This window comes from Melopsittacus undulatus, chromosome 2 (assembly GCF_012275295.1).
Source record: "Melopsittacus undulatus isolate bMelUnd1 chromosome 2, bMelUnd1.mat.Z, whole genome shotgun sequence".
NCBI lineage: Eukaryota > Metazoa > Chordata > Aves > Psittaciformes > Psittaculidae > Melopsittacus > Melopsittacus undulatus.
In genome coordinates this window covers 87,072,956-87,145,044 of record NC_047528.1, presented here as the reverse complement: position 1 = coordinate 87,145,044, position 72,089 = coordinate 87,072,956, and positions in this window count along the sequence as shown.

Below are 72,089 nucleotides of genomic sequence, written 5' to 3'. Positions count from 1 at the left end.
TAAAAGTTTATCAGGTGTGATGCAATCTAAATAGATAATCTATTTCAGAGATTTTCCTACCTTGTTTGATTTGCAGACCTGCAAACTTTTCTGAAGAGCAGTGCTAACTCCATAGCTAGTCTAACTTCAGCATTGACTTTGTGGTGTCATTTCATGTGCTGTTTAGAAATAATCCATGGACAGAGAAGGCCTTAGAGGCCACAGTCCGGAAAGCAGACTGACCTATTACAGAAATGTAGTTGGTTAAATTTTATTATCAATATACTGTGCATTTTATCTGTTTAACAGATTGTTGTTATCATGGAAAGGAAGCTTTTGTTTATGGGGTCACCTTTTTAGTTGTCATATTATTGATATTGCCTTAAGAAAAATACACCAAGCTCATATTTCATTCACTATCCTTCACATCTTCATCCTTCAGCACTGAAAAAAGTGCTGTATATTTGACATCACTTTTCCCATACAGAACAACAGTAACAGTGTTACTGAATAATGCATACAGTAAATGGAAGCAGTCTTGCCTGCAACAGCCTGTGATTTAAAAACTCATGCTTTGGGTGACTTTGAGCAAATGACTTCACTATTCTCTTCCTTGATTTCTCCTAGTACATGATGTATGCATAATACATATGTATAATGCTATGGAGTTGCTCTTCAAAGCACTTGGGTTCTGTGAATGAAATTGCTAAATGAGTGAAGTAATAATAATTCCCCTTTTCATTTTCCACTTGCAGTGATAAATGATATGTGTATCTGCTGTCAAATGCTTCTATTACATTAAATATGCATTACTATCATCTATGCTTTAAGGGCACAATGCTCCACAAGACAGTGGAAGGACTATACATACAGGACTGAAGGACTATACGCACAGGACTAAAGGACTGTGGAGGAGGTGGTGGCAGGTGCTCTTCCATGAGAATATATATAAAAGGGCACCAAACAATCCCCAGCTAAGACTACCCCTCAGCCAAACCTCAGCTCTGATATCCTCAGGACAGCTCTTTTTTTTTCTGAGGAAACGGGATGATTAAACAAGCTGCCCAAAACTCAGTACTTCATGCAGGTATGACAGTGAAATGTCCTGGGCCCATTTCAGCACTCCCACTTTCCTCCTCATTGACTTCTTAGGTTGCTACTCATTTATACCTATAGCTGCTTATACATTCTCATTAATTTTTTTTCAGAAGAAGAAGAGGTGACTGCTCTTGGCAGGTGTAAATACTGTTTAGAGCATCCCCTTCCTTCCCCCCTCAAAATGTATCTGCATGCACACACACAGAGCAATATTATCACACATTAAATTACCACTGTTGAAATCAGATTCTGGCTTACATGGTGCTGATAATATTGTGTAAATATGGCTAAATACCACAAATAATTCCTGACACTCTCAGTGATTTATCACGTAGCTCATCTACTCAGGGATTTCCTCCACCAGAATTTTGCCTGAGGAGCAACAGCCAGGGAGGATTTGCCATTTCCTTCTGGAACATACTAGCGTAATATAACTAAACATCACAGAACAGTTTGAGATAATGTATAAGTACTGATTTTATGTTAAACTAATAATAGCTGTTGTTGAGAAGAGATAAATTTTCAGGAACTTCATTAATCTACTCTTACATGTTAAAATAACAAAATGTAGGAGCAGCTGGTATGTCTTAATCCCCTATAATCCAGCCACATTTCTGTATCCTTGCCTCTCACTTAATATACACAGAAATTCAGACTACAGAAAATAAATTTTGCATTTATACTGTTCTACTATAAACATTTTTCCTTTGATAACAGACAGTGAGTCTGTTGCATATATAATGCTGAGCACATGAGTAAGCCCCCTTGCCTCCACTTGGTTCACTCACAGGAAGCATATTAGAAATGTCCAGGAACAGCACACATGATTTACTGAATCAAGGCATATTCATACTCACTGCAACAGAGGTTGCTCCCGAAGAAGTACAGCAAATGCACTAATTGCTTAGTTTGTTAACATTAAAGATATAATAATGACCAACCTGGTTAAGGCCCAACTAGCCCCAAAGCCTTTTTTCCCAGCTACCCACTAGGAGAAAACATAGGGAAAGTTCATCATAAGTACAGACAGATCTTTGGCCAAGCATCTCCTCTGGCAGTGAGTGCCTTAGAGAACACCTGAGCTGAAGGTCATACAGAGACCGACCTGTTTAATGAGTGCCAGCGGACCTGTCTTAATTTAGCTAATCCCTTCCTGAATCTATTTGCATTTTCCCTCTGCAGCTTCTCTCAGCAATGAATGCCTTCTTCAGTTAAGAGCTGTGTGACAAAGCACCTTCTTCACTCTGTTTTAAAATTGCTGCTTGATGTTTTGGCATTGAAAGCCCATTCATTCCTGTGTGACCAGAATGAGGGAATAGTCCTTCCTCATGCGCTTTCACTAACCTTGTAAAAACTTAATTCAGTTTTAGCATATGCCTTTCCCTCTCCTTTTGCTTAGAATCATAATCATAGAACGGCCAGGATTGAAAAGGACCTCATCCAGTTCATTAATATAATCTAGTTCCAAGCCCCCTGCCATGGCCAGGGACACTTCACACTAGACCATGTCGCCCAAGGCTCTGTTCAACCTGGCCTTGAGCACCACCAGAGATGGAGCATTTTCCATTTCTTTGGACAACCCATTCCAGTACCTCACCACCCTAACAGGAAAGAATTTCTTCCTTATATTAAATCTAAAATACCCAAGTTTAAATTTGAACCTGTTGCTCCTTGTCCAGTCACTACAGTCCATAGTGAAGATCCCCTCACCGGCATCCTTATAGGCCCCCTTCAGATACTGGAAGGCTGCTATGAGGTCTCCACGCAGCCTTCTCTTCTCCAGCCTGAACAGCTCCAACTTTCTCAGCCTGTCTTCATACAGGAGGTGCTCCAGTCCCCTGATCATCCTCGTGGCCCTTCTCTGGACTTATTCCAACAGTTCCATGTCCTTTTTATGTTGAGGACACCAGAACTACACACAATACTCCACAAGTATATGAGGTCTCATGAGAGCAGAGTAAAGGGTCAGGATCACCTCCTTTGACCTGCTGGTCACACTTCTTTTGATGCAGCCCAGGATACGGTTGGCTTTCTGGGCTGCAAGCGCACACTGAAGCTGGCTCATGTTCATTTTCTCATCGACCAACACCCCCAAGTCCTTTTCTGCAGGGCTGCTTGAATCTCTCCTCCGCCCAACCTGTAGCTGTGCCTGGGGTTACCACGACCCAGGTGTAGGACCTTGCATTTGTCTTGGTTAAACTTCATGAGTTTGGCATCAGCCCACCTCACAAGTGTGTCAAGGTCCCTCTGGATGGCATCCTTTCCCTCCAGTGTATCAACAGAACCACACAGCTTGGTGTATTTAACAATCTTGCTGAGGGCACACTCAATCCCACTGTCCATGTCACCATGACAAAGATGTTGAACAGGATCCAACACTGACCTCTGAGGGACACCACTTGTTACCTGTCTCCACTTGGACATGGAGCTGTTGACTGCAGCTCTCTATGTGTGGCCATCCAGCCAATTCTTTATCCACTGAGTGCTCCATACCTCAAATTTATGTCTTTCCAGTTTAGAGACAAGGATGTCATACATTTTGAAAGCTTTGCACAAGTCCACATAGAGAACATCAATGACTTTGCCCCTCTCCATCAGTTCTGTAGCTCTATCACAGAAGGCCATCAAATTGGTAAGTCATGATTTGCTCTTGATGAAGCCATATTGGCTGTCACCAACCGCCTCATTGTTTTTCATGTGCCTCTTTCTGAAGCTGAACATGGTCTGTTCGGCCTCTCCTCTGTGCAGGCTGTTCTCTGATCCAACTTTTTGGTTCCTCTTTCAACTCTACTTTTTATGAGATGAGGGAAGGACTAGCCCTATGTGCACTCTTCAGAACACGTCTGTACCAGGCAGTTCCACAGATGGTTAAAAGTGTTTTTGGCCTGGCTCTCAATTCCTCTCCCTAATTCCTAACAGCCTGTTTGCCCTTTTGACCGCTGCTGAGCAACGAGCTTACATGGACAACTCCAGTATATTCTTCTTGACTGGTAACAGCTAATTTAGAGGCAAAAATGCTATATGCATAGCTAGAAATACTTTTTTCCAGATGTATTATATTGCACATATGAAGGCTGAATTTTGGTTAATATATAGCAAGACTTCCACATTCATTCACAGTCAGCTTTAGATTTCCCTGTACTGATTTTTTGTTACCACCAAACTTTGCGACCTAGCCCCACTTTCAAGCTTCCTTCTGAGAACAGGGTGATGCCCCAGCACAGTTAACATTTCCCTGCTATGTGAAATTCATCATTTCTTCTTCTTTGTTTCCAGTCCTTTAAGCAGTTATTAATCCATGAGAGGCCTTTCTAAATGACAGCCTGATTTCTCTAAGAATCTTTGGGGATAAACCTTGTTGAAAGCTTTCTGGAAACACTCAAACACTGTATCAACTGAATCATCTTTATTCATATACTTCCACAGACCTTCACAGAGTACTCATAGAGTCTTTGTGAGTCATGACTTGCCTTGGTAAAAACTGCATTGACTGTTCCTCAAGAAATTGTATTTTTTTTACCTGTGCCTAGTAAATCTTTTCTTTATATTAGTTTCTATGTGTTCGCTTGATACAAAACCCAGGTGCAACAGCCTTTACTTACCCACATTTCTCTTTCAGGCTAGATAAAAAAAAAAATAAAAAAGTTATACTTGTTGCCTTCTATTTTTCTCATATCTAGAGCCTAAAATTTGCTTATTCTCAGAATAAACCAAAGCCTTTAACTCCTTCATAGTTCCTTAAAATTATTGTTGTATTCTGATTTGTTTCATACCCTACTCCACTATTTTTTTTCTACCTAAGTCACATGTTACCTGTATAGGTGCTCCTAAAGAACAGCAAAGTCTCTCCTTCACCTCTCTGTGGAGAACATAGAGACAAAGAAATCATATGCTACCTTTCCAGTAGGACTAAAGGATATGCTTCCCACCAGAAGCAGCTGCTGCTACTTCATGCCTTCTTGTACTGAAAGATGTGGTACCAGCTGTGCAGATATCTGTTTACATCGGGGTTCATCCACTCTAGTACTTATTAATAGCTTTCTTGCAATGACCTTTTCTTTCCTGTATGATACTTTTATATCTTGTTCACTTCTGGACCTCACCAAGTGTAGTAGATGTCCTGCTTCTGATGCTTTTGAAATTTTTGTTGTTATAAAGTTTCACACTTTTAGTAAATTGCTTCTCACTTTGCTGCTGGTTATGGACTCATTATCCCTTTCTCTCCTGGCTGAGGCCTTGTTTAATTATTTCATGCAATGAGTCATAACTTGGGAAGAAGAGACTGAAAGAACTTCATGTGAAGTGCTCTACAATCCTCTAAGAGCTAGAGGGTCATGTTCACTTGAAACATTAAAGGGATTTTAAGTTGGGTTTATTTCATGTCAGCCTGTCAGTAAATGCTGGCCTTACTTTCCTCTTCAATTCCCCAAACATTTGCATCTTGTTGGCTCTTGGCTCAGCATCTGTGTACTTTACCCCCAAGGGCAACATTTTCTCCTTCACACCATGAGGATTCCAGCCATCTAACTCTGGAACCTGCTTTCTGCTCATGGGAACTCATCACTGTGAGAAAGAGGCTCCATGCTTCTACAGCTCCACCCTTCAGGCTATGTTCATGTGTTATCCTTCTCACCAAATGCTGACAGTTTAAAATTAAAACATGTCAGCACTAGTTAAGCTGAATATACAGTCTTATGATCATGACAAAGTAGTTTGGGGTCAAGATTCGTCTTGCAATTTTTCTTTGCAGTGGCTTGTAAGAAAAAGGCCCTTTGGTGCTGACCCTGGCATTAACCTTTCTGGCTAGAATGTAGCCAGACAGGGTCATTCTGTTGTTTGTCCCCTGCTCTAAAGAAATAGTTTCTAAAGGATGCTTGTATGTGTACTCATTAGTGAAAAGCCCCATGCTCCTAAAAAAATATCCAAAATTTACTGTTATCCTATCACAATGACCCTTACTGTTTTGGAACAATGTGACTTAAAATGTGAAATAAAGAGAAAATCACTTTTTCATAGTGTTTCAATGCTTCTGAAATACAGGCTTACTGAAATTAAGTTAATTGATTAAATGAGCTAACTCAATGACTTAAATGAGCCCCACTCTCCCATAGGACTTAAAAGGAACCCAAACTTTTCTCCAATATATCTGTCATAGCCCTAGTGGTTTACTTAATTAGAGATTTGATGGAACCTAAAAGGAAGTGCCTGGTTATCTTAAGTTTACCATCAAAATTACTTAAAGATATAGTCATCCTGGTCTTAAAAATGACAGCCCAATAGGTCTCTCTCTTATTTCATTATGCTAATGAAATAAGTAAATCTGAATTCTAATTGACTCAAACTCAAACTTGACCTCCATAATATCTGGCCTTATAGAGCATATTTAGGTTATTTTGCCTTGAATTGAGCAGAACAGAGATTATTCTAATGCAGTGCTGGGAGAATTGAGCAGAACAGAGTTTATTCTAATGCAGTGGTGGGAGGCTATCAAAGCTCGGGCAACTTGAGAACTGGTAAAAATATCCTGATCCAGAGTCCGTGTATCATAACTCTGATGATTTACTATGACTTTATGTGAAAGGAAAATTGAATTTCCATGAAAACAAAAATATGTGAAAATGCTTAGCAAGGAGATGCTGTAACATTTTCAAGAATGCCTGTCTTAAAAGAGGCTACCTTCTGAGCATGAGACTCAGAAAGTCCTTGGTCAGACTAAACATTACTGAGCAGCAACTAAAACCATCGGTGTTATCAGCGCTGTTCCCAGGCTGAAAGTCAAAAACTCAGCACTGCACCAGCTACTGAGAAGGAGAAAAAATGACTGCTACTGCTGAACCCAGGACGGTGGCTAACCCAGACTTCTTGGAGGCACCAAGACTTAACTGGTGTTTCCTGCACAACTTACGAGATGTTGTGACATATAATTCATGGTGTGAAGTACTTAGGGGCCAGAAAGTAAGCAACCAACTAAAAAACTCAGCCTGTGACCTCAGTATTGTATCATGGGGCTGAGTAAGTGGGTTTTGGGGTCCAATTCTAGGACATTTTCTAGCTTCAGTCATAGTACTGGGAACAGAAACCAGTCCATAATCTTATTCTCTTTACTACCAGGAGGCAACATCAGGAGGGGCAGAAGGAGAATGTGTCAGGACCTCCCTCTGGACCAGTACTCTTTCTTTCTTGTAAATATGGAAGTTGCTGTTCACCAGCAGGGAACAGGAAAACTGCATGTAAGAAATTGTTCAGTGTAAACACCAGCAAATTCATTATTTATAGTTGTTTAATGAAAGTTTTATGATAACAAACCTTTTTTCAGTGGATGGCTCATAAACTATTTGCTGCCTTTTCCTGTCTTTTTGTTTCTTCAATTCATTAGGTCAGATTCATTGCAGGTGAAGCTTTCAAAGAAATAAAAATAAGGATCTGAAGTGAGTCAGTGTTTTTGAGCACTCATGAGCTACAAAATGCCTTGTGCTCCATCTGATTCAACTCCATTATTTGTTGCTTGTAATTTTTCAGGAGAAGCATGTTTAAAATGTCACTTACAATATGAAAATATATTTTAATACAATTTAGTCTGAACATTTATGGCACTTGCAGTGTTCCCATCTGTGCTTATGAACCTTTTCTTTCTATAAATATGTAAAGGAAACTGCATTTTGTTCAGCTCTTGTTTTCAATGAGTGTCTTACGACTTTTTTTTAAGTCTATGTTTGCAGAGGTCATTATGAATAACACCTTGTTGAAGCTGCAGTCAGAGATAAGAGATTTATACATGGGATCCTGAAGTAAGCCTGGACATGGTGATTTTCACTAGTTTCAGGATTTTATTCCATATTTTTGGTGAGCTGACTCTGTCAGAATGACTTCTCCAGGCCTGACACTTCTGCTTCTCTTATTCTCGGGGCAGAGCACATGCATCAACCAAGTTCAACAAGGCATGCTTCATCTGCTTCCAACTCCTTCTTTCTCCTCACGACAGTATTAACAGCTGCTGCATTCTAAAGTAGGTGTGTTGCTGATCATCAAGACTGTAGATGTTGAGGGATTTATCTGTAAGCTTGAAATTAAGCAGAGGCAGAAGTACTCAGGCCATTAGCATTTATTTGTGCTTCAAGCATGGGTAAATAGAAATTCAATATATACACCAATGTAACAATTAAAACCTTTTTTTTTAACAGAGTAGTAAAATATTCAAAATCCACAGTATGAGTGAACACCAGGTCTGTTTTCTTTCAGAAAATGTAGTCCAACAGCTTTACCTTTCCATTTAGTAAAAACACATTGCTATCCATGGCATGTGTTGTATTTAATTTGTCTGTGAAGCCCAGCATAACAAACAACTGAGATAAATAACCTCAGTTGATAAAGAAACCCATTGTTGAAAGGAGGTGCTGTAATCACAGCTGACTACCGCTCTGCAACACTCTGCAGGCAGTCAGGAGAACTGGAGGTACAGACACAAACTGTGTCCCAGCTGGCAGCTCAGACACACCAAAGCAGAGATAAGGTAGGATGAGGAAACTAGCAGGGTCTCATCTGCCCTTCATTCACTTTAGTTTTCCTAGAGGCCCTACTGTTTATGTCAGATGTGCCTACTTTTTATCTAGCTACCTAATTATTTTCATTATCAAAATTGCATCCCTCAGCCCAGCACACAGAGAGATTAAGTAGGACAGTGAGAGTGAGAGCATAAGAGGAGGAAGTGCTATACCACCCCATTGTTTCTGCCATAGCCAATCCCTACGCATCTTCACTGATGCTTCAGACAGAGCAGGATGGCCAAATGACAAATGGTCACCCCTTTCTGGAGAAGTCCCCCTTCTCCATTTGGAGCAGGACTGGTCAGGGGGTGGGCTGCTACTCCTTTCCTGGAGGTACAATTCTCTTGATTTGTTGTGCCAAGGCCAAAGGTTCCATCACTTGCCCCAGTCTGGGAAGCTGCACTAGAAGTATCTAGTTGCCTGTCTGCAGCCTAAGTCATAGAATCATAGAATAGTTAGGGATGGAAAGGACCTTAAGATCATCTAGTTCCAAGCCCCCTGCCATGGGCAGGGACACCTTACACTAAACCAAGGCTGTCCAACCTGGCCTTGAACACTGCCAGAGATGGAGCATTCATAACTTCTCTGGGCAACCCATTCCAGTACCTCACCACCCTAACAGTAAACAACTTCCTCCTTATATAAAATCTAAACTTCCCCTGTTTAAGTTTTAACCCATTACCCCTTGTTCTTCCACTACAGTCCCTAATGAAGAGTCCTTCTCCAGCATCCCTGTAGGCCCCCTTCAGATACTGGAAGGCTTCTATGAGGTCTCCATGCAGCCTTCTCCAGGCTGAACAGCCTCTACTTTCTCAGCCTTTGTAAAGGAGGTGCACCAGTCCTCTGATCATCCTCGTGGCCCTCCTCTGGGCTTGTTCTAACAGTTCCATGTCTTTTTATGTTGAGGACACCAGAACTGCACACAATACTCCAAGTGAGGTCTCATGAGAGCAGAGTAGAGGGGCAGGATCACCTCCTTCAACCTGCTGGTCACACTCCTTTTGATGCAGCCCAGGATACGGTTGACTCTGTGTGCTGTGGGTGCACACTGAAGTCGGCTCATGTTCATTTTCTTACTGACCAACACCCCCAAGTCCTTCTCTGCATGCCTGCTTGAATGTCTTCTGTGCCCAATCTGTAGCTGTACCTGGGATTGCTACCCAGGTGTAGGACCTTGCACTTGTCTTGGTTAAACTTCCTAAGGTTGAGATCAGCCCATCATGAAAGTCTGCTTTACTGATTTTAAATACCAGCAATAATTATTGCAGCAAACAGACCAGGCATACTGTCCAGAAGAAGTCTGAACAGTCATTAACACCTTTTTGTCCAAGCCTTCTGTAGCAGTTATTTATAGGGTGTGCGCTCCCCTGGCGCACTTTCAGGGACAGTTAGCTTTCTCAAATGATTTGGAAGCTATTATCACTGTCATGATTGTCTCTACTTCATAAAATAACTTATTTGTTAATGGCCCTCTGTCATGATTTAAGCCCAGCTGGTAACTCAGAACCACACAGCCACTCGCTCACTCCCTGCTTCTTCGCCCCTCAGCTCCTGGAGGGATGGGGAGGAGAATCAAAAGAATTTAACTCCCACTGGTTAAGGTAAGAATAGTCCAGTAACTAAGGTATAATACAAACCCACTGCTGCTGCTGACAATAATTATAATTATAAGGTAAATAACAAGGGGAGAGACTACAACCTCTCACCACCTGCCAACCGATACCCAGCCTGACCTGAGCAGTGATCTAACCCTTCCAGGTAACTGTCCCCAGTTTTACATCCTGGGCATGGTGTGCAGTGATATGGGATACCTCTTTGGTTAGTTTGGGTCAGGTGTCCTGTCTCTGTTCCCTCCCAGCTTCCCCTCCTCCCTGGCAGAGCATGAGACTCACAAAGTCTTTGTTCAGACTAAACATTACGAGCAGCAACTAAAAGCGTCAGTGTTATCAGTGCTGTTCCCAGGCTGAAAGTCAAAAACACAGCATTGCACCATCTAATGAGGAGAAGAATGACTACTACTTCTGCACTGTACTACAGGACACCCTCCTTTGCAATAGTACATCTTCAGGCATGAGTTGTCCCTGGCTGGGTTCACTAACTGATCCCATCACTGCCTATCTCTATGCAGACCAACACACTCTCTGCTTGTGGATGCCAAGGCTGGACATTGCAAAGCCTGAAGGTACCTCACAAATGCATTTTGAGATACTGAAGAAGAGCTTTTCCATTTAAGCTCCACCAAGTGATGATCTCGAAATGGGCGCTGTGGCTGGGCCTCTGTGATGCTACATAGGCTTGACATGCTCACAGAGATGACAGTTTAAATTAGATTTTCAGCAGCTGCATGTACATATTTTTCTCTCTCAACTGATGAGAGCTGCAATGTAACAAACACTCTGAAGCCGGGTGTTTAAGTTCAGCAAGTGAGGGAAAATGCTGATATTACTCAGGAACTGATTGGTGTCTGCCAATATCTACCACCACAGGCTGAGGCTTGACGGAACAATTGAGAAAGTATGTTGAAAATGTGACAGCCAGTGAACACATTCTTCTTGATTGCTTCAAATTGGATTGTGTTTGCACAGATGGGGCACCTGCCCTGGCTGGCAGGAGTACTGGTTTTGTCACTTTGCTAGAAGGGGGTTTATAGCAACAGTTATCCAAAATATCATTTTATCATCATCGGGAGGCTCTTTGTGCTCAAGACCTGGATTTCTCAAGCTCTAAACCTGATTGTCTGTTTCATCAACACGATACTTGTGCATGCACTAAACCAACATTTCTCTAAATGAGAACAGGAGGAAATTAATCCCTCTGCAATGTTCGTTAGCTGGCACAGAAAAAGGCGCTTCAAAACTATCGGAAACAAAAGAAATAAGTGGCTTTTAGAAGGCAAAAGTGAGTTCATGAATCACAGCAAGCTGCTTAAAGACCAGGATTAGGTAGTGTACTGGCTCTCCTTTACAGGCATTACATTTTGTCTCTACCACATCAGTATATCTACAGGGGAAAGACTGTCTTTCTGTTATGATGTTTAATGGCCTTTTTCATGATAAAACTGATAAAAATCTCTTGTCTCATTACAATTTAGACTGCTTTATTTTAGAGCAGTTAGGAGTTAATATAGGGTTATAAATTAGGAGATCTATGCTATAATGTCATTAAATCCAGTATTATATGAGTGGAATTTTGAAGAAATTGTGGCAGAAAAGACCACTGTGGCCATTTAGTAATCCTCTTGCTGAATTTATAATTGGAAATGTTGAAATTCAGAACTACAGTCAGGCTTGAGAAAGAACTGCGATTCATTCCTACTGATGAAGGCCAATGTTGTCTTGAGCTAAGTGCTAGGCAGGTAGGTGCAGCCCTGGCCTGACCAGTGTGCAATGCAGCTGTATTCCCAGAATAAATGGTGTGACATAGGAAAGATCTCCCTGCACTGACCTTGAAAAGGAGCACTTTACCCTAATCCTGATGAAATAATCTCTGCTGGAGTGCATAAATACCACAGTTTTTTTAAACAGCTGTAACACATAATATTAATGCCTGAAGAGAACAGCAAAAGAGTATTTCCAGGGAAAAAAATCCACCACATTTCCCTGCTCACTGCCACAATGGGCTGAGATGAAACCAAAGCTGGTTGAGAGCTAACAAGGTTTAGAACACAGTCAAAACTGATAAATTCAAAACTTACAAATAGATGGGATCATACAATGGAGTAAAGCTGTAGAGAAAGACAAAAAGCTTTAGCCTTTGTTTCCCATCTCATATTCCCAGCACACATCAACCACTTCATCACCCTAAATATGGCATGTGAAATGAAGAAGCCAAAGGACAAGAGGGTAGGAATGCAAGAATAGGAACAGAAGGAATGCTAGAGCTGGAGCAAGAAACCAAAGGGTGGGTGGCATAAATGACCCTGTGAGTCTAGTTTTGAACATACACATTAGAGATGTTCAGGTTTAAACACCTGCCCATGTGGTGAGGTGCTCCAGTGGTGTCACCTTTACTTAGAGAAGTGAGCAGTAAGAATGGAGCAACAGAGAGCAGAGGTAGACCCAGGTCTGTCTCTGAACTTTATTTATGAAGGCATCTGAAGTCCCCATTCTGAACAGAACCCCTCATGGCATTTGTGTAGAAATACAGTGAATTCCTGTGCAGAGCCAAAGTTTGTGTCAAACACTTGAATGAAGGGAAGGATCGACTGCAATGCTGTATCACTCTACAAATCCCAGTATGGGCAGTATCCAAGCCAAAGACATCCTGCTAAAAATGCTAGTTTTTACACAGTCTGTTGTGCTGAACAAATGATCAATGAAGACCTCAACCCCCTGACAGTTCAAGTTCAGATCAATTGAAGGGGGAGGAAGAGGGATATCAGAGAGGAAGCATTTCAGAGGTTCAGGTTTAGCACAATACTGAGATTTTTTTTTCTCTGAAATTCATATTATTATAATGGCTCTGCTGAAAAGCACAGAACCTGAATATTGCAACATAATGAAAGCTAAATAGATCCTGATTCAATTCTGACTGATTATAACTGCAGTGGAGAACTTCACCAGGAAAGTCTGATAAACTACACAATAGGATGGTGAGCAAAGGTGATGGAGCTGTTAGCAGCAAAAGATGATAAATGTGAAGTTTTTTTCCAAATGAGAACTGACTGACAACTATATCTCTAGTAAATAACAGATATAATTTCATTTGCTTCTCCCTATAGACATGACTGAACAAAGATCAAGTCAAATAAATGTTTGAAAGTTAGCTGCTTCAAAGTGTAGCTTTTCACTGCCTGAAACCCAGGGTTGAATATGGGGTCCTGGTAGGTGTGTTCCCTGCAGCACATGGGCAGGGTCACACAAGAATGGCATTTCATGGTGTTGCAAAGGTTTTTGTATCTCATTATTCTTTCCCCAGCAGTGGCTGTAGGGGAATGGCCAAGAAAAAAACATAGTCAGACCAGGCATGTAGGCTCTTTTGCCCTAGCAGTCTGCCCCCGTCTACACAGAGAAACATCCATTCTTCATGGGCTTTACAACCACAGCCTTGGTATTGATGGTGAGCTGTTCTAGACACCTGAGCAGGTGCCTCAGGACCTGCATGTGGAATCAGACTGATTTGTAAGGCAGGACATCATGGCTTGAGCACACTTGTGCATCAGTATGTCCAAATGGCATCACACAAAAGTCACCTGTATCAGCAGAGATTGCATGTCTAGGTCACTCTGAAATGTGCACTCAAAATAGGAACCCTACTTCAAAGAGCTGGATGACGTCTTGGGAGCAGGGATAAGGCTTTCTCTTTTACAGGTACCTGCCCTAATCACTACAGTTTATATCCAGATTCCTGTATGGCATCTTATCTCCTGCATTTTCAGAGAAGAATTTCTGCACACCATCAGGCTTTCAAGAAGAGAGAACTAAAAAACACATCTCAGTTTAACCTATAACTCAGAGAAGTGCAGCATCTATCTAGGGCAACTTAGGGAACAAGGCACCCAAACATAATTTTCCATTTCCTATGTTGATTAGTCTAACCTGCAAAATACTATATAAAGCAGAGATGGGAAGTGACAACACTTCTTCAGCTTTCCATTTCACACAAAAGTGACAGCCATAGTAACTGTGTTTTGTAGGAATTCTGATACGCATAACATTATGCTACAAGTGCCCCCAATGGACATCATTGCCATTTGGGCTTATACACTGCAGTGCCTCAGTTCTGGGCTGTCACCAGGCTTGGGCATAAACAAGGTGTTAAAAGGTTTGGTGATGTCAAGTCTGAGCCTGTGCAGGGTCACACAAGGCTGAAACTCTGGAATCTGATGATCTGTGTGCCAACTGTTTCTAGGATTTATAAACCCACAGTCTGAGTAAGGGTTCTTATATCTCCCTTTTGAAGCCTGGCAGCTCTGTCTCACATCAGCTTAAGGATACTACCCCATCACTTCAGTTTGTTCTGTACAAATTGCAATGTGGATAAAAACTTTTTACATTATGTATTTATATAGCAGTTGTAACCAGACTTCCAGTTTGACCATAAAATATGCCCTTAATTACACACAAGAAGGTTACTTTCCTTCTTTTTTCTCTGTTTTCTTTCTTTTTTCTCTGTGTGTGTGTGTGAAAACAAGCTTTGCATCTGCAGCTAATTCAAAGCCAGTCACAGAAAAGTAACCTTTGTTTGAACTGTGTCGTGACTGACTATGCCTTTATTTTTGTCTTTGCTTTCTTGGAAAGCATATATTTATTTTCCATACCTTCCCTTTCCACAGAACAGCTTTGTACTCGAGGTGATGAGTACGCAGTAATGGCTTTATGAGTCATAGCTCACATATTAACACTGTGCCCAGCCCATGACTTAGGAATGAAAGGTGGAAGATAGAGGCAATCTGTATGGCCTTGTTAAGCTGTTGGAAATGAAAAAGCCAGGAAGAGTTACTGAGCTTTCAGCCTGTGATCTGAGGCTGCTTAAGCAGAAATGACCTGTGCAGTCAGAGGGGAGGAGCCCTGTCCCTCTCAAGCTTGTCAAACACACTACAAAGCTCAGCTTTGAAAAGAAGGACCAAGCAAAAAGGGGAGGAGGAATTAATTCAGTTTTAAAAATAATTGAACCCGAGTTACACTGATGTCTACCGGTCATTTCTGAAGGAGGATCCCTGGGGTTTCCACATATGTCAGATTGCTCTAGTCCTAAGCCTCTTTAAAAACATTTAAAAACTTAGGTTATCTGAAGCTGAGGGAGGGAGATTTCTTTAAATGCCAAAATCCACAGGTTAACAACCATGGATTTTTGGGGAGGATGACAGTTTTAAAAACATGAAGACAGTGGCAACGTTCTTTTTCCCTGCTGTGGATGGAATGGGAAATCAAGGCATTTCCTTGCCCTTCAAAGACCTCAGACAGAAGCTTCATCTTTTCCTAGAGGCAGTTTTAGATGCTGGAGAAGTCAAACTTCTGAACTTGTTAAGGTTTAGAGGAGGACAGGGAGATAGATGGAAACCTATTCCTAAACATTTGCAGAGTAGGACACATTAGCAACTGAAACCTGGTAGATAAATGTGAGCAAAATGTACCATGTGGAGTAGAAAGCATTTACTGTTATGTTTAAGTGCTTGCAAAATGTCTCTTTGTTGTTATATTTACGAGGAGAACTTTGCATACAGAACATCAATCTCTTACAGAGCCAACACATTACTGTGATAGAAATAGTAAATTAGCAACAATATGGATCAGGTAGGGGAGCTCTCAGCAATGGGAATTTACCTTTATCACATAAAATGAAAGAGGAAAACCTATTTTATACCTTTATGTCTTTGTCAAGCCCACATGACAAGAAGGCAGTTACCCCTGCTGCTAGATGCTTTTGACAGCATTGTAAAAAGGCATGCATAGCAGAACCAGACACCATAGGAATTAAATGGTCTGAATGTCTTATTTCAAATGACAGTTGCATTCATCTCCCCTTTCTGGCCTCCTTACCCCCAAAACCTGAGCAAATGGAAGGGCTGGAGGGCAGGAGTGCTCCAGAGGTCAATACATTTACACTACTTTGGACCAAGGCAACAGCATCCCTTTGAAGACTTTCACACCACTGGGGCATTCTTTACTTTGCATGATTTTGCAAGTAGACGTTATAGCAGTGGCAGCAAAATGAAGAGAGCTCATAAATGGGCAACATGTTTCAAAGGACAGAAATAAGCCACTCTGGCCTCCACCAGAAAAGTAGCGAGAGGAACCCAGCTGAAACTCAAGCCAGAGAGGTCAGGGAACATCTGGGCTTCCCAATCTTCACACCCACACTTGCACTTCTGTGCAAAAAACAGCTTGCCTCATGTCCAAACTGCACACAAATATTGAAACTTCAGCTTTGGGTAAGCTCCTGGGCTTCCAGATCTGAGCTCACTGCTGTCTCACATGGGATCAGCTGACATGAAACTTACACTGGTATTAGTCAAACTGGATGAATGCTCAGTGCTCACCTTCAACCACTCCATCACCCAGAATGACTAGTACCAATTTCTCTCAGTGTTCCTTCTTTGCAGAGCCAAAGCCAATACATGGCATAGATCTGTTAGACCTATGGCAGTAGATATGAATGGAGGGGCCCAAAACTACTCTTAAGCAGAAAACTGCCACAGAAACAACTACCACTACCTCCGTGTTGGTTTTTTTTTTTTACCTGCAACAACGCCTATGCAGTTGAAACTCCCTCAATATTCCAATATACCCTGATTTAAGACCTAACCCTGCAACTGCTTCCATAGGTAGGAGCTAGAAAGAAGGGCCTGTTTTTTTCTGTAAACTAGCTCTATTCACTTGCTACAGGCTGAGTAGGTTCCTTGTTCTTCTTAATAACAGAAGGAGTTTTCTCATAAACATTTGCTTGCATATCTTGCTTTAACCTAAGTATTTTGAGAGACTAATATAGTAAATAGAATGCCAGTTTTGCTTTATTTTGATACTGCTTAGGTTATGTATATATATATACTTCTGGAGAAATACTAGAAGAGCAAAGTTTGTGATCTAAATAAATCTCATATTTAGTCCTTCTAAAATTGCATCTAAGTTCTTCCAGCCTTTTTGTTTCACAGAGTACAGGGGTTCATTGCTTAGTTATGATTGCCTATTTCAATTGCTTAACTAAGATGTGGGAGATCTTTTGTAGTTTTAATATACTTCTGCAGGGAAGGGAGAGATTGTTACATAATACATTAAATGCATATTGCTAAAGTTTGTAGAAGATTGCAGTGTCACAATTTAAGCCCAGCCGGTAACTCAGCACCACACAGCCACTAGCTTACCACCCTCTTTTCTTTATTCCCCTCTGGTAGGACTGGGGAGATGAATTGAAAGAATGTGAACCCCACTGGTTGAGATAAGAACAGTCCAATATAAATATGAAATATAATATAAAACTACTACTACTAATAATAATGATAAAGGAAATATCAAGGGAAGAGAATATAAAACTATAAAGGGAGGGAAAAAAAAACAATAAACACAAGTGATGCACAGTCAATAGCTCACCACCCACTGACCAATAAATACCCAGTCTGACCCGAGCAGCGATCTGGGCCTTCCAGGTAACTCCCCTCAGTTTATATCCTGGGCATGATGTGCTGTGGTATGGAATACCCCTTAGGATGTCCTGTCTCTGCTTCTTCCTGGCTTCCTGTGCCCCTCCTCACTGGCAGAGCATAAGAGACCAAAAAGTCCTTGATCAGGGTAAGAATTACTTAGCAACAACTAAACCATCGGTGTGTTATCAGCATTGTTCTTGGACTAGAGCCAAAACACAGCACTGTACCAGCTATTAGGAAGGAGAAAAATAACTGCTAAAGCTGAACCCAGGACATGCACACACAATACATTGTATTCAAGTTATTCAGAAGTTATTAATTTATCCATTTCCAAAGAGATGCATGACTTCAATCTATTTTACCAAATGTTATACAGTCCAAATCTCACACACAGGTTTGAAATCCTATAACAATACAAGAACAGAACTGATTTTCTATTGTACCAAGATTACAGTTCAGAGATCGTGGAGGGTTGCTAAGGAAGGAGAGTTTGAGCTTTGTGAGTTAATCAAGATGAGAATTTAAACTTTCACTCTTCAGTTGTCTTGCTTGTCTGAAAAGAATTGGGATTGCTATTTTAATGAGCCTTAAAAATAATTAACTGTGCTATTTTTTTATCAGTTTGAATACAGGGACAAAAAGGAAAGAGATTTGACAGTCCAGTCCCTGTGCTTAAGAAACAGGTCTGATAACGTATTCCATGCATGACCATAGTCAGGATTTCACACTTATGCAGCTAAGCAAAGCAGTATCTGATCCCCATGCAGTTTGTCATCTAGCAGATTTTTTTGTCCCTGACCTGGGTGGCTTTGTGTTGCTAAGGCTCCTTACAGGGCATCTGTGAATTGTCAAGGGATTATGTAAGCGGTTTTGGAAGCCAGTCTGCTGAAGAGAAAAGGAGAACATATAAGCGGTTGATCTTGCGCATCTTGATGATTGCAAATGCATTCATTAGGATGGAGTCCTTAGGCAGTGAATGCTATCCTTGAGGCAGGTCCCAATCAGTTCACCCAGGGACAGAGTATCTCAAATTTGGGGTGAAATAGTCATCTATAAGAAACTTCAGGGCAGATATAATTTATCACAGGCTATCTCTAATGTGGAGACCCTACATGACCCACCAGTTGAAATAAACCCTACCTCTGTTTTCTAAACCTCATTAGCACCATTTAAGGGCAAGGAATAAACATGTCATTTCTCCAGTTTGACTACTAAGAATGGAACCTATTTAGCACGGATTATTACATTTATGTATGTGCTGTGTCCTGTCCAGGTCTATGGGTCTACCATTACAGATGCCGAGAATATACTCACAAAACGTCTTTTTGTTGAAGAATGAGGGGAGGGGGAAGAGGGGGTGTTAAAAATCAGATATTTTCCCGCTACATCCTCAAGGATGTCCTCATACAGAAATTTTAGTTAAGGACTCTCTGAGTATTTTTAATCAGAAAGACACTAGAATGGAAAACTTGCCCTTTTCCAACAGAAAATGCATATTTTCATGTAGTTTTGTTTGTCAAAATATTCAGGTTTTTGTTGGTTCCAGAATGAAACAAAAACAAAATTTGAAGCTTAAAAGTAATTTCAGAATTTAGCATTTATTTTTAATATTTATCTCTACATATATTTTTTTGTATTCCCTTAGATAAAAAAATCCTCATAATAGCAAAGATGATGATGACACCACCACCAAAAAATGTATAAAATCCATATTTTTTCTGTTTCTGGAGGAGAAAGGTTCATTCAGGGGTCTTACATTCTCCATAAAAGCGATAGAGAGAAAAAAAACTATCAGTAAGTATTAAGAAAGCTGTCCTATTTGACAGCAATAAAGCTTGCAAGGTCAGCTGTCTCACAGCTCACTTGGGAAAGATTGAATCTGAAGATTTCTAATTCATTAACATGCAGATTATTGATATTATAGCCTTGTTATAGCTCACTGCATGAGAACATCTGCATCAGGAACACACTCAGTTCTCTTATATTCTGTCCAGGTTCTTCCAACATGGAATGCTTTCCAGTCCTTTCCGCCTGAGTACCCTTCAGCACCTCATTAAGCAACACATCTAACACCTGCACTGTCTTCTCCCAGGAAGGACATGTGGGTGCAGAAAGTGTTCTGTTAATGGTGGGACTTCCTTGACATTTTTTAGGTAAAAACTTATGATCTTAGGTATGCAAAAGTGAATTGAAATGCACTAGTTCATGCTCCAACAAAAAAAAAAAAATCCAGCCTAAGTTCAACGCCAGATTCTCCTGAATTGTGTAGAAATTTTCCATAGCTTATCACCCTTTTGGTCTGCTACTTAAAAGAAACAGTGCAAAAGTTTTTTGTTTTGCCTGATTTTGGGGGGCGTTATTGGGGTATTTGTTGTTTTTTTTAAACACAGTAAAACCTGTTGGGTAAGAGTTTATACTGTTATTGGTTCACAATGCTCAGAAGACAATTTGAAAGACAAAAGGGCACAGTTCCTGCCCAGAAGAATATGGAAAAATGAAAAAAAAAAATTGCTCATTTTACATAGCAGGGAGGGAAAAACATGGGCTTTTCAGTATAAAACCCTTTCCTTGGGATAACGATCTCTCCCTTGTCCACAGAACAAGGTGACACAGAGAAGACAGGAAGGAGTGTGGCTGTAGTCCTGCTTCGTTCCCATTGTCTCGTGCCCTGTTCAGGAGACCCACCAAGTGTTGGGAGAAAAATTAACCCTGGACCATATAGCAAGCCAAGGAATAGCCTCTGAAGTCACTGCAAGCTTCCAGATGGGCTCTGCACCTTTTTGTTTGGAGACTACTCTGGGCTATGCCTCTGACTATGCCTCTGACACATGCCTCTGACCCATGCTTGAGCCTACTGCTCTGCTACACTTTTGTTATTTAACTTTACCAATTGTTCTTATCCTTTCCCAACTACCACTACAGATCTTGTGTTAACTCTTTAGAGAAGTTGTGTTATTAACTTCTTCAAAATCTATGTGTCAAATCTGAAAAAATGCCAGTTAGTTATGTTTACCTTCAACCTACTGGGAATAATATATTTTCAGAGAGGTGGAAATGACATATATTCAATTTGAAGAAACTCTATTCAATTTCCAGAGGATCAGACACTCTTGAGAGACAAGTGCCTCCCTGCTTAAAGATACCATTCTCTTCTAAAATAAGATTAGATGCCATGAAAACATTGTGTGTCGTTAGGTCCTTGCATGTTCTGTTGCAAAGGGAAGAGACTTGGAGTAGGAGGAAGAGTTGACTGGAAGAGCGAAGTGTTTGCATTTTAAATTCCCAGGAGGCTAAAATATTATAGGAAAATCAAAGCAAAAAGAGGAATGGGAGAGGATTAATTGAGGGAGAAATTAGAAAGTCCTCAACCACATGGATTTGTTTTAGCACTCAGCACTAAATAGAAATACCAAAACCTTTCTGAAACACTTGAAAGGTGTTGAAAAGAGCTCATATAATCATTAAAGTCTGAAACCAGATTACTTTCTTCAACACTGTCAAGAAGGTTTTTTTTTGCCCTCTCTACAACTACCCTTTCCTCCATGCTCTAAACAACACTCTGTATTTGAAAAGACCACTGTTGCCTGCAGCTGCCAAAAAAAAAATGGGCCTAAAGAGCACTCTAATCTTTTCTCCAAAGTATAACTCCTTGATTTACTTTCAAACCAAAATTTAAACTCTGAAGAAACTAGTTACACCCTTATAAACACAAGCATCCTCTGTAAGAAGGCCTGCTTGGGTCTGTTTGAATGAGTATGAAAAGGAAACAGAAGGGCTCAAGGATAACCACTGTCAGAGAAAATCAAGAGAAGTACATGATAGGCAGCCTCACAGCTGAGTTTGTGCCGGGAACTTAAGGGCTGGCCCAGAAGTCCCCATGCATGCTACTGCTGGGGAGTTGCGACGACCTCATCTTGCAGCTTTCATCAGTTCTCTAAGCTTGTCTCCTTCTATTGCCTGATTGAATTAATTACACAGGTCATGGGAAACAGCAAGGCTGAAGCTGCCCTTACTTAATTCTGTTTTAAGGCAGTATTATGTGCTAGTCATACCTAAATCTATATTTAAGATTATAAAGAGCCTAGTACATCTTTTTTTCAGACAACAGAATTCATTTGGTCTAATGAAAGCATCACTAAGGCACGTGCTAGTGACTGAACTACCCTTTTTAGTCTTTCTTAGTGGGTTGGGGTTTTTTTTTTTTTGGTTTTGGGGATTTTCTTTGTTGAGAAATGACTGCTTCTCACATGAAAATCATCTCCTTCTAATGCAGATGTCTAAAACGGGTCAGAGGAATTATTCCATAAAAATGCATTTCCCTTCTTGGCTCACTGAGCCAGGTCAGGGTGCTTTACTTCAGCAGACACCTGCACTGCAAAGGTTGAAATGTAGCTGCATCACCATAAGTAACCAAAACCATTAAACACTCACAAAAAGATACAAAAGCTATGAAGAGGTTCAACAGAATACTAGATAGCAGAATTATAGTTTCAAGTACACCTAAGCATTTGGCTATGTATTTAAAACTCAGTGTTTCTCATTCTTCATGTCATTTAGTGAGAAGCATGCCAGTGCTCATTGAGGTAACTGGCCAACCCATAATTAATAGTTCCCCCTCCAAAAGACAGCAGTCAGTCATCCACCAAAGGCAGTCTGGGTGAGCAAGAAATGATGGAACATCATTTAAAAGCATATTTTTTCTCCAATGAACAAACTTGATAGGATGATCTTCATCCTTCCTCTCACATCATTGTGATAGATAACCTTTTTCTGTGGTTATGATTAAAAATTTATTGCAAGTACCTCATCACTTTCTTCTTTCTTCATAATACAATCAAATTATTTACCCAGACAGGTGTTTTTGTGCTAGAGGTGAACTCTCAAATCACTGGTTTCTGTGGCATAAAAATAATCAGCATTCATGCCATGATGTGTCACTAAGATCTCTCTCCTACAGATCTGACAGAATAAAACAATTTTGTAGCTTTTCATTCTGATCCCCTTTGTCACTCTTTGTTATTCTCATGATGGGCTGCAGCTTTAGTGTTGGAAAGAAATAGCACTTTTGTGCTATTGTGTGTGATAATGGGTTATAAATTGTGGTGCTCACACATTAATCTTTTGGTTATCATTCTTCCCCTCCCCATCAGTTTGAAGTGTTAATAAATTTGTTGTAAACATTTTGCCAGAATGAAACTTGTCATAAAACCTGTGGAGTGAAATATCTTTGTAAAAGAAATATGAAAACAGGGAAGAAGCTAGTTTGAGACTGGTTTCCACCCTTGTTTGACTCAAAACCCAAATTTGTGTTAAATGAGTAATGATTTAAAAATTTCTGGATAATCAGTTTTTTCATCTGCTGAAAAGTTAATCTCAGGATAAAAACCAAAAGTACAGGTGTGAATACGTTAGTGTTTCTATACTGATTTGTATATACATATATGAGAGTATACCTATGTATACACAGATGTATATAATCAGTATAATCCACAAGAAATGTAACATTTAAAATCTTTAAAAGATTAATTTGTAAAAAAAATCATGCCAAATTCATGTACTGGTTATAGAGATCACATTCATGCAGTCTTACAGAAACCTTCTGAAGACTAGAGGAGTCATTACCAAGTCTCTAAGTATCATTAAAGGTAAACTTTGGGTACTCAGCGCTTCAAGTATCTTAACCTTGCAATTACTGAGCAAACCCATTTTTTGCAGCAACTCTTTCTATGGATCACTGGATTAGAGTAAAAGATTTCATTGCTGTGAAGTTCATGCCCAGCTGCTTTTTCTGTATCTATTTTCTTCCACTGAGGATATGGCTTTAGCTTCTCAAATAGGCCAGCTTTTCTTGGATGGTGAACAACAAATACGAAAGTCTCTTATTGTTGCCCTGTATTCATTAAAGTCAACGCTAAAATTTAGCTCTAAATTAAAAACATATGACCAAGGTAGTATGCCTTCAGGTTTTGTAATCCTTAAAGAACCTATTTTCCCAGTCTGTTTGCATATTTAAATGAAGCTTGCTTTACCTCCAGATAAGAATAACCATTCTAATCTGTAGGATATCTGCAACATACATGTAAGATGGTTCCCTAGACTACTGTACAGTCAATGGCACTTTTGGGGAGAGCTTAACCTAAATTACTTCAAGCAGAAAATCACCCAAGGACTGTCTTCTTTTTCCCTTAAAAACAGAAGACTCGGGGGGGGGGTGGGGGTGAGGGGAGGGGGGGGGGTACTTCACCTGTAAACATTTTACAAACTTTTAAAAACAAAATTTGTGAAACATGTCAACAGTGTGTCCTCTGAAAATATCAGTAGTGAAATGAAGTTGCCTAACAAAACCCAACAGCTCCCAAATCCTGAGGGGAAAACAGTGCATTGCAGCCTGCTTTCTGGGGGGGGAACCAACCTCAGAGGCCCATAGACCTCATAGAATCAGAGAATCATAGAACAGTTAGGGTTGGAAAGGACCTTAAGATCATTTAGTTCCAACCCCCCTGCCATGGGCAGGGACACCTCACACTAAACCATATCACCCAATGCTTCATCCAACCTGGCCTTGAACACTGCCAGGGATGGAGCATTCACAACCTCCCTGAGAGAAGAGGTCCCGAAACACGGCCTTCGGTGTTATTATCCTGCCAGCAGCTCTTTGTTTATGCTGATGAAAGCTCCCTTCATGTGTCATTGCTGTTGCAGTGGGGTATAGCGGCAAGATGATGTTTTCTTGAGTAAGTTAGTTGTAGGTCACTTTAAGATTCCTGGTTTTGTACAGAAAACAGTTGTGTGAAGCAGGAGGAAACATTAAAATTAAATTTTTCTGTCTCTCACTGTCTCGTATTAAACACTGCCTTCATTTGTTGTATAGTGCATGAGGCAGCATGTTACGAAAAGAATGAAAGGTATCTATCTGCTCTATAGAATATGGTGTTCTTCACACCAAACCCAACAGGACATGGGTTCTACTTTAGTTCTCTGTGGTATGCAGGAGGCAGAAAGCTGCATGATCAGTCTAGGCTTTCAGGTGTAACATTTTTCAGACTCTGTTTTGTTACTGTGACCCAAGATGCTCCAACAGGTCCCAGCTTTAGGGCCTTGTTCAAAGGCCTTTTGATTCTTTCTAAAGGCCCCAGTGGACAGAACACCAGCTCTCTGATGTGTGAATGCTGACTGACTCACCCATGCCCCTTACAGCTCCAAGCCATGGGAAGGACCTTTCTCAGACTGTCCTGTCTTCACAGGTGGGAGGCTTCACCCAGTTTGCACTAAAGAAATGATTCAAGCTAGGGAAGGCTTAAATATACCACTAATAATGAGTGAAATCCCATTATTTGGGTGGGACACCAGACACCCTAATATTATGTCAGCTATTTACTGTGTGCAGAACAGATCCAACAGCTGTAATGAAGAACCACTGTTCATCTAGAAAGTTGAGTTAGTAAAGCTTTGGAAGTTCAGCAGCAGAAATAGAATGCCTTGAGGCCTGTGGACAGAGGCTGCTCTGAGATACACTAGTGCACCATCATTTACGTGCAGGATTTACGTGCAGGAGCTATGGAATGATTGGAAGCAGAAGGTGAGCCTTTCGACTTCTGAAGAACTGACTCTACTCCTAAGATAAAGAGCTACTTTATCTCTAGTGTCAGCACTGCAGGGGGAAAGTAAGCAAACAGGGAAGGAGGAAAGAGCAAGACGGAGTGAATGTGGAAGGAATGGAAGTAGATAAAACAGTGATGGAGGCCAACTTCCTTCTTTCTCATATCAAAGTACAAGGTATTAAAAGAATGGCTATGTGGACTGAGGCAAGAAGGGAAAACCCAGGGAGGTCACTGAAGCAGAGAATGCAGTTCGCAGGCTGAATACAGAGCAAAGGTGGAGAATGCTAGTTGTGCAAGTCATGCTGTAACTTGCAGTACGGGAGTTGAGAAGTCAGCTCCTACAGGACACATTCAGTTTCTGCTTTTCTTTCTGTTTTGGAGTATATCAGTGATAACAGTATATTTGACGTGCTGCAGTGCACCTCTCTCTTGAGCAAGATCTGTGTGGATTTTCTCACAAAAGAGACAATATCTTGCCTGAAACACAGCTCCCAGCAGTAGCTTCCTAGCTCTATGCTGAAACACTGTATTAGTCCAAAATCGGAGGGGAATTTAATTCACTTTTGAATCCACATGACTATTTCCTGCATTATTTTGGACTCTCATAAGAGGTTTCATAGCTAAATACAAATACGGCTGACTTAAGCTTACTTCATAAATCCGATGAGGTCGCAACTTGAGGAAGCATGACAGATGCCTCCATGGCTAACCCACATGTGCTTGTCTCATTGAAGAATTAAGCACCTGCTTTGGTGTGACATCCCTCAGGATAATGCACTCACTGACATATCCAAACTGCTGCATGGGGGCAATGCTCTGTGCATGCTCACCAGTCTCCTTGAAGTCAAGTTGATTGACTATTGTCTCCAAACCAAGCGGCAGTCTGAGCGCTGATTAACCAAAATGCTCTTAATTGCCACTTCTCTTGAAGTTTTTACCAGCAAGGACAGAGATAGAGGTTTCATAGTGACCCCTTTTCAGGGACTAATCGGAAAAGCTGATTGAGCGATGCCAGACAAATGCACTGGACTGTTCCTATTCAACGACTCTAGCGTCTCCATAGTAAAGCACTGGGCTCAAGCTCTTATTCTCTGCTGGAGACATAGGAACAGAACAGCAGGCCCGATGGTTATTCTGTTTGTGCTAAACAGGCATCAGATTGTAACTCCCAGGGAACCTCCCTTACCTTTCAACTTGAGTCTGAATTTAGTGATGCTTTTGTCAGTGTTTTCAAGGTGGAAAAAAGGTTTCAGCTATTGCATTTCAAATTCAGATATGCATGTTCATGTAGCCTCGGGCAAGAGACTGCAAAGATTCTTTAAAGTGGTGAATAGGAGATGGAATCTGTGCTCTTTGGTAAAATACTCTGTTTTATTCTTTGGCTCTTTGTTTTTTATTTAACAAGGCATGAACACTGCCTCACACTGCAACTGCACACTAGAGAGCAGGCTACAGAGCTTTGAAATGCGAACGCCGTTTCTTTCTACCCTCCCTGGAGTTCTCTCGTCTCTATTTATTTTCATTAGCAGAAATGAAAACAAATTAAGGCATGCAACACTCAATAGAGTAGGACTGCAGCAAGCACAACTGCTAGCACCTGGAGCATTTTATTACTCCAGTGGTGTCCCTACATTTGAACAAAACCCAGCTGCCTCAGAAGTGTTGAAAGCTGGAAATCCTTTTCTTTTTTCCCCCCAGTTTTACAGCTCTGTGAGCTTCTCCATCTCACAGCTTGCATTTTGTTTTACCCCCAAAGCCAATTCACTTCTCAGCCCCACCCCCCAGGCCTGTCTGCTTGAACGCTCAGTATCAGATTCTCAGCTGATTCAGCTGGCTTGCTCCATTTACTTTAATACCTTCATTTTTTAGTATGCTCGTAACTAATATGCCCAGTTACATTTAATAGCAATATTACACTATTGATGCTATATGGTAAGCACTTTGTTTCCCTCCTGTGCAGCCTTCAGACTTACTAGTGTAACTATGAGATGTTCCTCAGTGTTGTAGTGTTGTTCTCCCACCAAGTACAACTCTTCTTCATTGCTAACTCAGTTCCATTTTTCAATTATTACAGAAGTTCTGAAAAGACGGGACATAATTCCTTTGGTTACACAAAGTGTCCTGGCCTTTCCACATGTCAGTTCAACTTTCACTGCTGGTTTTTGTCAGTCTTACTCAGATATGTTGCTTTTATTTTTGTGAGGCTTCCTAATTGCCTGGAGAAGAAACTTAAAACAGCAATAATAAAGCCAAGTGCTCTGGATCCTCATTGACAGCATGGCATGAGGGGAATTGCTCTTGAACTATGTTTATCATAGCAAAGATGACCTCCTGAGATGTGGAAAAGTTCACAAAAATGAACTTAAAATATGGGCCTACAGAAATACTGAAGTTATTTGTAAAGCTTCTCTCTTATTCTTCCTGTCTAGTAGGATGGCAAAACTTCTAGATGAATAGCTGAGGAAATGGAATAGAATGTAAGAGGTCAGAATGAAAGGATCAGGTTTTTTTTCTCTCAAATTGGCTTTTTTTTCCCAAGAAGAAACATAGCCTCTTCTCAAAAATAAAACCAAAATTATCTTGAAAACTTCCAGCAATTTAGAAAGAAAATTCGCTTTTGCTACTGAAAACATAAATATGAACAATGTCATATTGTAACATTTCATAATGTGAATAAGAAAAAAGCAATCTATTGAAAATATTGCTGAAAATATTATTCAAAACTTTCACTTTTCACTTTCAAAACAATAAAAGACTGAAGCAGTTAATTTTTCAAAGTTAAAAGTCTCTCCAGCCTAGACTTTCAGCTGCTACAACTTACAACTCTCTACAACTCTTACAACTCCCACTTTATAGCCTAGCTGAAGTATATTTTCTTGCAAGGAACTAAACTATGTTGTGAAACATTCAATACAGCAGCTTATTTCACTGAGAGGTAAGACACCTGTGACATTTCTACAGCTAGCATAAGTGTTGCAGGGTACAGAAACAAGGTAAATCTACAAAGTGCATGCCATTATTGCAGTGCTAGTAATGCTGAATATTTCTTTGCTTGGTGGTGGGTCAAAGTCCCACGTTAGTGCCAGCTGTGGCATGCTGCTAGATTGCTTAGGAAACTAATGGGGTTTGAGTCTCTCTGCAGAGGGCTCTATGGCAGCAAGCAGATAATATGTCTATGGTTTTGCATCCTGTTAGTACAGGAGCAAGCCTACAGCAATATAGAGCAAACATTTTTCTAGATGCTTGCACTCGCTACATCTACTGCCTGACAGTATTTACTAATGGACCGGGCATATGTGAGAATCCACTTCTGTGCTGTGCCAAGTTCAGGCACGGATGTTTTTTGGAAGAAGAGGGAATTTTAAGGCATTGTGTGTAGTTCTGCATCTTTCTGTTTGCCACACTGCCAGTTTTCATCCTCAGTTTTATTTTCTGCAGAGATTCCTTCCAATGCCTTTTCTTGTTAATTAGGGTGGCATCACGCCAAGTAAAAGTTTTTCAGCTATTACTAGAGCTCCTGAGACAGCTTTTATAGAAAGCTGATACAATTTCCTGCACCCCCTGGGAAGACACAGCCCTAAAATTGTATTGAAACTTCATACTCCTGAATCAACAAGGTCAGCATATTCCTTGAATCATTTCCCAGCTTGTAAAAATCACACAGGATACCAAACAGATTTACATTCAGTGAAGACTTGATTAAGCACTGATCTTACTGCTTCTGCTCCCTGAGAGAAAGAAATTCCTGCTCCTTCACCCACCTCTGTAAAGCAGTGCCCACTTTTGGTGGTCTAACAGCTCTTCTATCAGATTCCAGATTAATGTGTATTATATTACTGTTATTTTCTCCTGGAATTAAAGACTACAGCTCTGACACGACATTTTGTCTTCCTCCAGGTTAATAAAGGGGTATCTGGATCCACATTCATCGATCCTGCATACGAGTATGGGGTTTGGACACCAAACTGTTTCTATTTCAGATTGAAACACTGACTGCTAAAAGAGGAGCATAGAATATTACCCGTCTGCTTACCCTCATCTTCTCAAGTGTCTGTAAGCTGTATTTTTGGTGGAAATCGATGCAGGTGAAAAAGCTACCTGCCAAGTGTGTGACAAACTTGCAGTCTGGAGCAATAGGAGAGAGGAAATCTCTGTTGGTTGGTCTCCCCCTTCCCTTTGCAGGAATTTTGAAATTTCCTCTACTTTGGAATATAAAGATTTACAGAAGGTGAGAAAAAAAGATGTCCCCCAACCAATAAAAATCTTGACTTAATAATTCAGATATGATATGTTGATTTTAATTTTTTTTCAGTCTAAGTAGCACATATTCTACAGACTAGAGAAAAATTAAGAAGAAAACAATCTTAATCTGAAACAGAAAAGTTGAAACATTCCGTACTAAAAAAGTCAATCAGAATTGGCGGATTTCTTCAAAGTTTTTTCATTACCCATCAAAACAATTTTCTTTGAATTGACAAATCTTCATGAAGTGCATCAGTTTTGGCAAACTAGTAATTTTGGACAGAATCATTCAGCTGCAACATTTCTAGTCTTGAGTGTAATCTTACCCTAAAATGCTGCTTCTGATGAGACAAGCAAATATCGATCATCAATAACTGGAATCTCAGACAATGAATAACCAGCTCCCAGTATCCTTCAGCATCAAACTGCAGTTCTGCTGAGTTCCCTCCCTTGCCACTTGATGCTGGCAAACTCCACTCACACACCCCAGGCACCACTCTGCCTTTTGCTTTTTGAAGCTTCCTCTGCTCTTCCCAGAATGCTTTTAACAAAGGGGTGCATACCACGTAGGTTCCTTTAGTCTAACTGAACTATGTCATTTTTTTCTGATCCTGTATTACCCAGATTCATTCTTCCCACCCTCCCTATACTGCCTGGACAGCTGCAAATGGATTGTAGCTGGTTTATGCATTCACTACACAATTCCTGATTTTTTTCTCTTGGGCAGTGCACATTGAAGCACATTGTCTAACTTCAGATCCCACCTTCTGACCTCTCAACCCCCCAGGGACGTTCTAGGGGTTCCTCAAGTCCCAGATTTGATAAAGCACCAGTACTTCAGTAAGTCTTCCTAAAGCTGGTGGCCATCTTTACACTTTGAAGAAATCATCACAACTATGTATAGACTCATGTATAGACTATCCAGAGAAGCCTAGGTGACCACATAAGCTTAATGTCACAAAGACATTTTAGAGAAGTATATTTTCCAGGTTTAGATAGGGAGAAAAATTATCACATCACTCACAAAAAAACAGATGTTTCTGTGAGCATCGCCCCTTTCACACTTTGTTTTAAAAGGAAATTTCATATATGCTATTCCTCAACAATTGAATGAAACCCCACCCACTAACATTTTGCAGCAGCAGCTTTCAAACTGTTATGTGCGAGTGCCTGGGGCAGACGCATGATCCCATCAAGGGATACAAAAGAAAATCCTGAAGTGATGGCTACCACATTTTTTATCATGTCAGTGTTTTGCATCTTAACAATGAAGGCAGTAAGATAGAGTCTCCCTTCAAATTCTGTGAGTAAATTGCTTTCTTGTAATAACTGGATTTTCCACTGACAGATGGCAGCTACAAGCTGTCAATCATTTTAAATTTAAAGGATATATGAAGCGCAACAAATGTATTGTTATTGCCTGCTAGGCTGGAAATATGTCCAAGCTGGTGTATGGTCCCTTTTTGTTATGCTGGGTTCATAGATTTCACAAATACAATACTTCTGCCAGGCACTAACTGGATGAAAAAAAAAGCCACATGCCCTTTCTTATGGACTTCATCAAAACCAGAAACATCATCAGACCCAGATCCATCCAGAAGAAGAAAAAATCTGGGCACTCAATAAATGGTTTTCCCTCTTGTGCAAACAGTCTTTTAAACAGATGGACCTAAACAAGCAGAACTTTGTTGGAGTGGGGACAAAAAGGAGAATAAATTCTTGCTTTGGAAAACCTGTGTGATCTCCAGAACAAGAGCTGTTACCTTCCAGAGCACACAAGCAGTCAGACCTGTCCATATCTCTCCTCCCTAGGCCACAAGTGCCTGTTTTGCTTCCCTTTTGCACTCTGAGCCACTGAGGTTCAGAAAAGCCCAGCAGGTATTGCCCAACTCATGCCTCTCTTGCATGCCACACCAGGCTCCTTTTCATGGAGTAGCTGACTATCTACCAGTCTGCCTCCAGCTTCCCCATGCAGGACTGGCCCTGGCCACTCCAGTTAGACTATCCATCACCAGCTACTGCCCCCAGCCACACTGTCCCGCAGCCTTTTCTCCCAGCTAATGTGGTCTCTGCTGCCTGTTGTCACTTGCCAGGACATATTTCGGTAGCTCCCACGATGCTTCAGCTGTTCAGAGAAACTGTAGAGAGCCACAAGGTATCACAGCCCCAGAAAAGAACTGTCATCTGAAAGGATGTTTATCTCAAGTCCCATTTGAAATGAACCAAGAAAACACCCTAGAAAACCAAGAAAATATCCACAGACCTGTCAATTCTTTGCTTGCTTAGTGTTTCTTCATCCCAAACCAGCTTTGAGTTGTGTGCCCCATAATGTGTTGGTAAATGCCTGTTTTTCTCACCTCCATAGTATACCTGGCTTAGCAGAAACATTTCTGTTTCAGAATGTAGATGCAAGTAAAAATCTATTTAGACCCAATAATTTATCAGTTCTAGTCAACTCCTGCCCTTCTAAAACAGGGACTAAGCACTTTTGCCCTTTCTGGAGCCTCCTTGAGAGGGCTGTTTTTCTCCCTGAATCATCTGGGAGCATTTCTTCTTGTAAGTAAGTAAGAAAAATAGGAATAGCCAGCTTGAAACCAGTAAAACTGCAAAAGTGAAACAAGCAGGAATTAGAAACACTGCAATTTAAGCTCAGCTGACTCCTGGCTGACTCTACTTAACAACAGTGGACCTCTGCATGCTGCAGAAGGTCTGGAATCATGCAGCAGAGAAAGACCATGGAAAAGTGAAATTGTAAAGACAATTGCATTTCATTTGAGTCTTTGTAGAAATGCTGACTGGGCTCAGCCAGGGTAATGGTCTATTTTGTAAGTTTGTTGAGCAACTTTTTTATAGTTCTTTCTCCCGTTCAGATTTTCAGACCAAACCCAGACAGCTTTAAAGAAAAAAAATCTGTTCTTTTTTCAAGGAAAGTTGAAAACATTAAAGTTGAAAAATCACAGTTTTATAGGCAATTTTATACAGAAAAAAAAATCAAAACAAAATTGTTGACCTCTGAGTTATACATCAAGGAAAGCAAGGAAAGCAGTCCTTTGCATGCCTAATGCTTCTCAGTGTCATAAAGCTCAGGCTATACACATTTTTTTTTTAATCTTCCTTTACTCAACACCTTTATGACCTCATGACTGTCCACTACAAGAATTTACACTGATGGTAAAGATCTAATCATGTAAAACGTAAACAGGCCCAAAGACAGAGCAACAGAAGCCACACGAGCAGGTTTACTTGATGCCTGTAATCTTACACCCAGTATCTTCTGTCATAGACAAAATTATGTCTTGGCGCCTCATCCTTTAACTCCAAGAGCTTCTGCTACTGTAACAAACTGGGAAGCAAATATATAATACTTCTGTTGCAAGGGGACAGATGTTCAGTGGCTCTCGGAGTGCAAACTCTAGCACAGATATTCAAGGTGCATCAGGAGTTTTCCTTATTTTCTCAAATGACACATCTGTACCATCTTCTAGGCTGGAGGCAGATGTCTTGGCTTCAGCAGATGGCTTCTGTTAAACATTTATTCCTTTCTAGAAGAATTCAGTTCAGGATTTCAGGGCTTATGTGACAGTTTTCAATACACAAAATATCTGAATCAGTAGTTACAACCACAGAATCAGGCAAACTGCTTGGAGATAGGTGGTCCCTCCTGCTCTGACTGTCACAAGGCTTTTTTGCAACAGATGATATGTGATTAGATGAGAGCATCAAAATGGAAATCACGGTGTATGGGAAAGAAGTGAGGCACTCACTCTGAGAATGTGTGTTGTAAAATATTTGATTTCTTTCCCATTTCCTTATCTGTCAGAAACCTGAGCTGTGAAAGTCTGTCAATAGTCTGATGGTGGCTTTGAATTGTAGCCTGTATAAAAGCCGTTGGACACAAGAGACCATGTGTCTCCATTTATCAGAGCACACTAACTTCTTTTTTTTTCTTTTTTTTTTCTTTTTTTAATTATTCTTTTCTAACTTGTCTTTGTGAGGCTGAATTCTCTGCCCTTCTGGCAATGAAGGACCATCAGCCACTGGAAAGAGCTTGCAGCTGAAGGTTTTCCTCCCCTTACTGAGGTATGAAATGAAACAACAGGTACATCTATTGCAACAATAGATAAAGATTTATTTTATTTTCACTAAACACTAAGGGAATTTAACCCTAGTGTTTAAGCCAGACTCATAGATCACTGCTGGAGCCATTTTCAATGTCAATGAAGATACTCTAAAGATATTTCTATTTCTGGTCAACCCATTTCTCTGGCTACTAAAGTGACCCAAAACGGTCACTTTCAGGCTTTGACAGGAAGAGGCTCATGCAGCACTCACCATTAATAAGGACACTAATACAAAATGACGAAAGTAAATGGGGCCAAGTTTTTGCTTGATTGCTCCATTTCATTATCATTCTCAAAGTTTCACTCTGCTTAATGCTTTTTTGAATTAAGTAACCAACTCACATTGATGAGCAGTGTCCTAACTATATGATCCATTTTTGGAAGGGTTCTGTAAGCATATTGACTGTCACAGAAAGGAAAAAGTGAGCAACAGTGCAGACAAGACACTGAACTTTAAAGCAGACCACTGAAGTCCCTCTCTACTATTGCAGCTTTTTTTTCTCATTCTGTAAATCGGGTCATCTGCAGTTGCCTGCCTCATGAGCATTCAGAAACACTCTCACCTTTAAAGCTCATGTGCAGAACTACAAGTAGTGCAAATATGGTCATTGGCCTGTTAGTCAGGTACCTGACCACACAGAGACAAATACACTAAATCACATGTTCCATCAGAGGTAAATGATCTCTGGTTACCATGTTCTACACATATTAGGGTTTACTACAATTCAGACAAAAATCTTCCCTTTTTCTGTTTTCTGCTCTACGGGAAATTAAATTACTCCCTCCACTATTAAAGATTTTTTTCCAGCCTAACTTGATTTTTATAAATGAGATGACATCTCCTACAAGCACCAGCCAATCCTATGCTTTGGCCTAGACTTCACTGTAGTTATGTTATTTTAAAAGCAAGAGTTCCTTTATCTTCTAGTCTCCTAGTAGCTGGTTTTTTTTGTGGTGGCATTTCTCCTTTTTCTTCAAATTACTGCATGCTTTTAGGCAGTTTCCTAGACTGGAGATTCCTGTATCACAAGGACTTTAGATATCATTTTGGCTACAGTGAAAGGATGTAATCCAGGAATAAATCTAGTGAATCCATAAAGTCATACAAAAGAATTGCCTGAATTAGATCAGAAAGAGACCCATAGCTGCTGTTAATTAAATTGTCTTCTATTCACATTGTCTTCTCTTATGAAGGAACTAGTAGGCAAAATGCCCACTTCTGCCTTTATTTTTCAACTATCCTCCAGGGTTTCCACAAGTTCCTGTGGAAAGCATTACTTACACACAATAAAGAAGGCAGAGGCTGCAAATAAAGGTAGGTTGGGTTGATGAAGTTTTGCCACTAACATCTGAATACAAAAATTTCAATTCCAGCAGTGATTCATCTTATAAATCAATTTGGCAAACTATCAGCCTTTATTACACTGGATCAGAAGCTGTCTTTGTAGATAATGCATGAAGGGGCACTCTTACACAGCAATGACCTTTTAAGCTGGCACAAGCCAGTTTCCACTGCTTGGCAAAGTATTCTCCCACAATGCTAAGTCAATTATATTAAACCTATTTCAGTGTTATTGAGTATATAATGGGAGAGGACTGCTGAGGGCAAATCCGCCTATCCTTCCTCAGAAAGGAAAAGTATAGTCCACCTGACAAAGTATAACTTATCCTGTATCTATACTGTACATCTCCTCTTGAAGGAAGAAAAACAGTAAAGAACCAGGAAGTTCTAATCCATTTTACATATCACCAAACTTCACTCACAGTCTTAATATCATTAAATTACAACTCTGCAGGTGAAAAAAAGCATACTGCATGATCATCAGCATATGTACTGGAGGGACCATTATCAGGTTGTAGGATAGGATAATGATGGATAGCAAAAGCTCAGAATTGCTAAGGACTATAATCTGTGCAATCTTGTGAAGCACTGTTAGTTTAATGAAAGATTATCTGATGATTGTTGTTTACACAATACACATGGATTTATAACTCAGAGAGAAACTGAGCATCACCCTTCAGGAGCCTGATCTTCATGCTGATGTGTGCAGCACAGCAAGCACTAAGGGGAGATGAGGGAGCCAGGATATTCAGAAATGGAGCAATTAAACTACACGTTGTACATTTTGCTTTGCTACATGTAGGTGGTTCAGCAGTTTTACATGGAGGTTTTTGCTGTTCTTTGTGCCAGAGATGTGTACATCCCCAACATGAATGTGGTAAAAGAGGTGAAGTAGGGACCAAAGGAACTGAAACCAGAGTGCTAGAGATGTGTGTGTTGAAAAGCATGACCCACAATAAGAAAAGGTACATACAGCTAATATACACAGATCACAACAATAAATTGAATGAAAGACAGAACCAGAGCTAATTAATCAATAACAGCCATGATAGGAGCAACATTTCTTATTAAAACAGCCTTTAAAAAAAATCAGTATGCAAGCAGATCTGTACCCCAGAAGCAGTATGGTGGGATGGTTTGTGGTCCTGTCGAGAACACCAGAAAAATGTCAGATCACTAAGCTGAGAAGGAATGATGGAATATTGCTCAACATCAGACTTTCCTAATTGTATAGGGTTCCTGAAAGGCTCCCTGCACCAGAGAGCTGCTAGGGGAAGGAGTACAGGGAGGCACAGAGCAGCAGACAGATCAGCAAGGCCAGATGGCTGCTGAATCCTGAATACCAGAGGGAGAAACTGGCAATTTACCATTCTCTATGCTTGGAAAAAATGGCTATTGATGGAGATCTAAGTTTTTTTGTTGTGCCTGCAAATGGTCATCTTCACAGCTGGCTGCAAGCACAGAAAGAGATGTCAGGTTAAGCCTTCTTGGCAAACAGACCTCAGTACCTTACACACATTGCTCTTGCTTCACTCAGTGTGGCCTGTTGCATTAAGGACACAGAGAAAACCAAATGTTTCATATGCCAAAGACAGAGCAATAAAACATGCGCTATCCTGGAAGACAGTCAAGGCCAGGCTGGATGTGTTTCTGGGCAACCTGACCTACCTGAAGATGTCCCTTCTTATTGCAGGGGTCTGGACTGGATAACCTTTGAAGGCACATTCCAACTCAAAGTAGTCTATGATTCTATGACTGTGGTAAGGGAAATAGGGAGCAGGAGAGACTTACTGAAGACAAACATAACCAATAAAGTGAATAAGAAGCCAGACTTAGCAGTCCAGCCACTAAATCCTGAAGTTTCTCCTTTCAGCACCGTCCATTTGCTTCTCAGTTTTTAAAACAGAAAACCATGTTTTTCTGTGTGGCTGGGATAGTAACAAGCAAGAAATATGCCTGTCTGACTACAGTATTATGCATCCTGAAGATGAGGCAGCTAGATGAATTACTCCATCTTTATCTCAGGCTATACATTCAGAGTGACTTGTTTGTGTGCTTCTACAAGAACAAGATTTGGAGTTTAAGGAAACATCTTTTGTTTGATATCAAACATCATTTTTGTTTAAACTGTAGGATAAAATCCTCACAGTGCGGTTAATGCCCACCGTGTTTTGGCAGCCAGAATTCTGCCATGTGGAAGGCACTTCAGAAAGGGAAAATATGAGACAAGAATCAATGTATGATGCTATATCAATATAAAAAAAAAACCCACAAAACAAAACAAAAAAAACCCCAAAACCAAAAAACAGCTGTATGCAATAGTTCTTAGTGCAGCAAGTAAAACAGAGTTAGTTCTCTGGTGCCTCAGAATCCATTTTGATGGCAATGCCAGTTCTCAAGCCCAGTCTTTTGCCCCTGCTGGGTGTCAGGGGCCCTGTAAGGTGAATTACTCAGCCACTGTCTCATTCATGAACAACCAGTAATGAAACTGAAGCATGTGATCTGATTCCAGGGCTTTAGATCCATGCAGAATATTATGCTCCTAGAAAAAGGGGGAGAAGAAAATATGCAAAAAGGGCGGAGGTAAAAAAGGAGATGGGGAGGAGGGGTTAAATATACACACATATATAAATATATATATATATATATGTACACACACACTACCAGCATAGTTTTTTGTAGGTAATGAGTGATAGAAATCAGTAACATTTGCAAAAAGGATTCTAGGAAAACCAGGAAATGGCAGAAAAAAAGCTGCTTAATGTACAACTCTGACAACCATTCTCCACAGGACATAACCAGCAGTATGTGCGAGGTATTGGAAGTTGCATCCAACAACTAACATAGTAGTAGAGATTTTACTCTTAATTTACACAATAAATGGAGGTAACCTTCATCTTCTCACAATGGTCAAGGTCTTTCAAGCATTAAGATAGATCTAGGTCATCTCAATGAGGGAATTGTTATATTTGTTTAGTCATCCAAGGTTTATTTTGCTTCATAGGTTCCCAGAACAGAGCTGAGGCATCACTGGAGTTCCCATACCTGTCTCCCAGCTGTAAATAGAAGAGACACTGTCAGAGGAAAGCAGGCATGGCAGAGCATCCCTAGGACCAATTAATTTGAGATTCTGACAACATAAATTAGCACATTTTAAGTGAAAATGTGACCAGTCTGTATTTGTGGAGTAGATCAAGTGGCAATTGTCCTATGTAGTCAAAGTCAATGAAAGTGACACATTAATAATTATTGCTTTAATCCACGTTTCAGTCATAAAACAACCCACTAAAATCTCACTAAATTATCTGGTTATATAAAATATCATGTCACAGTTCACCATACACTTCATTTTATATTTTAATTGGGGCAATCTGTCTAACAGTATTCCCAGGTCCACCGATTTTGCCCTTCCTCCTTATTCAAATCTCAGTTTTGCTATCCAGTTGTTTGACACTTCCTTCTTTTTTTTTTGTCTCAAGAAAAGCACTTAAGGCTCATGACTGAAGAGCTCACTGAACAGCCTCATTGGGGTAGTGCCTGACAGAATAACTAAATACAGTGCATTGTTTCAAGTGTTAAAGCCATTAGACTAAAACCCAAACATCAGATTTTTTTATAGAAAAAAAGAAAAGCCATTTCATCCAAACAAACAAGTGTCAAACTATGACAAGTATTTTGCATGAAAAGCAAGCAACTAGCTTTCTTAAATCTTCCAGTTTAAAATGAATTTCAAATTTTGGATGACAAGATCAGGAAAAGCATAAAAAAGGGAAGTTAGAACAAAATGGTTTAACGTAAGTAAAAATGCTTTGACTAGTCAGGCCTGACTATTTACTACTGGTCCATAATATTTCGGGGGGGCTGGAGGTGGTAGAAGTGGGAGGAGGGCAGGAAAGAAATAGAGCATCTATCCATCTCTTCTCAAAGTGACATACTCATTACTCTGGTATGGTATGTCATCTGCAATTTGGTACAATTCCCTTAGATAAATAGTAGAAAAAAACTGGCATTCTTGGATTTTGTTCTGCTTTACATTACTGTAACTGCAGAATCTTAGCCTTTTTGTCTTAACATCTTAACATACAGGTCACAGAGAAAAGCATGGATGATTAGTGAGTTCAAAACTAAAGAAAACACAAATACATTCTTAGGAATTATGTTGCCCACAATGTACAATGTGAGGAGGATTCAGCAACATGAAGTTACATTTTTTACCCATCTGACACCAAAAGGCCACCTGTAGCTATTTAATGTTAGGTTCACACGCTCCAAAGAATCCTGCCACTGATTCCTGGGGAAATTCTTGCTGAGCTGCATTAATCAGATCAAAGTTGTTGTTCAGATGCTAAATGATTATCTGGTAACATCACGAAAGGCATGGGAGAGTATTACTGCAGCTACTGCTTGCAGCTGCTAACACAACAAAGGAGCCATCCCTGTGGGGCCTCTTGTGCAAGGGACTGATTTGCCAGCCTCTATTCGACCTTGAAAGATGAACATTTAGGTCACACACAGCTTTGTGTTTTCTTGGCATGAACACTCCAACTGGCTTCTTGGTTTCCCAGGTAAGTTTTCTCCATGTACTAAGAAAATAAACAACGCTTGATAGGAGGTAAAGGAGAGGGCAGGTGAGGCTGCCAATTCACTCAGGGAGTGAATGAAGCACCACTCCTCCTAGATGGGCTGTTTGCCATTAATTGGCAAACTTGATTCAAATGCTCTTTACACCCTGAATAATTCAGCAGATGAGTTTACCACCAGAACCTCTAGCAGCAGTGAGAATTAAGTGTGTCTTCATTTTCGGCAAGATAAAAAACATCCATCTGTTTCTCCTCTTCATTAATTTTGCTTGTAAGTAGAATGCAGATCTATACATTAATTAAAGGCATATGACTGGCTAATAAATTTGTTACAAGATACTCTCACGATGCCTGCCTTTTCATTAAGTAGAAATTGAGAATGTATAAAAGGAGAACTTTTTACAATACATCATATACAGATGACAACTAGGCCACCTAGAGTCTTATATAGCACTACAGAAAATGCCAGGGAAAGAGGAATCCCATCAGTTCTTCAATTTTCTCTTATTTTTGTGATTTGGGCCCCATGTGGCCCCACAGGAGGGCAAATGTCTCTCCTTCCTTATTTTGCAAGCATAATGAGTAGCAATTTTCTCCCTCTTGTCTAACAGAGCAGGGAAATAACGCCAATCAGGGTTGTGACTAATATAATCCTGCAAATCAATGAGCTAATAAGTGCCACGATGTTGGAATAGCCAGCACACTTCAAGTTGCACAGCCCCTTGGGTCTGCATGCTTTGCCAGTGGCCAAGTACTAGGGAAGGAATGCCATCCAGAGGGACCTTGACACACCTGTGAGGTGGGCTGATGCCAACCTCATGAAGTTTAACCATGACAAGTGCAAGGTCCTACACCTGGGTCGGAGCAATCCCAGGCACAGCTACAGGTTGAGCAAAAAGGAAATTCAGTGCAGCCCTGAGGAGAAGGACTTGGGGGTCTTGGTCAACGAGAAAATGAACATGTGTCAGCACTCACAGCCCTGCAAGCCAGCTGTATCCTGGGCTGCATCAAAAGAAGTGTGACCAGCAGGTCAAAGGAGGTGATCCTGCCCCTCTACTCTGCTCTTGTGAGACCTCACCTGGAGTATTGTGTGCAGTTCTGGTGCCCTCAATATGAAAAGGACATGGAACTGTTAGAACAAGGATGATCAGGGGGCTGAAGCACCTCCTGTATGAAAACAGGCTGAGAAAGTTGGGGCTGTTCAGCCTGGAGAAGAGAAGGCTGCGTGGAGACCTCATAGCAGCCTTCCAGTATATGAAGGGGGACCTACAGGGATGCTGGGGAGGGACTATTCATTAGGGACTGTAGTGATAGGACAAGAGGTAACGGGTTAAAACTTAAACAGGGGAGGTTTAGATTGGATATAAGGAAGAAATTCTTTACTGTTAGGGTGGTGAGGTACTGGAATTGGTTGCCCAGGGAGGTATTGAATGCTTCATTCCTGGCAGCATTCAGGGCCAGGTTGGACGAAGCCTTGGGTGACATGGTTTAGTGTGAGGTGTCCCTACCCATGTCAGGGGGGTTGGAACTAGATGATCTTAAGGTCCTTGCCAACCCTAACTATTCTATGATTTGATGATTCTATGTACCACTGAACCAGGACACAAGGGCGAGGTAAGAAGCTGCATGGAATAAGAGAGCAGGGACCTCACAGGTCAGCTGAGCTGGCATAGCCCTTACTGCTAAATACACCAGGGATGTGGCAGTCGGGAGGTTTGTATGGTTTGTGCTACTGCCCATTGTGTTAACTTGGAATGGAAGTGGAATTAATCCTGAAAAGGTCAGCAGAGACTCCATAAAGGAAAACCACCCCATTCTTATGTTACACAAGAATCTCTGGTTAAGCAGGATCCAAATAAAATCTGATGCTTGCAGTGATTTTGTAAGAACCTTTCCAACCAGGCAAAAGGAAAAAGGTGTCTTTTAAAAGCACTCCTTTAAGTCATTACTACCTGTCAGTATCTAGTGTTATAGAAATTGGAAGATAGACAGAAGCTTCTGCTGGTATTGCAGATCTTAGAGATAACATCGCCTTACTAATACACTTTCTATAATAGCATAATAATGAACTACTACAGATTACGTTTTGTGACAGTCTAAGCACATACCACCTCACTGCAAAAAGGCAAAAGCCAAGGTTATTGCAAAGACGGGGGGAAAAAAAGCCAACCCAAAAAACCTGAAAACCAAAAAACAATGCATACTCTACAGAATATATGGAAATGGAAAACACAAAGTAACACATTGCAATTAATACAGCTACATATGTCTTTAATGCAACTGCTTTAAAATGACAATATTTTCCCACTCAGGAAGGCTAAGCCTCAGCTAGAACTTAAATTGGACATGGATGCCAAGTACAAGTAGAAAGGAATCTTCAGGTACGTGAGCAATAACCAGAAACATTGGAAAGACATAGGCCCATTCCTAAACAGGGCAGAGAAACCAGTCATGATGCAGACAAGGAAGTCTCAATTCATTCTTTGCCTCTGTCTTCACTAGCATGGATAGACCTCAGTTCACAAGATCCACTAGCTTCCTATAATTCTGGAAAAGCCTACTGAGCATTTTCCCTATGGTAAGCTCTCTCAAAGCTGAAGATACCTACTTCTTGCTTAGGAAATTATCTTTGACTATTAAGTTAGAAATGCCAAGGGTTCTCAAAAGTGGTAACATGAGAGTTAAACAGATGAGTGAAAATAATTAAGCAAATTATACATTTTCTTGAGGAAAAAAACAGAGCCTCTGAGTGCTATTCAGAGAGCTAGTATTTAGATAGCAAAAGTTACAACTACACAGAATAAAAACTGAATGGTAAAGCAACAGCAAAATAATTAGTTGTATTTTAGCAATTACTTAGGAATTCCCCAAGAGGCAGCATTGATTAAAGTTATTTTGTAAGTATATAAGTAGTCTTTAAAGAAAAGTCATGCCAGGTTTTTGTTGATGATTCAAGGGAACCAGAAAACTGGGGAAATCACATTCCATTAAGAAATTAAGTTAGAAAGAAAACATACAAAAGAGGTGAGATGCAGCAGAGAACAAATGAAGGAGCAGAGTAAGGTAAATAGAATCCTATATCTTGTAGTCAATGCCAGGACATATTCTTTTTTCTCTCCTGAAGAACCAATGAAAGCATATGTGGGACATGTCATTCTAGTAGCCCTGAAGCCACATAGCAGAACTATCAGCAGAGGGTTTAATAGCACATACCTCTCTGTCCTGTCTCACCTGGGCATCCCAGTCCTCACTCAGAGAGAAGAAACAGTTCAGTCCCATTACCCTAGTACTATAACCCACAACCCCAACTACACAGACCAATGAAGCTTGAGCTCCCAAGGACATGTATGGATTTTCCAAGAGAACAAATGGATGCCAACCACAGACAGTGTTTGAGCCTCCTGATGATTAAGCAGCAGAAACATATTATCCATTCCACAGGCAGCAACTCTCACCTGAAAACTTTCAAGTCCCTACCTGCTATTGATTCCAGGTTAACTTTGTTAAAAGCCCTTGAAGCTAACCAGGGATGCATTTGGTTTTTCACATATTCAGTATCCATGGCAAACATGCTATTGTTTTCTCTGCTCTTTGAACAGGAAAATTACTCCAATTTTCCCTGACTTGAAATATCATTCTTTAGCACAAAGCAGCTGTTCAGCTTCTCTGGTTTGTATTTGGAGTCAACCCTACCCCTCTCATCGTCACACAGATGACAGAAAGGTACAGGTCAACACAAAGAAGGTTTTGTATCTCCTGGACACCAGACCGTTCTCTACCTGCATGCATCTGGGAGCTCCACACATAGGAAGCAACTTTAGCAGCCACCCAAAAAATGGCACATGCCACCAGCCAGGGGCAGACCTGAGCAGGCAACAGCCTCCAAGGTTCAGGGCCTGGACATGAAACAAAAAGAGAAATGAGAGCAAAGCTAGGCTGGATTGTATACCTTTGGATAACTGAAGGTGAGGACAGGCAGCAAGGTCAGTACTGTCCACACAGGTTGCTCTTTCCCATCACCACTGGGGCAAACCTAAATCTGGCCACATTCATGTTACTCCATCATAGTACTTGTCCATGTGGAAAGCAGACTCTTAGTCCAGCACCCTCGTCCCCTTTCCACCACCTAAGGTTTTGAAGAGTCCTAGAGTGTTGGTGGGGGAATAGGGTGGCAGTTTCACCTGCTCTGCTGCACCATGTTTTAGGCTTGTGTGCTTGTGACCTCAGGTAGTCACAGATGCAGAGCTAAGGTTTGAGAAGGTCACTGCTGCCCAGGCTCTCCTGAGATCACTGTCTACATGCCCCATATGCACACTAGAGTGACTCAGCACAGACAATCAAGGAACCTGACCTGAAAAAACGTTGTCTGAAAGGGACAATAAGAACACATCCTTATGGGATCTGGGACAGCCATTTACAGAATCACATCCACAGCTGCTCTGTCACCTCCTTCTTCCTCCCAAACTCACCATGCTTGCAAGCACTGAAATGGGAGGACAAGTGCATAATGAATTGCACTGCTAAAGGCTTCACTAATTGCACAATCCCTCCATGCCAGCCCCCACAGACTTTCCCTGTGGAAGAGGTCTGCAGTAAATCCTGTCTCTACTTTTTGCTTCCTAGAGATTTAAGATCTGATTTCCCCCTCATTTACATACAAGTCTAAAGCCATTAACCTCCAGAAAGCAATTCCTTCTTCTGCTGGTGCAAGGAAGACTGGAATTAAGTCATATGGACCCAGTCAGTCCTTTTTTTGATAGCAATGAAGGTTGACAAGAATATTTTATTGAAAATTTAAGCAGAAGCTCTCTATAACCCTGCTGCTGAAGTACTCAAACCAATGCCATGGAGCCCTGCAGTACAACCTACGGCAACATGTAAGCACTTGTTTGTCACACTCTTTATGTCTAAATGCCCCTGCTAGACAGACTATTGTTCTTCCTTTGAATCACGAGTTCTCGTGGCTTTTAGGGCTTTTTTTTGTTCCTCTTTCTCTTTTTAAAAAAAATATGTTAGCTCCAGAACAACATTAGCATCCAAGCACTGTAGCTTATGGCCATGATCTGGCCCCTAACACTCATTCTGCCTGTGTTTGCTGGTTACCTGGATTTACTTCTCAAGATGGTAATTACATTTTTAAGCACAAATGCTAGCTGCCATATTGCACACCTCTAGACAAAGGCAGTGTTAAGAGTCATGTATCCATTCCCTGCATTTCATTCCCCTCCCTTCAGCATACATTAAATTACCCAGCCGTGGTAACATTTGTTTCACCTGAATCTCCAGTTCTGCTTGTTTCTAAAGGAATCACACATTTGTGTGCCTCTGCTCAAAGCCCTTGCTCTTTACCTTCAGTGGCAATACCCACTGACAATGAACACAGCTTATTGAGTGTTTTTTCCTCAGTTTTCCTTTGCTGCAGAGCACAACACACTTCAGTTTCAGAGAGCCACGTTACAGCAGTTCTTAGCTGTCATGCCACTTGATCTCTTAAGAGACCAACAAATGCAGACAAAATTTAAAACACCACAACACGAGATGTGCCATTGTTCAGAAGACTTTAAGACCCAAATGCTTACATCCCTCTGTGTTTCTGGCAGTGACTAAGTTCATCTTGCATTGTATACATCAGTTTCCCAATGGACAAGGAAGTGAAAGAGCTTAAGGGATGCAGATTTACAGCAAAATCTGTTCTCTAAGTAGTCCTTATATGAGCCAAAGATCATCTGGCTTTAGTATACAGCTTTTCAAACTCCCCTATAACAATTCTGCTACATGTTATCTTAGACAAAGGAAACCCTTAGCCATATAGCTTGTTTACCTGCCTGTCACATTCACTAATTTAGGTGACAGACAGCTGCTTCTACCAGTCATTGAATATCTTTGAGCAAGAAACTGTCAGGCTACCAAACATGTAGATGCCCAAGACAAACAGCCACTGCATACTTAGCATGGTGCACACAGATATTCCGACTTTTTCAGCCACACAGATCAGCTATAGATACATAATAAACTCTTCCCATACTGTTTTTGGACTGCTTGTCTAGGCAAGCCTGGAAATACACCCTGCAAAATCAGAAAGGCCTAAATGATTCAACCTAGGCAGTGAACTCAACTGAAAGTGCTCATTCCCATTTAACTGCCCATCATTATTCAGCTACTCCAATAGCTACACTAAGAACAAGATTCTGAAATCAAACAGGCTATTAATGCTCCCTAAAGCAGCTAACAGACATATTACCTACTGTTCTCATCCTTCCCTCCTTCTTTTTAATGCCCAGCTTTTTATCTTGGCTGGCTGGCTGGAGCTAATGAGACCCACCTGACACAGCAGCTTGTATAAGTCAGCAGTACAACTTTCCACCTCCCAATAAGGTTCAAGAGCTACAAATATGCTACAAAGATAGAAATACTTCACCTCCCAGGTGCTCCGGGGATTAATTAGCATTTTAAACTCATGTTTTGAGATCCTCATGTGCGAAGTACTAGAGAAGTTGCTATTATTATTCTTGCAAGCCATAATCCTGGATTAGTTAAAGCAACTAGTCAAGCAATCAACAGAATTTGTCAATGATGAGATAATGAGTTACAGCCAGTGACATTTCTAGGACAGAAAGAATGAATTTTCTAAACAATCAGTATATGCTGCATAGAGTGAATAATTTGTAATGAATAATGTATGCAGTTAATTTAGCCTCTTTGCCAGCCTGCAGAAAGTCCATGAACAGAAAGATAATTTCCCAACCATATTTTGGGAATTTAAAAAGTAAAAATGTGGTTTACTCTACGGATGTATCTTCAGCATGTCTCCATTTCTGCTTAAAATGTACTAACATGGTGCAGAGATAGTGGCAGGTAAAACAAGAAATCTTTGGCCCATCTGGAATAGGAGCTAGGAGAATGACATGACCATAAAATCTTCCATCCCTACTATATGCTCAGCCTGTCATGTTTGAATCATGGCAAAATATTTGCCCAGTGGGGTTTGTATGTTGTAGACATTCATGTACCTAGGCCATAGTGGGAAATCTGCTAAGAGTAGCAGAATGTTTATTTCCTAAATGAAGCCACATGTGAAAACAGTCACTGTTCTATGGATACTTCAGAAAAACCCATATCTGAATAATTTCTTGGCTGACATGTGGCTTTCTGGTTATTTGATAGGATCTGTCCTGGTTATCAGCTGGGCTTTTAAAAGACAGAAACAGATATATTGCATACCACCACCACACTTCTTTCAGCTGCAAAATGGAAATTATGGCAGCTTCTTCTGCTAGCCCTGAATGTCAGACCTCACTTGTTAGTGATGACCTTGTCAGATCTATAATAAAACTTGTGTCTTAAAACCAGTAGTTAAGAAAAGTACTCCTATGGGGAAAAAATGGAACAGAGAGATGTGACATTAAAGGTCCTTTTATTTCCATTGATTTTCTATAGGCTTCAAACCATCAAACCTGAGAAATTCTGACCTCAGCCTCACCAGTTCCAGGTTGTGATGACACATACAAGCTTGAGCTCTCTCATATGGTTTACACTGTTCACTGCATGACCAGAAAAGTTGCCACACTATGGCAAGGATCACAGGGGGACTGGAAGAGCAGGATTCCTGTCACTGGTCAGCCACCACTTTCCACCCATACTTCCTCCCACTGCAGATTTCCTAGGCATAACCAGGATTGCTCCCTGCTGCTGCTCTAGAGGTAGTGTGTCAGGTAACCCTGTGGCTAAAATGAGGGTCAAATTAGTGAAAACAAATAACTGCTTTCTCATTTGTAGGTAGAATAGATTTGTCTCCCAGCATTAAAATACACAGAATATGAATATTAAACAATAAAGTTGCTTTTGCACTGGCTCTGGCTGATTGTACAGGCTCAGCTTGCAAGGCCCAAGATGTTCTGTTTTCAGCAGGCTGAGGACATCTGCCCCTGTGTGCTGGACTGATTTCCTTCCAATGCCCTTTGTGCTGTCGTTTTTACAAAATACTTATTTAGAGGAAAACTGCAAAGGGTGCATGAGTAAACACCACAAGGACAAATCCCTTAAATGATTCCAAAGGAGAAAATTAAAGTCATTGATTTAGGATAAAAGGAAATCAGCAAGGAAAAAAAAGGGAATTAAAAATACAGGCTGCAAAAGGCAGATTTTGAAGGTGACCAGGAAAATAAGATCAGTAAAGAGAAGAATGGCATATATTCGTGAATCAAATTAATGTATGAATGTGTGAAAAATGCCAACCTGACACACAGATGAATATGTATCTTTAAAACCACAGCTAGCTCATCACTTCACCCTGAAGGGTCATGCTTTGAGGGCCAATTCATGTGTGGGCTCCCCCTGACAAGTACAAATGTAACTCCCTCTGAATAATTGTCAGCACATGGAAATGGAACAATTTCAGCATAATTTTAAGCAGAGCCATCATTGCTTCCTCTGTACACCTGGAACCCAGAAGGATCTTAGCCAGCTCATGTGAGCTTTGGGTAGTGCTGTGATGAACTTAGGATTTCAAAACCAGGACAGAGCCAGGATGATACAGACTAATATGGAAGCTGTGGTTTACGTACAAAGGGAGCAAGTTTCACGGTAGTGGAAAATAATATTAATGCTCACACCTGCTGTAAATTTCTAAGAGTGTTCATCACATTGCCTTCCTAAAACTCACTTCTGTCTCCTTTTGATAAACTCCAGTTCTCTGTCACTGTGAATTGAAAACAAATTAGAATCTGAGGCTCAATGGAAATGTTTTTGAGAAGTTTGCAGGTGGGAACATTTTGTTGTTCTGTAGTATGATGTTGATGATCTTCATCCTTCTGATTTTTTTCTTTGTTTTTTTCCCCCTTCTTTGTCTGGCACTACAGTAATCTCATTAATTTCTTTCTTAGTAAATTATCCCAGGTGGCAATGTATCAGCCAAAAAGCAAAGCCAGCTGTCATCCATTGCACTACAGGGTCAGATTTTTTTCCCTTCTGAGTAACTCTGCAGTGCTACTGTGCAGACTTTTCCTGGTTAAGCATGTAGAAATGCATAATTTATTTGAGTTAATTCTGGGAATTGAGAACAGAGCTACAGGCATTGAAGATGCAGGACGTAGCTGTATTGTGAGCCTTTACTCTGTAGGTCTCTGTTTGCAGAGTAACTGTACTGGGGCAGGAATCAAAGAGGGAGGAAAAGTTAATTTTCAAATTATTCTCCATATCTGCTTGCTGGGGTAAATTAGGAGCCTTAGGGTTGTTAAAATCACATTTCTGTAGAAAAGCCCATGGTTCATGGATGATGGTTCAAGAAAATGTATATAAAATGGCCATTATGACTCTAAGCAGCAAATTATACCTGCAGCAGACGACATTTGTCAGCATTAAAAAGTCACCAGTCTCTCAGCTTCCTTTTCTAGGAAACTGTCATTGGCATGAAAGGGAAGGCCTGGGTTGAGAAGCAGAGCTGGCTACTGCTTTTTGGCAGAAATCCTACTAAATCCACAGGCAGGTTGTACGTGAGCATGCTCCGTGGTTCTTTGTGGCTGTGGCTCCCCTCCATGAGGCAGGTTTCCATCCCACAGTCAATAAGGTGGGTCCATCCCCATGGGGCTGGGGTGCAGTCAGACACACACATCTTTTTAGGACATGCTCAGGCACAGCTTGCATCGAGCCATAATCATAATCTCTCATCATCTGAACCATGAAACTTTTTGTACTCCCTACAGTATGGTGGCTCTCAGAAATAGAGGGGGAGAAAGTAAGAAAGAGCCCATCTTAGCATTTTTATAGCTTCTTTTTCATGCGTCTTGGCCACCAAGGTCAGTTCAGGGGAGAGACGTCCAACTCAGGTATCCCACCTTCTGGAAAGGCTGCAGTCCTCATTTCACTCATTCTCCATGTTTTCAGAAACACTTTACAAGTACCTTCCTCGCTGATTGCAAGAAACCCTGTGCTGTTCTCAAATGCTGCCTCACTTCTCCACTCAGGTACTGTTAAAGTGCCTTCATTTTCCTTATTTCTGCACCTTGATTTTTCCATATGTGCCTTGTCTGATGGTTTCTGTTTCTTGCTAGCAGTCAGCAGCTCTGACTGTGCTCCAGTTAGATATTCCCTTTCATATACCTGCAAGCCCAGAAAGTTCTATTGGTATCTAGCATTTGGTTTACTTTTGTTTGTAAGGAAAATACATGTAGCTAGAGGTTTTACTGAGGAATCTAAAATCCAGAAGTATATGCTGTCCAGTTGCACTGGCAATCAATTTCTCATTAGCATCATCAAACCATTATTAATTAAAATCATTGTATATGTCATTGATGTGAGGACCTTCAATGTTCCAGCTTGTCCTTGATTCTGATGCCATCTGAGTAGTGATCACCTGAGGTCTGCAGTACTGCTAACCCCTCTTTTAGGAATAAGTCTTGCCCTCACAGGGAGCAAGAAGCTGCAATAGACCACAAATATTCCATTGTCACCATTTGCATTACTTTTTCTTCGGTGTTGTCGTGGGTTCAGCAGTAGCAGTCATTTTTTCTCCTTGGTAGCTGGTGCAGTGCTGTGTTTTGACTTTCAGGCTGGGAACGGTTGCGGATAGCAAGTATGTTTTGAGTTACTGCTCAAATGTTTGGTTTGTCCAAGGACTTTCTGAGCCTCATGCTCTGCCGGGGAGGAGGGGAGGCTGGGAGGAAGGAGAGACAGGACACCTGACCCAGGCTAGCCAAAGAGGTATTCCATATCATAGCACGTCATGCCCAGGATGTAACTGAGATTTACCCGAAAGGGCTGGGGGCTCTGGGGGGATTGGAGGAGGTATTGGTCGGTGCTCAGTCGGGCAGGGTGGGGTGAGTTATGGGTGGGTGGCTGGTGAGGTGTTGTATTCTCTTCACTTGTTATTTCCTTTCCCATTATTATTATTTGTAGTAGCAGTAGTGATTTGTGTTATACCTTAGTTATTAAACTGTTCTTATCTCAACCTGTGGGAGTTACATTCTTTGGATTCTCCTTCCCAACTCTCCGGGAGTTGGTGGAACAAGGTGGGGGGAGTGAGTGAATGAGCTGTGCACGGTTTGGGATTAAACCATGACAGGTGCCGACAAAGGTAGAGTTGTCTTGGCCTCAGCCTTCCAGTCTACTTTCTCATTAATAGACTGGAATCAGTGCCACTGATTTTGAATGGGTTTATGTGTCCTGATAGTTGAAGCTGTCATTCTCATGACTTCTTACATAATGGTGAGCACTTCTTCAAGTGATGACACTGGGAAGAAAGTTCTAGATTATTCTAACATATGCTACATCTAAGCATGCCAGAGTACATTTTCTCAAGCTTCCTCATACTTGTCTTTCACCATGGCCCAGCAAGCCCTGCAATACTTAAGACACATAATGCTTTTGTTTGTAAGATTCACTGGCTTTACACTGACCAAACAGCATTTATCAATTGGGTTGACTCAGACAACCTTCAGTGTAAACCCACAGCAATGCTGGATTAATAGTAAGATACCTTCAAATGTCTTATGTCACTCAAAAGCTTACTTCGTTTAGTTGTGAGTTTATACTGGGAAGGAAAGTGCTGCACCTATCTTCATCTTTGTAACAAGAGATATTTTCTGTGTCTAGAAGTCCTCACAGGGTGTCTGGCTTCAGCACATCCCATCGAGGGATCTCCATTATTCCTCAGATTTTCATGGATACACTTTTCAAAACTCTGTATTACCTTGGAAAATGACACAAGAACTCTTGTATTGTGCATTAATTAATGATGTGATAGTGCAGTATTAATTAGCAGAGGGTACTTACGCATACAGTCTCTATACTCCGGAGGCATAGTCTGAGTCACAGAGATATTCCTGTAGCACAGGTTATATTTTTCTATTGAATGTGAGTCTTTTCCTCAGAAATAGGCTGTTTCTCAGCCAAGCACAGAGGCACACTTCATCCATGAGTTACAAGTGGTTAGGAATTCAGAGAGGTACTGAGCCCCGCACCACAGTTTTTCTTCACAAGGCATTTTTAACTGCTTCTTTTCAATCAAAACTGTCCAAATGATGTTATAGAGCCCACAGTCAATGCAAAGTGAGTGTGTGGGGCTTCTTTACTATAGTGTCATTGGACAGAAAGATCAATTTTTGTTTTGGCAGCCAGTTTAGCTCTCAGTGAAGCCAGTGGAAAATGTCATTGCTTTCAGTGTGGGTTAGATCAGGTGAGCTTTCTACATCTCATTATGCAATTCATTTCAGCAACAGGGCTGGAGTAGCTTTTTATGGCTCTTTCACTTACTTTACACCACCAGTACAGGTTAGGACACCAAAAATCTCCATTTTGATTTCTTGATAAATTGTCTGGATATTCCCAGAATATTGATCACTAGGGGAAGGCAATACATCTCTTCCAGAGCTGTAGGGAGATAATTGTAAGGAATAATTCATTCTGTATTTTACTTGTTGCCACTGAAGTTTTTAGCTGACTTGGGACAGAACCATATTTTCTTCTCAAATTAATGATTGAAAATGTCTGTGAGTCTGGATCCTCATCCTGAATCACAATGTTAGGCATGCCTTATCTTTTGTTTCTTCACACTGTTCCATTTACTTCCTATCACCTTAAGCTGGAGTGATGGCTAACTGACAAAGTAGGATAATCCACTCCTGAAGTCTGGGTACTTTGTTAGTGAAGCCGAAAGAATCGACATTTTTATAAAGAACAGTGTAAACTGGAGGTCTTGGGATTGGCAGAACTCACAAGGTGACAGCTTTCAATAAGGCTAAGATGCATGAAGACAAAAGTAAAAAGGTCAGAATTGTTTCTCTTAGAAAACAAGGAGAATATGCAACTGAGATATACAAAATCATGTCATATAGTGAAGGTCAAAAAAGAGTACTTGATTGCTAACAAAGGACCAAAAGCCAGCAGGATATCCTTTTCAAAGGTTTTATATAATGTATCATTAGCTTGTAGAACTCATTCCTACAGATAATAGCAGACTTCTGTGACTCACAGCAGCATTATTCAGCTACAGTAGATAGACTTTAATTGCAAACAGGACATAACGTATCTTTACCCCTTGCTGGTTTGAGGTGAAGGGAAGGAACGAATGAAGGGAAGTGAAACACAATTTTGGTGTTGGTGACAAGACATTGTCATCTACCCTAAACTGGGAAAGAGGAGATGACTTTTCTTTTATCTTGATGCTAAGACTTAGTATCTTAAAGAACAGAGATAAACAGATTCAGGAAAGACACAATTTTCAAGCCTAAAGATCCAGTTTTGTCTGTGCTCTTAGAGGGAAGCATAAAGACAGGCTTAGAGGAGGACATTCTGTCAGCATGTAACATGTTTTAGCAAATACATGCACAGCAAGACAAAATGAAGCTGGCAATAAGTGCACTTGGAGGAAATCCTGAATCCTTGCCTGTTCATAATAACTCTATGAAAGTGTAGATTTCCTGGACCGGTGCTCTCAAGAAGCTTAATACAGAGCCCTAGGCTTCCAGTCAATGGTAATGTGTTTGTTTGCAGGGTATGGGCTTACTTTTCAGAGAAGCTATCTTGAACTTTAGATGGATATGCCATTGGATCCAGGAAATCTCCTAAAAGCCATGGAGGTAACTTATTTCAAGATACTATCCACCTCAGTTCATGGCTGGAGATACCAGATTATAGATTGGATTCATTTAGTAAGTGGGCATCAGGGATGCTGCTTGCTTTCTGACCTTAGGTCCCCATTGACTATGAAAGGTAGCATCTCACTATACCAAAATTATATTGATCCTTAATGTTTTCCAGAGAGTAGTTGTCAACTTATATGAACTCACAGGAAGCTCAGCCACTTTCACCTCTAGTAATTAATTCAAAAGTATTAAGAGTTATATCAGAGTTGTTAGGACTGTTAGATCCTATCCTGTTTTGTTGTTTTTTTTTCCACCATAGAAAGGTCTCAAGGGAAAATTCAGTGACACTTCCTACTTTTTTGTCAGTAATTGTAATTTCCATATTAAAAATGAAACATTGCCACTATCAGTAGTCCAACCAACACAAAAGCAGAGAAGTACCTGGAATGCTATGGTCGTAGTGCTTCCCCAGCAGCCAGGGCAAATCCATACACTTGGTTCAGATGCCATGTGAGCATGGTTGGTAAAACCAGGATGGTTTTCAGAGCTCATAGGCAGCAGACACCCCTGCGCTGATGCTTGGCCTGCCTCCTGCACATGTCTGTTCAAGTGGCACAGAGCCCATGGTGGGACACTGTACAGAATTAGGCAGTAACAGATCTGCTCTTATAATTTTCTTTCCCCCATACAATGGAGGTATAAAGAGATTGTGCCTCTGGCTAATAATTTTCATCATTTTCTCTTTCTTTCCTGTACAAAGCAAACAAACAAGTTATTGCAGAATTCTGCAGTGAAATTTGGTTAGTGGCTCCTTCAGAGGCCTCTGGCAAAAGAGAGAGAAGGAGTATATTGAAGGATGAGAGAAAGGCAGAATACAGGCAAGCAGGTTTAGAGGCAGGTAATTGCAAATAAAATCTACCACATGGTCTTGAAAATCCTAGAGGCAAAAGAAAAAGAAGCTATATATACCTTAGCTCATAAATTACCATACACCAGTCCTACCCACATGACTACAAAGAGAACCTAAGTCTTCAGCCATGCCACCATCCATCCGGTCACGTCTTCTCAAAGCATGGCTTGGAGGAGCTACACCTCACCAAAAGAAACAGATTTGCCAATCCCTTACCATAGGTGACTGTGAAGGTGCAACAGCTTAGCTTTCATTTGTGTATGCATTTTTGAACCTTATTTGAAACACTGCAAACCGTAAATAAACTTTTACAGTATCATTTACAGCCATGGCTTTATGTTGTATTACAGGTTCCTGATATGGAATAAAGCAAGACTTTAAAAGGGAACACAATGTCTATAAATCTGTGTAATTATCAGCTGCTTATTCTTTAGTATTTGAAAAGGAGAAATCAGTTTGATGAATACAACACAACTCATGAGAATTTGTGGTAAAAATGGCCTTTCTGTTTTTTCATGTTCAAAATCTTTGTTTTGTTTTTGGTCAAAGCTATATATATATTATTTTTTCTTATTAATAAATGATAAAGGTGCACCATACCATAAGGTATCCATCAGTTAGAAGTAAGCATGGGAACATCTAGCAAATTAAGCACTGGATCACTGGTAATACCACTGGCCAGAAATTTTCACTGAAATACTTTTTGACATGAAATGTCAACAGATTAAATTATAAAACCTTTTGAGAATAACTTTCAGTCTAAATGGCTTTGGCTTAAAAAAAATATATATATATAAAAATAAAATTTCCAGATCATATTGGCTTTGCCTTGAAATAGAATTGTAGTAGGAGAAAAAAGCCCCAACAATATCTAATTGGTAAGACTTAAAGCAAAACTGTCACTTGGGCTTATCTTCTTGCTTTTCCTTTACAGATGAAAAGTTACAATTATTTTTGATATTTCCATTTTTCCTTTATGATTCAGCATGAGATTTTCTTGTGGTTCCAGAGGTAAACAAAAATCTAGATGCCTAAGCAGCCTATAAAGTTTTGTGACTATAGAACATAAACAGATGTTTAAGAAATGTTGCAAACCAGATTCAAGAAACTGATGAAGCACAGACGGCATTGGATTTAGGTTATTGAAGAAGAAATAATGAAATCCTGGTCCCAATAAATTGATTTTTAATGTGAATTTAATGGGACCAGAGGGAGTACACCCAAATGCTAACTTTATAGTAGAGAGATAGATTAGTCTTCCTGCATTTCTTCTTCAGTTGGTTGGGAACGATAAGATCCTGCATTCAATCATCCCCTACAAGAGCTTAGCAGTACCCTTTCTCCCTCCATTAACTCTAACAAGTCTAGCAAGGCTGCCCTCTGTCAGCAGATACCAGCCCCCCTGTACTCCTCACACATTGGGCCAGTTAAGAAAAAAATGTGTGCCTACTGACTTGATGTATGATTCTCTACTTACAGCTAAAAATAAAGATCACTCATAGAGCTAAACCTGGGATTACTGCAGATATCAGTTCTCTTCGCTGACTGAATGTTGTCCCTGACTTCTTGCTTTAAAAGAGAAAGGTGACTATGCTTTATTGTACTTGTGGACCCCAAATATGCATTTTGCAAAAATACCTAACCTGGCAGTATGAGCAGAAAAGACCAATGAGTGCATCTACTTTAGCTATTCACTCTTTGTAATAGGATCTGATCAGTAGCTCAAAACTGTTGGTGCTGTGGCTCTTTATATCTCAAATACATTTGTTTAAGCTTTGTTTATTTGGATTAGATATGATCTGCTTGCATGCTATGTGTGTTAGTAACCTAAAAGAAGAGGGATGTTGATGCTTGGGGGTAAAATCCATAGTGTTTCATAGAAGACTTTGAAGGGATTTCAAGTTTGAGCATAATTTCTTTCAAGCATATAGTTCCTCTTAGGTGCAGGGAAATTGTTAACATATGTCTGTGCAACCCTTTCTTAAGTAAGGTTCAGGACAGCTGTCACATATTGTTGAGCACTTCTTACACTGAAGAATCTGCATGGCTATCATCATGCCAATTCACACCTGGTGTTAAAAGTCAATAAATAACTTGTCTGTCAGGGAGTGCAGGCAGGAAGACAAAAATGTTTCTAAACAGCATTATGTTGGCCACAGACATTGTCACAGTTCTGCTGCAAAAAGACAGACTTTGCTGCATTTGCTTCCCTTCCTGCCCTCACAGTTCAGCTGTCTTCAAACCACTAAAACAAGATCACCTAGGATAATAAGATGCCATTCAAACTTCAAACCTTTGTGAGGTTTTTCAAGCTGCTTTCAAGCTCATTGGGAAAGCCCAGTCCCTTTGCATAAATATGGAACTGAAGCATGGACATAATCCCAAAATCATGGATACAGATATCTTTTGTATTTCTGCTTGGAAACTTCAAGCTTCAAACCAAATTGAAGAAGACAGCCTTTCCTACAGTGGGGTTTCCATCTGGGTAGTAGAGTAACAGAATTTCTCCTTCAGCAAACGTACATCCCAAGACAACAAAGCAGCATGAAGAGAGATCTGTAGCAGAACTGATTCTGTTTGAACGAAGAGAAATTTCCCTGATAGTTCTGGCTAAACAGGGAAACAGCTCTGGGATTTAGACACAGTCCATGAAGAACCCAAACAACATCCATAAGAAAACAAGACCCTACCTCAACTTCTGGTCATACTCTTCCAGATGTTTTAAATTCTAAAAATGTACAAAAGTGCAGTGTCACCTACACACTGAAAAAAACCTTTTTATAAAGAAATTCAGTGAAGCAAAACTGCTCCTGACATCTTTCTACACCCTTTCTGGACCTCTTTCCAGGACCAAATGACTCCCAAAGGCAACTTATGCCCAAACGCTGCTCCTGCAGCCAGAATGTATTTATGGTGTTGCCGTACTCTCAGTGATACTCCGACACAAGCTGCCCAGGGATAAAGCTAGTGAGGAGGTATACGGCAGAAAAGGTGCAAAGGTAAAAGTTCATGGTGCAAATCTGTGGGTACCAGCCCTGATTTTGGTAGATCTGGACCTGGACCACCTCAGATGTAGAGGCAGTCAGACCAGCTGGAGTAGTCCCCAGAGAGGTACTCTAGGGACCAGAAAAACTCAGGGCTTTTCCCCTGGTATAGCCAAGTTCCCCAGCATGGCTGGATGGCATGGGCAGTGACTTGACCCCGGAGAGGGATGTTGGCATCACATTCACCAGGCAGGTGGCTGAGCCACCCTAGCAACCCCACTTTAATGCCCAAAGGAAGATGTCTCAGAAACAAACTAAGAAATCACAGGACATCACCTCCCACTCCTGTCCCTGAAAGGCTATTCCTGATCTGTTCCTTGCAAATCAGATATTCATATCTTAAAGCACATGTGTGCTAGCTATTGTAAGTCTGGAGAGCTTCATTACCAGACAAAATCCTGCCTGCTGAGGGCCTGACCTCCCTGGAGCCTTGCAGCAGGGAATTCCATGGTTTAATTATCTCCTGTGTGAAAAGGGTTTTATTTGATCAGTCTGGAAATTGCTGCTTTTCAATTTACTTGAATATTTTCAGCCACCAGTGTTACACTAGACAGGATTTAATATATCTTTATCATACTCTCCTTCATTGGTTTCCTTTCTAAGGTGAATAGTCCTAACACAGCCTTTTTCTTATGAAAAGTTTTCCATGCCCCTAGTCATTTTCTTTGCCCTTCTGTGAACCTCCTCTAGTTTCTTTAAGATAGATCAACTATCTATACATACATTTGAGCTAAAGCTGCACGATTTTTCTTATTCTCTTTCTATTCCTCTTCCATCATGTAACATTTTGCTTGTTTTTCTGGGCCTCAGTGGCATACTGGGAAGGTCTAAGTGAGCAGCATATGGGATACAGGCTCCCACCCCTAACTACCCGTGGCTGATTTAAACTCCTGTAAATTGAGTAGAGAGATGTGGGGGGGTTTTTTGTTTGTTTTTGTTTTTTTTTTTTTTTAAAAAGAAAAAAAAGCTGTCTGTGCTATCACAGCCTTATAATGTTCCCTTTTTATAGCAATGAGTGGATCAAATCTTTTAGCAATTCCCACGTGCACTTTGCCATTCTGGAGGAATTTATTTCTGTAGCACATCACTGTTAAGGTATGCAAAACCTTTTCAGATGTGGAATAGGCTGAAAGGGAGGGATATGGAAGGAAATAGAGGCTACTTAATGCAAAGGATGCATTTTAAGAAATGGTAGTTTCCCACAACATGGATAAACTCAGTCACACAGTGGTGGTATGATCAGATACATCTGCATGTCTTTGGGTTATCAAGTAGAGCTGCCCCTGCTGAACAACTCACAAACTTAAACAAAATAACCCAAAACAAAACAGATTTTAAAATCCCATGAGGTGCTTACAAAACCAAAGAATTCACTGTATGTACTGTCCCAGTCCCACCTGTTGATCCCACTGTGCTGTGTTAGCTCCAGCTCTGTTATAACCCCTGGAATGAGAGCCAAGGGATAAAGAGGGAGGCTGCTTAATAAAGAAAGGAGACTGAATTCAATCTCCTGCCCATGGCCATAGAAATTGAGTCGAGAGCCCAGGACTTTGTATTTCAGATTCTAACTCCTCCCAAGTGACACTGATATATTTTGTATGAAGACATGAACGAAACAAACATGTTGCAAATGTGATCTAACTGAGCTGGGAGAACATAAGACAGAAGGAAAAAAGTAGGTTAGATATTTTTGTAGAAGTCCAAACAATATCCATCTTGGAGGACTAGTGAGGGTTTTTCCCAGTAACTTGTCTCCTCTAGAACTAGTTTGACTCTCAGCTAGCTGATCTATGAGAACAATGTTATTTATGACTCCATTATAAATGAGTATGAAATTTGCATCTACAGGTAAGTACTAGTAGAGTCATCATGTTCCACAAGTGAAGCAATCTGGTTTTGCTTTAAATGACATCTATTCCTGGGGTAACAATTAGATCATCAGTGGTACATTAGGTAACATTTTCCTTCAAACCAAGAGAAAAACAGCATGCAGAAATGGAGGGAGGCTTTGGGTAAATATCAGAGCTGTCAGCAGCTGAGGGGAAGGACCCTGGCTTTGCAGCTGTCAACTGAATATCAGCACTTTACAAATGACAATAATGGGTGGAAGCACAGAAGGATGGTTGCAGTGGTGAAAGCAGCAGGCACAGGTTTCTGCTCATTCTTTGTTCACAGGCAGGTCCTGATAACAGTCTCCTGCCCTTTCAGATCAAGCTGCAGGAGAAAGGAAGGAGACTGTCAGTCTGTCAGGCATCTTGTTGGCCATTCTTTGGCATGATTTCCTTGTTGTTTCCCCTTTCATTTTCTTTCCTCAAACTACTATGACAATTTGTGTTTGTAAATAGTAATCTCCTGGCAGCATGTAATGAGCTGGGCTGGAATTTTGCAATGCCAACAAGAAAGAAAGAGGAAAAATGGGAAGATGCATCTTAAATACTGTAAAATGGTGTTCTGTACTCACACAAAACTTCATGCCATATCCCCAAATTGAGGACACTCACCAAAGGAGGAGGCTCGATCTTTTGAGAAGGGAGACTCAAATTTCAGGAAGCCATTTGGCAGCAAAAACAGACTAACAATTACACCAAACAGACTAACCTGCACTGTACAACACCCCTCTGTTTGTACTGAAGGGTGAAGGGGAATCCATTGCATCCTCCTTCGGATGCCCTCATCAAAGAGAGACAGTGGCCTAGACATCCTAGTGCTGAGCCTATGCAGTCTTTGCCTGGCAGTGCAGGGGCAGAAAGGCTCTGGAAAGGAGCCAGTCCAGGAAAACGGGTATCTTGTCATCACTGCTGCTAATGCTTGGATTAAGCCTGTGGCCTGAGGAAAGGAGCAGAAAGGATTTTTGGAGTTACTATTGTTTCATTATCCCATACGCTTCCCTATTTTTACTGTTTCCAGGTTGTCTCACAGGTACAAAAACGGAACTTGCATCTGCCACCAGCACGTACAAGTGTGCATACACTATCTTTGGAAGGCAGGCTGCAAGAGACTGGAGGCTGTGATCACTTTTGCCTTTCCCTTGCAGGCTCAGGCTGAGATCAGACACCACAAGTCCCACAAGCTATGCAGCAGGACATACCATGATGTTCAACAGGTATTCTAGCTTTTCTGGGGCAGCCCCATGGTTTAAGTGCCCTAGCTGTGCATTGCAAAGAAATCCTCTGACATGCCATTTTGTCCTAGAGTTTGGAAACAATATTACAGTCTACATAATAGTCCTGTGTACATTGCACTGACAAGGTTGCATTTCCTAGTCTTCCCCACTGAAACTACAGCCTCCCTGAGGAACCTGCTATGCAGAGGAAAGAGGTTGGGAGGTGGGGGCCACACACTTGAGATCTGAATATTTGTGTCACGTAACTTGATGTGGGAAGAAGAAAGAAATACCCTGTCATGGGCTTACATGGGGAACATGTCTTCCAAGGCCTTTTTTTCTCCCTCTCTCCATCCCTCATATAGGGTCCTCTGAGGAGGGATCCCAGAGCATCTTATCTACCTCAGGTCAGTTCTGTGATAGCTTCACAAGGGCATTTGGAAAGTGGTGCAAGACATCAGTTCATTATTTCTCCATGCCTGGTACAAAGTTCTGGGCCTATCCATGCTCTGGAGAAGTGCACCCCTGGGGGATCTCCAAAATGCAGCTCAGAATGATGTTCCTCATACTTCCACTGGTTCGCTACTCACAGACACATCAGCTGAACCATCTTAGAGGTAGCTATGGGGCTTTTCCTTGAGGTAAACTGTAGGTGTGGCCTTAAATCCACCCTGGAGGCCACTTCGGCATAGCACCGCAGACCTGACAATCTTGTCCAATTTTCAGAGCCCAGAGTAGTTAAATTATTAAACTATATAGTAATTAAACTGTTTTGCATTCCATTCATGCCCAGTGTGTGAGCATAGTTCAGGATCCTCCCATAATCTGTTTATATTTACTTGCTGTAACAAGGTTTTTACTTACTGTAGCAATGCTTGCAATGATGTTGCATCATGTTTGGGAAGGTCTCCTCAAAGCTGCATCCCTCCATTTGCCAAATGTTCAGCTGCATGACACTCAGCCTCAAAACAGTTTCCTGTTGCCTTTGGCTCACAAATAGTTCCTTGCCGATATCCATGACTGGATCACAGGTTGGATGCAGCAAAGACGGACACTATTGCTTGTTTAGATAGTCTGACATGGGTTTTGATTTCCTCCCAGCCCTTCATAATTTTTGTCATTTATCTTAGTACTGTCCTACATTTTATTATCCAAGTTGAACTGCTTTAGGATCAGCCATAAACTATCAACTATTTGATGATTTTCAATGGAGGGTTGTCCCTGGGAGCATGTTCTGTTGTAAAACAATTCTGTGCAGTGATACCAGGGCACAAAGAGCCATGAGGGATAACTGGTTGTTAGTTCAAGTTTTCCCAGCTAATTCAGTTCCTCCAGCAACATGAAGAAAAATGCTTTGAAAGAATATAATAAAAAAAAACCCAACAAACAAACCAGTGTCCCCTGTTGGTTTTCTTCAGTGCTGCAGAGACATTTATTAGTTTTCCTAGAACAAAATATGGTGTTAAATATAAAAGCAATGGTTCAAAAGGCCATAAAATGTATTGGGGCATACTATGAATTCAATTGATTTCAAAGCTCAGATTTAGGGAAAATTTATATTTAGGGACTTTATTTCTCCAAAAGCTTGGCTTAGGTATTTAATATTGATCCTAAGATTATGGTAAAATACATTTCTATTGATTTCTGTGTGGAATAATTCATCACTGCAAGAATTTCTGGCTCTATATATCGGGTGGATGAAGATATGAGCAGCTTTTTCTGGCTCAGGTCTTTGCCCACTGTAGTTATGAAGTACCAGAGGACTGTTGAGCATGAGAGGGTGGAGCAGAACCACTGAACTCACATGCTTCCATGTCTCAAGACAAAGCAAAGTGACCCAGGAAAAAAAGCAGAGACCATTCTGGCGTGGTGTGAATTTTGTTAATTAAATATGGTTGATTGTTCTCCTTTATAGCATATCAGACAATTATAACCTTTGCATATCTTTGCTTCAGTCAACTTGTCAATCCATTTAACAAGTACATAATTCGCCCTAAGATATATGTTACAAGGTAAAAAATGGTCTTATGAAAGAGGTTTCACTTAATTAAGTTCCTCTGGGCTAGACTGTAATACTTTGAGTATCACATTTGTTACTTAATATAAATTAGGACAGCAAGTTTCTGCATTTCCATTTTTTTGTAATAAAAAATCCATTTTGTTCACAAGAACAAAATTCTATTTTTTTTTTACAGGATGACAATTACATCTGTATTCATACTAAGTAACACCTGATTATAGAAATAATTCTAATTTAATCAACACACTGGCAAATGTCACTCAACATGAGCAAAAAAAGTAATTCTCCTTTCCAGACCAAACGACTGGAAAGTGAGCCAGAGAGTGTATAATTCAGCAGTGGCAGGATAAGCTAAGTTAGGAGGATATTCTGACTTTCAAAGCCCGATATATAGATGCAAAGTCAAGAGTTATTTAAAAAGCTGAAGCATTCAAGGGATGGATATGCCCAGATTACGATTTCTAGCAGCTTTATCCTTACTCTGCACTATATTAATGGGCATATAGGAAAAGATAAGGTACAAAGTCATGCAGGTCTTGAGCATATTGTGATAGTACATAATGATTTTTGTCCATTCATTCTTTAAGGAAAATATTCAACATGAACTCACTATAAACCTAGCCTAGCTAGCTGATTTGTCTGAGTCTATAGCTGCTTTGCTTCATCAGGTTACAAAACAAACACGTTTCTACTCCTAGCTGTCTTTACAGAAGGACTGAGTGAATACCGCTCACATTAAATTCACCTGTTGTCTTTGAAGACTGCAGTCACAGCATTATTTCCCATTGTATTTGCAAACTGGAAAATAAAATCAAGGTATCACCTTGTGACATCTTGGCTTGGGTATATGTTTACTGAAGCGCTTTTCTGTGTGTAATACATTAGACTTGCTCATATATACCATTATTCCCCATGGTAGGTAAGTTAATGAAACCTTTTCATTAGCTTATGAAATGCAAGTCAGAGTTTTGGGGACTTAGCTTCTCTGCCTTTTAGGCTCTATGTGACTATTTAACAACTAGAGCAAGTGTACACACTATGTCAGAATACTGATCATTAGAACTGGCAGGTCCTCAAAAGGTTTATGTTTAAAACTGCCTGCTGCTCTGTGTTTTGAAGCAAATACCATTGTTATTTACACTGATTTCAGATGTCATAGAAATCTAGTCTATGACTAAGATCTGAAGGTTAAACTTTATGGTAGTGCCTAAAAATCTTGACAGCAGTAGCACAACTGTGAGCAGAATAAGCTAAGACCATCAGGGAACCCTGAGCAAATCAACAAGGAAGGAAGACTCCAAGAGCACTTCACACTCAGAGGTGAAAAGACTCAAAGAAGCAGTATTCTCTCACAGCTGTAATTCACTGAAAAGGCTTATTGATAATCGAAAAGCACGACTATCCAAAGAGCTGTGGAAATCATAAAGCTTTACCAGTTTCTACCAGAGAAGCCTGATCCAAAGTTTGTTGCAGTTGAAGAAGGAGTCCCACCAACCTTCATGTGCTCTGGCTAACACTGCAGATGACTTAAGTACTCCACAACATTAGCTGCTAGGAGAAAATATCAGTCTCTTAAAGTCTGTCCCCACAAACCCAGAAAATACCAACCAACATGCAAGTAGCTAATATCAGCATATCCTCAAAAATCCAGTTAGCAGCTGAAACCTTGAATTTTATCCTTGTCCAAAAATACATCTTGTTTTTTTTTTCACAGTGGGTTTGTACTTTACCCGCTCCTTGGCATATGCTTCAGTAGCTGATCTTTTCCCAGATCTTTTCCTGTGAAGTAATTTTGTCTGTATTGCCTGTGTACCCACCCACCCCAATTTTAGTTCATGGCATCTTGTTTTCAAATGAGTCGCTATCTTAAACAGCTTACTGCCTTCAATCTGTTCGTCTCAGGATTGTGTTTACCTCTGCCAGTCTCCCATTTTACCTTATTCCTTCCTCAGGCTGCAGAGACCAGAACAGGCTAATCCTTCCTCATAATTCAATGTCCAAACCTCTGGAGTATTTAAGATTTTCTTTCGTAACACCATTTCAAACCTCTAAGCAATTTTACTAGTGTTCAGAATAGTACATGATATTAATATTTTTCAAGTTTCAGTACAGCAAAATAACCTTTACTTATTTAAGGTGTATAATATCATGCACATGGAAGTTTGGGGTGCTTCCTTCCTAGCTGCAGTTCTGTAACTCCTGTAAAAGCATGCACAGTTGCCATTTTTTCTACCTGCTGTTTCAGTAATAGAGCTTCTTCTTGTCATTGCATTGGGAAAAGACTAGCTCACTGAATACTCCTTCCCCCAATCCCTTCTTTTTCCTGTTTTTCACTTTTTATGTACAAATGTCTATAGCTCCTTCCAGGATACCAAGACAACCCTGCTTTGTCCTTTACAAGCACCTAAGACAATAAGAGCTGATTGCAAGTAGGATATCTAGTTGAAGTGAATCATGCACTCTACTCATTTAGTCCTTTTTCCTTCTTAAGTGAAAAATCAGTCCTCTCACATATAATTCACAATGGATGAAATTCACTGCTGAGCAGAAGGCCAGCTCAAAGTCTGTGCAATGTTGAATTGCCTATTTTGAAGGTTTCCGAAAGATTAGAGAAGTGAAGTGTCTCTGTGCCAGCCTGACTGCCCAGGTATGAATTTCATTCTTTGTGAACTGCCTAGGAGAAGAGTTTGATTTTTATTCATGTGCTTATGGTTTAAAATTACTTGAAACATGGTTCATGCTTATGCATTTCATAGGTTCATTGCATTATCAGTAGCAAAAATATGCAGAGATACCATTATGCAGGGCTTGTTTCCACAAGACTCAGTTATTGATTTACTCATAGATGGTTATCAGAGATAGTGGTTTAAGTTGTAAATACTGCATTTTGCTCTGGGTGCAACAAACAGGTCTTATTTCTCTTTCCTGATGGGATGATTCCCAAATCTACAGTGAATTTTAAAGCTGAATCCTTCTGGAAAGGCATACGGTGCAGTAAAGATTGTTAATATTGTTGTTGTTCTTAATGTTTTTCAAGCAATTCATTAAGGTGGGATTTCAAAAAGTGAATAAAAAGGGCTTTGACTCAAACCCATAATGTTGATTCTCATAAATGCGCATGGACAGTTCAATAATCACATTTTGCATAAACAGATAAAAGATACTCCGCTCAGATTTAGTCCTGGGGATGCTAATCATTTGCACATCATTTTCCCAAACCACTCCATAGATGTTTTATCTTAAGATGACAACTGCATAAACTTTTCAACATCCTGTCCAAGCTCATAAATTTCTCTTTAAGACAAAGAAATGATATATCTAGGAACAGGACTGGAAGAAAAAGATCCTAACTGTGTAATCTAGGGTTGGGACTTTGCTACTGGTCTAAGTACACAAGACAGTAGTACTGGTAGATAGCTGATGGTCACAGGGCAGGCCCGAAGTGGAAGGAGATTGGTCTGGAGCATCAGCAGTCTTAAGGGGTTTCATGTTCTTTCCATGTAAATGTGTGGAGAGCAGGCATTGTTCCTTAGGGTAATACAGTAAGAAAATATTTAAACAGGGACCACTTTTTTTTTTCAGTTTTCCTGCTCCCAGCTCCCTTATCAATGTTTGCTAACACCTCGTATCCAACTGCAAGGTGGTTGCACAGTTTGCATCATTATTATCTGTTAAGACAGCTTTCATAAATCAAAATGAACTTTAAAATTGCTCACATCCATTAAAAATACTGCAAGGCCTCTCACAGAAAACAACATCGCATATTTTTTCTCCAGCATACTGAAAAAGGATGTTTGTGTTGGGCTGCAGGTGGACTTTCCTTTAGGTTTTTGTCCCTTCCTTGTGAGCGTTTCCTCAGGGCAGACAGGAATTCATCTGGTTGACCTGCTTGCTTTCCAGACCCAACAGGGAAAGAGTCACATAGGTTTTGTATTTGACTGAGAACTTTTCTCATGAAGGAGGTATGTGCCTTGTCTTACAGCAAGCAAACAAGAGGATAAAGCCTTTGAGCCCTCTGGTTTGTTTAGGGCTGGGATGTAACTGTGTAACCCTTACCACTGAGAGAGAGAAGCAGTCCTGAAACAAGTGGCAATATTAGTCTTTGTGCTAGGCATGGAGGGTGGCAGCCTCAGACCTGCTTTGCTCACCCACCTAAAACTCTGCCCTGTCCCATGCAGTATGGGCTCCTCAGATATTTCAGTGTCTTCCAGCTCCTAGGTTAAATATGTATTGTTTGTTGCAACATTCTAGTATTTTGGAGGTTTTAATACACACTTTTAGACATTGGTGGGAATAGCCAGAAGAATACTTGCTTCATTGTACTGATTTCTGCAATAAATGAACCAGTAAAAGCAGATGAAGGAATTCATATATACTATGTATGAGTATAGACACTTCCACTGTTCTTCTTTCTAATTCACACCTCAAAACATTACAGAAAATATACTGTGTCATTTTCATTAGTCTTTCCATATCGTTCCAGAAATACCATGTAGATATTGATTTTACCAATTAATATATCATCCAAATCTTTGGCTAAATGATTTTTTTTTTGGAGTGTACTCGTTTTCTAACTATCATCATTTTTGTCCCCTGGCCAGTACTTCAAACACAGGTATACTAAAATTATCTATTGGGGATACTTATATAAGGGATTGCTTATAGACACATTATTGTCTCTTGAGACTGGAGTTTGGCTAATTCTTTTTAGGATGGTTGTGCTTTAGTTCCATAAGTCTGATTCCTGCTGCTAAAAGGGATTGCTTTTTTTTCATTTTTCTGACAGTAAATAGTGAAATGAAACAAATACAATCTGTAATAGAATCAAATGTGAATACAATGAGTCCACAATTCAATTTGGATTTAATATTGTTGCTTAATCCTGTTAAGGGGTGCCCTCATGAGAAAGATGCTTTAGCAGTCCAGAGCAGAGCTTGAAATATGAGGCAAGGAGTTAAAGCTGTTTTCATGGTACAGTAGAGGATAAGAGGAGACAATATGCTTTTGTACCATGCTACAGAGCCAAGACTGATGACACTATTCTGGACAGAGTGGAGGTTACTGAAGGGACTTCAGAGAAAGCATGAACAAAGACAGAACAGCTACAAGTGTAGGACATTACTGTCTGTTTTCTGCCTGTTCTGAAAGACCCATGGGGCCAGGAGGGGTATTGCATCTATGTGTTTGTATACACTTGCCATTTTTCGTTTTGCTGTGATGGAAGTGTCTCACAAGAAGCCAGACTCATCATCATAAGAAGCAAGATATCTTCGTCTGTAGGAGAAACAAGAAGAGAGAAACACTAGAAATGAGTTGTCACTACAGAAGTAGAAACAGCCATTAAGTTTTGTGGAGCCGTTGATTCATCTAAGAATAATTAAGGCTTGCAAGAGACAACAAGAAACCTATGTAGTTATACCACAAACTGTATTTTTCAAGATACAGTCCTTAAACATAAACCACACTTTTCCTGCAGAAAATACACGTATCTTTTTATAGGCATAAAACAACTTCCACCAGAATTCACTGTGGAGAACAGGTGGCATCTTATTGCTCCAGGAAGATAAGGAACAAAGGACTTAGCATGCCCATAAAACAGACTATGGAGCCAGCTAGGAGGAAATTATCTGGGTTATTAGCATCAGGATGTGAAAAGATACACAGCTCTAACTACTTTAAAGGCTGGAACTACAGAAAAAAACCCAAGGTCACTAAAACCTACTCCCTGCTATTGCATACCCCAGTTACCCTATAAAGCTATTGTTTTTCCTGTCTCTTCAGATTAGCTCCTCATACAAGAGACATCAGACAAATCAACAAGTCCTGGCAATGCAGGTTTCTTTCTGCTCTTCAGCACTTATTGTATTCCCCACTTCCCCTGTTTTGAAATAACCTCTCCTGAATCATCCAGCTACTCACATTCTTTAAAGATTTACTAAACTTTATTTGCAGCAAAAGGCACAGGCAGAACTGTTCTGGTCCAGTTCGCTTGTATCCTCTTTCTTGGACAGTGGTCTCCAATTTTAATGGTTGTTTGTTTTTTTTTTTTACTCTTTTTTTTTAAACTCTAAAACTTTACCAAGATGTGTCCAGGCTCCTCTGAAATTATCATAAACCCATTGACCCATTGACAATATCCTTGATTTTGCTTTTCTGTGAACCTCTTGAAAGTAGTCTAAATGTTTAGATTTTCTATGGACTATGCACTGTAGATCAGAGACCTACCGGTTTCTAAATCTGCTTCCTTGATGGGGCAGTGTTTAGATGGGTTGATTATAATGCAAAGCTGTGAAGTGAAAGTTCATTCCTTTCTCCTTAATATCCAAAACAGGGGAAGTCATCTCCTCTCCATGTAAGTAGTCATGAGTTGAGCATTTGTTAACAAGTAGGTATGGCCCAGGACCAGACTGTGATCTCCTTTACCTGTGTACATACCCTCTGAACTCCCAGCTAGATTGTGGCTCATGTCTTAAGTGTTTGAAGTGCAATTTTTGCATGCTGTGCAATACTAATCCTGATAAAACTGACTCTTGTACTCAGCCTGAAGCTTGAGCAGATTGTCTGGCTATGTGGAGAGTTGGGTTGCTACCTTGAATCTTATCATTGGAGACGTCTAAAGGCTCTCAACTTCTTAGACACTTGAATTAGACGCCTAATGTTCATCTGTGTGAATACCTTGTCCACTTCCACTGCATGTCAGGCAAACTCTCCATTTCAGGTCAGGCCTGCTTCTGCCCTACCCTTATTTTTCTCCTGTGTTTTTCCTTTGATTTCAGAGGGTGAGGTGGTCATATATCTAGAGTGGAAGACAACAAAATTGGTCCTCAGAATCACAGGTAAGCTACCGAGAAGTCATACAGTTACAACTAATTTTTCTCAGTTATTTATTGAGTTATCTGAAGAGTAATTCCACTGAGGTGGAATTAACATCGAACCCCAAGGAGCCATTTTGCAATGCCATTTTTCAAAGTAAAGTCACTTTTCAATGCCATGTCATTTTAAACTGTGGTGGTGAGAAGATATAGATGAAAGGAACTGCATCCTTCAGCCTGGAGAGGTCATGGTAGAGCTGCATTTTGGGACCTTGTGCAGTCAGGTGACCTTATCTTCAGCCAAGTTAAAAACTCAATAGAAATACAACTTGACATTATCATTACATTGATGAATTTAGATAACACCATAAATACACATATTGCTTTAAAGAATGCAGATAGACATTCTCTGCCCTAAAGACCTTAGAATTTGAATAATGAAGTAGAATTACAACTAGCACTTAATCTGTTGAATATCTCCCATTGTGCAGTAGATCCTCAGCTACTTTAATAATAGGGTTGTATCACCTGATCTCATGTACTGAATATATTATTTAAAGAATCTTAGACATTGAGTTTTAATACAATTTCCTATGCTTCTTCAGTGTTCCTCATTGTTCCTCTTCTTCTGCCTTTTTTACCTAACTGCCAACTAGATACAGCCCTATTGAGTTTATCAGATCAAGGTCCAGACTCCCAGGCAACTGGAAACAAAATTTTAATCCATGTTGCCTCTTGTCAGGAAGGGCAAATTAATCTAATTGCCCTCTTCCCTCAGTTAGAACTGTTTAATTTCTGTGTGGTTTTGAGGAGAACATGCTGTATTATTGAACATGCAGCCTTTTTACTTTCCTATGTGTCATTTGGTATCACTATTAGAAGAAGATTGAAATGGGTTTGTAGAAGGCTGGAGATTTCAACATGTTTGATCTGAGAGAATATTAGGAAACTATCATTTGGCTTTGAGTTTTATATTATATATTGAAATAAGCCCAACATGGCCTGCTGGACTAAGAAATATACCTGCTGTCAGATGTCCAAACACAGTCTTCATGTTTCTCATTGTGAATGAAATATAAGTATTGAAAAATACATGCGAAAGCCATGGTGCTCTAACCAAGAAAGATGTTTGTGGTTTTAAGAATGACAGAAAACAGGGAATAGCTTCTTACTGGCTTTTCTGTCTTACTGTCCAGGGCAGCCAGACATGGTTTGTCTGTTCTGAGCAGCAGGACAGAGATACTGTCCTACTCCCTGATGTCATCAGCCTCACAGAAAACCCCTCTTAAGAGTCTCTTCCTCTGGGGTGAAAAAGCCAGTTCTGGTGCCAGCTGTTTCTGAACAATTCCAGATTGCTGAAACTACTAATTGTGTTCCTGTGTGTATCCACTAAAAATATAATTATATAAAGAAGAAAATCATTAGAGCTGAAATTAAAGTGTTACACTTAGCCTACCTTGAAGGATGATTTCTAGACCACTCCATTCATTGTTACTATTGCCACTAATGTAGCAATAAACAAAAGTTGTTGTGCTAAGAACATAAATTCTGGTGGGCAAAATCCACCCCTTTGCATTGAGTTTCTTGACTTGAGTTGATGGAAATGCATATGTGCAGTGAACTTTTCCTGGGATAAGACTTGCAGTCCCAAGCAATGATGAGTCTAAATCCTATATTAGTTAACGTGATTTTGTCATCATAACTGTTTTACTTATTCTGCAGAAAAAAGAGTTCTTTAGGTGTTCGGGGGTGTTCACAGCTTCCAGCTCATTATTTCTTCTAGCAAAATTAGGCTTACATTTGCATGTTTTTCCCCTCTCCTTAGGAAAAAATAAAGAGAATTATTCTTTTCCAACCAACGCCGTACCTGTCTTAGGCCTGAATTCTCCTCATTTCACTTCAAGACATTTCACTGAACTTACTGACTCATACAGGTGATCTGGGGACACATCGAGATGAAGGAAGGCATCTCTTTCAGATGCATAAAGAAGAAGGAGAGGGGGAATCCAGCTTGGATTCCTGAAGTTGTAGCTGAAACACATAAATATTAGTGATGAATATGTTGGTTTTACTTTACCTCTACAACTTCTACTACAAAGGATATACAGACTCCTAAAATGGCCTTTATAATGCCAGCTCAAATTGGCACAACCAAAACCAACAGTCTCTGCTTCTAAGTGAAAGTGGAGATGAGGAGGAAGAAAATGAAACAAATGCTTATTCAAGTAATTAGGAAAGTAATGGGAGTATGTAAGGGAGCATCTGAGGGTAGCTTTACTACTCTGCCTCTTTCCCTCCAGAAAGCTGAGAGGCTTGGTATATACGTCACAGCACTGGCTGAATAGTTGCAATTCCACCCAGAGGAAAGCATGAGAGTATAGCTTTTTGCCAACATTGGAAGCTTGCCAAGCTCTGTGGTATTTAAGCAGTCATGACTTTGTCTTCATCTGCACAGATTAAATATGGATGCGTATATTAATTATGTAAATGCGAAACTGCAGATCTCAATCAAGTAGAGCCAAGGATACACTACCCTTTGCAAGCGCTGATTGATGCCATACAGCAAGAAAAACACAGACCATTCAGCTCATTGCTATGTATATTCTGGAGAGGAGAGGGAAGGAAGCAGGAAAATTGGGAAGTAAACAGTGTTTTATAATGAGAGTGAAACTATAAATGCCATAACTTTCTATAATACCTAATAGCCTGTACTCAGCAAAACAGAATGCTTACTTAGCAGGAGACAGCTCTAGAAGAGGGTGAAAACACAGATTTAGAGTGAGAAAAGCACTATCAACAGACTCCTAACAGATTTAGTCAAGGGCTGAAACCAGGCTTTGATATGACGTGGTAAAGTACCTGATTTTTCTGTAACTTCAAGTAGATGGAAATCAATGGCACTATGTCAGTGTAAACTTGATGTTTTGCAGCAAAGGATAGATAAACCTTCCGGGTTTAGCTTTGTGAATGATGACACACCAAAATTTGGCCTGTTTGTCTGCATGCTTTGTTTTAAGGAAAAGAATATGAT